Genomic DNA, 72,089 nt, shown 5'->3' on the forward strand with positions numbered 1-72,089 from the left:
CTGCCCATGCATCTTCTGCACGATACCACAGTTCATCAAGAGTAGTGACTGGCGTATTGTGACGAGCCAGTTGCTCGTCCACCATTGACCTGACGTTTTCAATTGTCGAGACATCTGGAGAATTGCTGGCTAGAGCAGCAGTCGAACATTTACTGTATCCAGCTAGGCCCGTAGAGGACCTGCAACATGCGGTCGTGCATTATCCTGCTGAAATGTAGGGTTTCGCAGGGATCGAATGAAGAGTAGAGCGACAGGTCGTAAGACATCTGAAATGTATCGTCCAATGATCAAAGTGCCGTCAATGCGAACAAGAGGTGACCGAGACGTTTAACCAATGGCACTCCATACCATCACGCCGGGTGATACGGCAGTATGGCGATGACGAATACACGCTTCCAATGTGCGGTCACCGCGATATTGCTAAACACGGATGCGGCCATCATGATGCTGTAAACAGAACCTGGATTCATCCGAAAAGATGACGGTTAGCCATTCGTTCACTCAGCTTCGTCGTTGAGTACACCATTGCAGGCGCACCTGTCTCTGATGCAGCGTCAATGGTAACCGCAGCCATGAACTCCGAGCTGATAGTCCATGTTGCTGCAAAACGTAATCGAACTCTTCGTGCAGATGGTTGTTGTCTTGCAAACGTCCCCATCTGTTCACTCAGGGATCTAGACGAGGTTGAACGATCCGTTAAGTCATTCGGATAAGATGACTGTCATCTCGACTGCTAGTGATACGAGGCCGTAGGGATCCAGCACGGCGTTCCGTATTACCCGCCTGAACCCACCGATTCCATATTCTGCTAACAGTCATTGGATCTCGACCAACGTGAGCAGCAATGTCGCAATACGATAAACCGCAATAGCGATAGGCTACAATCCCACCTTTACCAAAGTCGGAAACGTGATGGTACGCATTTCTCCTCCTTACACGAGGCAGCACAACAACGTTTCACCACGCAACGGCGGTCAACTGCTGTTTGTACATGGGAAATCGGTTGGAAACATTTCTCATGTCAGCACGTTGTAGGTGTCACCACCGGCGCCAACCTTGTGTGGATGCCCTGAAAAGCTAATCATTTGCATCTCACAGCATGTTCTTCCTGTCGGTTAAATTTCGCGTCTGTAGCATGTCATCTCAATTTTAGTGGCCAGTAGTGTATTATAAAATATTATTATTGCGCTATGCTACGTAAGAGTTTATGTGCGCAGCTAAGATGAAATGTAGAAAATGTTAAGGACTTTATTTCAAGAAGCAGCCAGCAAGATATAAAATTGAAATATACGGAGCCTATTGTTAGCAATACTGACTAAGGTAATTAAATTGGTTATTGCGCTCTCAAATCCTGGAGAGCCTGTTTATTCCTTAGATCTCCTATTAATAGCAACAGAAATAACGGTGTTTTTATAGTTTTCATACAGATACCAGGAACCTACTGCATGATGGCAAACGTCGTAGTTAAGGTAGAAGGCGCATTGCTTTTTTTTCCTTGTTTGTGATTTAAATCCAACTTCTTTTAATGTGTAGTGTAGCACAGCAAATAAAATTTCCAACTCGGTCTGGTCTCTTAGGTTTCTCTGTTCGTAGTTGCTACGCCCCATATCGGGTCGTGATCGAACATGATCATGACACAAATAAATTAAGTGGCAATGCGAACTCTGTTGTTAATCTTGAGAACGCTACGCCGTCTGCAAACTATTTCAGGTGAAATATCATCTATCACTTACAATACTTAAGTTTTTGAAAAGTCTTTGCTCTTCCCGCCAAGAAGTGGTGCAAAACTCACAACAGATTTCTGAATCTTCACAAGAGAATAATGATTTGATAAAAATATAAATATCTTTTTCAAAAAGGAACACATCACAAATCTGACATTATGAAGGCCATATTTATATTTATGAGTCCACCAACAGTATGGATCAGGCAGCGTGTGAGCAGTCAAAAGGAAGGGGCTTAATGCATAAGACATTAAATAGTTTTATTTACAAATAGTTATGGGTTAATGATTTCTGCAGAAAATATTTACAATGTTTGTTTTTAAGTTTTCCTTGACACATTTACAGCCAAAAACTTATGTGAAATATTCTTCTGGTACACTCATGTTCCTGTAGATGCCAGCAAGGAAGCTCGCTGAAGCCTTGGGTGTTCTTGTCCTTTCAGTATTGTTGAAATCCACGTGGTAGATTCCGAATTTCATTCTGAAAGCAAGAACACAATAATGAATTTCAAATTTCTTCAGAAGCGGCAAATTATTGCAGTGCCAAATTGAAACTGCATTTCAACTATTGAATAAAAGACCTGGGTAATACTCAATACTGCTACATATAGACACATCTGTCATGAATGTGAAAGTAAACCAGCTTCCTTGGCGTGGTTCGGTAGGGCACCCGTGTCTCCACTTCTGTGTGGGACAACTTTTCTGGCCGGTACTACACATCTATGAAATGTAGCGGAAAATCTTTTCAAGCTTAGACCGCTGGTGTCAGCACTCGAAGGAAGTTACAGGTGAACGGGTCACGTCATTATCATTACAACATTCAAGTGAAAAACAAATCATAGAAGAACTTCGTCATACTGGTTGTCTGCTGTCAATAACACAAGCTAATATACACTCCTGGAAATTGAAATAAGAACACCGTGAATTCATTGTACCAGGAAGGGGAAACTTTATTGACACATTCCTGGGGTCAGATACATCACATGATCACACTGACAGAACCACAGGCACATAGACACAGACAACAGAGCATGCACAATGTCGGTACTAGTACAGTGTATATCCACGTTTCGCAGCAATGCAGGCTGCTATTCTCCCATGGAGACGATCGTAGAGATGCTGGATGTAGTCCTGTGGAACGGCTTGCCATGCCATTTCCACCTGGCGCCTCAGTTGAACCAGCGTTCGTGCTGGACGTGCAGACCGCGTGAGACGACGCTTCATCCAGTCCCAAACATGCTCAATGGGGGACAGATCCGGAGATCTTGCTGGCCAGGGTAGTTGACTTACACCTTCTAGAGCACGTTGGGTGGCACGGGATACATGCGGACGTGAATTGTCCTGTTGGAACAAGCAAGTTCCCTTGCCGGTCTAGGAATGGTAGAACGATGGGTTCGATGACGGTTTGGACGTACCGTGCACTATTCAGTGTCCCCTCACGATCACCAGAGGTGTACGGCCAGTGTAGGAGATCGCTCCCCACACCATGATGCCGGGTGTTGGCCCTGTGTGCCTCGGTCGTATGCAGTCCTGATTGTGGCGCTCACCTGCACGGCGCCAAACACGCATACGACCATCATTGGCACCAAGGCAGAAGCGACTCTCTTCGCTGAAGAAGACACGTCTCCATTCGTCCCTCCATTCACGCCTGTCGCGACACCACTGGAGGCCGGCTGCACGATGTTGGGGCGTGAGCGGAAGTCGGCCTAACGGTGTGCGGGACCGTAGCCCAGCTTCATGGAGACGGTTGCGAATGGTCCTCGCCGATACCCCAGGAGCAACAGTGTCCCTAATTTGCTGGGAAGTGGCGGTGCGGTCCCCTATGGCACTGCGTAGGATCCTACGGTCTTGGCGTGCATCCGTGCGTCCCTGCGGTCCGGTCTCAGGTCGACGGGCACGTGCACCTTCCGCCGACCACTGGCGACAACATCGATGTACTGTGGAGACCTCACGCCCCACGTGTTGAGCAATTCGGCGGTACGTCCACCCGGCCTCCCGCACGCCCACTATACGCTCTCGCTCAAAGTCCGTCAACTGCACATACGGTTCACATCCACGCTGTCGCGGCATGCTACCATTGTTAAAGACTGCGATGGAGCTCCGTATGCCACGGCAACTGGCTGATACTGACGGCGGCGGTGCACAAATGCTGCGCAGCTAGCGCCATTCGACGGCCATATACACTCCTGGAAATTGAAATAAGAACACCGTGAATTCATTGTCCCAGGAAGGGGAAACTTTATTGACACATTCCTGGGGTCAGATACATCACATGATCACACTGACAGAACCATAGGCACATAGACACAGGCAACAGAGCATGTACAATGTCGGCACTAGTACAGCGTATATCCACCTTTCGCAGCAATGCAGGCTGCTATTCTCCCATGGAGACGATCGTAGAGATGCTGGATGTAGTCCTGTGGAACGGCTTGCCATGCCATTTCCACCTGGCGCCTCAGTTGGACCAGCGTTCGTGCTGGACGTGCAGACCGCGAGAGACGACGCTTCATCCAGTCCCAAACATGCTCAATGGGGGACAGATCCGGAGATCTTGCTGGACAGGGTAGTTGACTTACACCTTCTAGAGCACGTTGGGTGGCACGGGATACATGCGGACGTGCATTGTCCTGTTGGAACAGCAAGTTCCCTTGCCGGTCTAGGAATGGTAGAACGATGGGTTCGATGACGGTTTGGATGTACCGTGCACTATTCAGTGTTCCCTCGACGATCACCAGAGGTGTCCGGCCAGTGTAGGAGATCGCTCCTCACACCATGATGCCGGGTGTTGGCCCTGTGTGCCTCGGTCGTATGCAGTCCTGATTGTGGCGCTCACCTGCACGGCGCCAAACACGCATACGACCATCATTGGCACCAAGGCAGAAGCGACTCTCATCGCTGAAGACGACACGTCTCCATTCGTCCCTCCATTCACGCCTGTCGCGACACCACTGGAGGCGGGCTGCACGATGTTGGGGCGTGAGCGGAAGACGGCCTAACGGTGTGCGGGACCGTAGCCCAGCTTCATGGAGACGGTTGCGAATGGTCCTCGCCGATACCCCAGGAGCAACAGTGTCCCTAACTTGCCGGGAAGTGGCGGTGCGGCCCCTACGGCACTGCGTAGGAACCTACGGTCTTGGCGTGCATCCGTGCGTCGGTGCGGTCCGGTCCCAGGTCGACGGGCACGTGCACCTTTCGCCGACCACTGGCGACAACATCGATGTACTGTGGAGACCTCACGCCCCACGTGTTGAGCAATTCGGCGGTACGTCCACCCGGCCTCCCGCATGCCCACTATACGCCCTCGCTCAAAGTCCGTCAACTGCACATACGGTTCACGTCCACGCTGTCGCGGCATGCTACCAGTGTTAAAGACTGCGATGGAGCTCCGTATGCCACGGCAAACTGGCTGACACTGGCGGCGGCGGTGCACAAATGCTGCGCAGCTAGCGCCATTCGACGGCCAACACCGCGGTTCCTGGTGTGTCCGCTGTGCCGTGCGTGTGATCATTGCTTGTACAGCCCTCTCGCAGTGTCCGGAGCAAGTATGGTGGGTCTGACACACCGGTGTCAATGTGTTCTTTTTTCCATTTCCAGGAGTATATATATATATATATATATATATATATATATATATATATATATATATTAGCTTGTGTTATTGACAGCAGACAACCAGTATGACGAAGTTCTTCTATATCAATTTTAATCTCACTCCAGAACCTTCTTCTTATTTCCGTCATAGCTTCTTCCACATAAAGACTGAACAGCAGGGGTGATAGATTACATCATTGTCTGACAATCACTTTTAATCCCGGCATTTCTTGGTCTTACATTGTCACTGCACCTTCTTGTTTCTTGTATATATTGTATATTACCCGACTTTCTCTATAGCTCACACGAATTTACCTGTCACCTTGCTCCATTGTACATTGACTGTTCTTTCCGAAATGTGCGAAAGAGCAGACACCACCTATATATAATTTGGGCGAGAGGATTCAATGTTTCTTTCTATGTGGATACACACACACACACACACACACACACACACACACACACACATACACAAACACGCCCGAACTGCTAATGTAATTGGCGACCGCTACGAGTAGTGAGGATAATGGGCAGGTGCACTACGTAAGTAGTATGTGGATAAGTGAGAAACGTAGATCGTTCAGGAACTGTGTGCGGATGGCACAGGCGGTTGAAGAAACGGTTCGCGATAAACGGAGAAACTCGCGTTTGAATCCGCGTCAGGCAGAAGTTTTCAACTTTCCCCAATAATTTACTTCATTTGCCTATAGCAGCTACTGGCATTATTACTTTGATTAACTGAAAAGATATTAATGGCACGTTTCGCTGATGACACCGTTATCCTAAATGAAAGCGTGGTGCAGGACATACTGAATGTAATGAACGCTCAACTGAGCACAGCAGATATACTGAGTGCAAAGCGAAAAGAGACGAAAATAATGAGGAATAGCTCAGATGATGTTAGTGAGAAATTATCAAAATTTGGGGTTAAGAAGTGAAGTAATTGAAGGAATTCTACTTCCTTGGACGCAAAATCACACATGATGGACGAAGCAAGGAGGACATGTAAAGAGCAGTCAACTGAAAACGAAAAAGATGTAGAAAAGTAGATGAACTGTTAATTATCTCAAATGTAATCACCATGAATGTTGTGATTCTTGAGTTTCTCCCGGCGTATTTGATAATCAAAATATCCAAGCCGATGAAGTCAAATATCAGCAGTAAAGAGAGGGCGGCTATTCGTGATCTGAGGGAACGCTCTGAAATTGTTGTCTTACCGGCTGACAAAGGCAATGCTACAGTTGTTGTCTCCCGTAAGGACTACACTGATAAGATGCAGAGCCTGCTAAATGACGATTCCTACCGGAAGATCAGCGTTGACCCTACAAAGAAGGTGGAGAACAAGACGAGGGTTCTTCTCAAGGACGCAGATTTACCGGAGGCTGACGCTAAGAAATTGTTACCCCAAGGTCCGGTACCGCCTAGACTATATGGACTCCCGAAGGTTCACAAAGAGGGGGTACCATTACGCCCCATTGTCAGCAACATCAGGGCACCTACATATTTGTTGGACAAATACCTGACGGGAATATTAAGTCCTTATGTGGGTAAATGCCCTCATCACATCCGTAATTCCGTGGATTTTGTTAAACGCCTTGATAGCTTCAGGTTGGATGAGTCAGATATCATGGTGAGTTTTGACGTCGTTTCCTTGTTTACGAAGGTACCCCTGCGAGAGTCGCTAGAGTTGATTGGTCAGAGGTTTGACGAGAATACCACTGAACTTTTCAGGCACGTCTTGACTTCCACGTATTTTCTTTTTAATGGAGAATACTACGAACAAACGGAGGGAGTCGCCATGGGTAGCCCACTCTCACCGGTGGTGGCGAATTTGTACATGGAGAACTTCGAGGAGGAAGCCCTGTCGTCATCCGAATGGAAACCCACTTGCTTTTTCCGTCACGTGGACGACACGTTAGTCATCTGGCCACATGGTATGGATAAACTCCTTGACTTCCTTACACATCTAAACTCCATACACCCCAACATCAAATTCACTATGGAGACTGAAAAGGAGGGTAAATTACCTTTCCTTAACGTCCTGGTCAGGAGAAGGGCTGACGGCACCCTAGGTCATGGGGTGTATCGAACGACAACACACACTGATCTGTATTTGCACGCAGACAGCTGCCACCACCCTTCACAGAGGAATGGGGGTACTTAAAACTCTAGTACATAGGGCGCGCACTATCTCTGACACAGAGAGTCTACCCCAGGAATTGGAACATCTGAGAACTGTGTTTCGAAAAAATGGGTACTCAGAGTGGCAGATCCAACGTGCTCTCCGCCCAACCACTGCAGCACAACCTGTTGATATGGATGAAGTCACGAGGGAGGAGGTAGGCACTGCATTTATTCCATACACAGGCGCACTCTCGGGGAAAATCGCCCGCATTCTGAAGAAACACCGTGTCAGAACTGTGTTTTGTCCTCCGAATAAAACTCGTGCACTGGTGGGGAGCGCCAAAGATGACCTCGGTTTGAGGAAGGCTGGCGTGTACCAGATTCCGTGTCAATGTGGCAAGTCGTATATTGGTCAGACGATGCGTACTGTCGAGGATCGATGCCGTGAACACCAGAGGCACACTCGACTAATGTATCCGAGCAAGTCGGCGGTCGCTGAACATTGTTTGTCGGAAAATCACGCTATGGAGTATGACCGCACGAGGATTCTGGTACAGACGTCGAGATACAGGGACAGCGTTGTTAGAGAGGCCATCGAAATTCGCACCAATGACGACCTCATAAACCGCGACTGTGGCTATAATCTTAGCAAGGCTTGGGAACCAGCGATTGGGTTAATCAAGAGTAAATCGAGCAAACGCATAGTTGTGACGACCACGGCGGACAGAGCCATCACACCTACGTCATCTCAGACGCCGTCGCAATCTGTTCCACCGCGAGACCGTGGCGCGGAGCGCGGACGGCGGAGGGAGCGCGCCGCGGGCGGAGGGTATTTAAATCGGCCGCCGCCGCGACCGAACCCAGTTCCCCCTGAGCAGCCATAGCGTACGGATCTCCGTGCCGGCACGTTCACAGGAGCTCAGTCCGTCAGTTCACTTGATGATGGCGACATGTTTGATCGCCGAAATATTGTGCCCGTTGGACACTATAGACCGGCAGTACACCCGTGGATATTTTGATTACCATGAATGTTAATTCATTTATCCTACTGGGGCACAGGACTCCAAAAATATGTAAATCGCATGGGATTCAATCAGGATTGTATGGAGGATGTGTAAAGGCTCTCCTGCAAAACTTCTGCCGTGTAGTCGAAATGAGAGCCACACCATCTCCGGGAAAGTTGTGATGACCTTTTTCTTTGACTGCACGGGACCGTTTCTCATTTTATTTCTGGAACACGGCGCCACAGCTATCTCATAGCGATACGTTAACACTTTGCAAAAATTAAAGTGCGCCACCAAGTGCTGCTGTCCATTAGTATCAACGGACGGCGTCAGTCTTTTGCAACATAACGGGCGTCGACAAGCTGTTGAGGTTGTTTTGACTACGTTGCCGACATTTCGGTGGGAGGTCCTTACACATCCTCATTACAGCTCCGATTACTGTCCATGCGATTTCCAAATTTTTTGATCGCTGTAGAAAGGCATTCGTAGCCGTCGATTTGGTTTGGACTGGGTACAGTTACGGTTTCGTAAGTTTTTCCATGAAGACCCTGACCGTCTTGCCTCTCATTGGATTAAATTCCTTTTGAAATAATAACCAGATGCTTATTATTTTTGCAGCTGTGTTTTTTTTTCATTTGACTGCCACTTATAATAAGTTAGTTAGTTACAAGTTCAATAGATCACTTGAACGATTCTTTTATCGAAATTATACGGAACGAGTCAATTTACGGGATGTGTATAAGTGATTAGAGCTAACATTAATGAACACATTACCATTTTACTCCTACTCATGCAAATAAACTTAAATGAAATTTATTTATTTACTATAATTATTTCATAATTTAATTTTTTTCTGGCTACCAGTTTTTACGTAAAATACTTCAGTGGAATAGAAGAAGTTGTCCAGGAGAACAGCTTTTAAATTAGTTTTAACAGTTAGTTCGCTACGTATCAGACGTTTTATTTTGTGGGGCAAATGATCAAAAATTTTTATTACTCCTTACTGAACTTCTCTCTGACACACTGACAGATTTGACCATGGGTAATAATGTTTTTTTTGTTTTTTTTCAACGTTGTAGGTATGTGCATCACTGCTCAACTCGGATTGTGAGGGATTATTTTGATGAATTTCGTTAGCGAAAATATGTACTGTGACGGCACAGTTAAAATACCTATCTCCTTGGAGACGTACCCACATGACACCTGTGGGTAGAATAACATATTATTTCTTACTGCTCGTTTTTCTGAAATCAATACTTTTTTCCTAAATGATGAGTTACCCTAGAAAATTATTCCGTACGACATTACTGAATGGAAATCTATGCGTCAGGAAGCTGATACATTTGTTTCCAAGATCAGCAATTGTACGAAGAGCAAATAATCAAACAGATACCGACAAAGAAGTCGTTCCTGACCAAAGAAGTTCTGTCTCCTGGAGATATACAAATTAATGGTTGTCCGCTTACCAACGTGGGCACATACCAAAAACTACATTCTTGAATACAGAATGACGGCTACATGAATGACATGCGATCTGGATGTGATTCAGAGACGTCACTGCTATTCTTTGTGATAAGAAGATGCCTATCAACCTAATGTGTACAATAGTGGATACAATTGCAGTGAATAGTGGCGAGTGTTGTCCCGCATCTAGACATGTTGAGCAGTCACTGTGTGTCATAGAAATGCTAGTATTGGGTTTTTGCTTGCTCTAACGCATCAACAACACAACCATCAGACAACTAGCTGGGAGGAGAGGGGGGACTTCCCGATTAATGAAAAGATGTAAGAATGAAGACTTCAGTAGCATGGACGCATCATACGGGCATCAACTGCTCCAGTCATCAGCTTGGACTATCATCTCAATGTCGATGGCCAGAGACATTGATTACGACGTACGTACATTACGGTGTCTGGACAATACAACGGCAGATCAAAGATCAAGAAGCCTAAATCTGCAGGAAGCATTACAGCAAACAATGGTGTACATTGACCCTGCTTCTAAGGGAGGCGGCACGAATGAGAATAAGAGGAAGAAAAAAACAGAGAGATTTGCGTTTTCCTCATGTGTAGAGACGTAACTTATGATTTTTATATTATTTTGTAGTTTAATTGACAGTACTGCTATTTTCGTAGTTTTGGAAGAATCATTCTGTCTATCTCAGTTCCTGTTTAATCTAAGACAAGACACATCAGCTGAGATGCAGGTGGTTAATAAATCCTTTGATTTTTTTCTATCTCGGCAATTTGTCGAAGAAGAGTTTTACCTATTGCTGAATGACTATTTGCACACGGCCTATCATCCGAGTTCAAAACAATAAGTGTCTTAGTAATCACTATAGTCATATACGAGAAAAAGTTCTGTGGCCTCAGTCTCTCAAACCGACAACATGGCGTACCTTCAGGCAAATTGTAGACGAAATGGTGGCTGCTGTCGACAGTTCAAGGAGTGATAACGAAATTAAAGGCTAGGAATGGTTGATGAGGGTATAGGAAAGACCACAGAAGATTGATTCAAATGGCTCTGAGCACTTTGGGACTTAGCTTCTGATGAGGTCATCAGCCCCCTAGAACCCAGAACTATTTAAACCTGAGTAACCTAAGGACACCACACACATTCATGCCCGAGGCAGAAGTGGAATCTGCGACCGTAGCGGTCGATCGGTTCCAGACTGTAGTGCCTAGAACCGCTTGGCCACTCCGGCCGGCACTACAGAAGAATGAGCGTTAACGATTCGATAACAAGCAGAACAATGGTGGAACAAAATGTGACCGTTTCACAAGAACAACTCCCTCATCACCTGAAGTTATTTGAGGAAATCGCGATACTTGCAAATAAAAGATTTTCGTCATCGCACGTGCGCAAACTCGTTTATATCGCTGAACAGCTGAGGGCTGTTATTCTCACATCACTTGCGAAATTTCAACACACACGTTAAGTTATAGCTGTTACGTCTCATGTGTACATATACATCTACACCTACATCTGCATCTACATTACTGCTCTCCACAATTAAGTGCCTGGTAGAGGGTTCATCGAACCATCTTCAAGATATTTTACTATGGTTCTGCTATCAAACAGGGCGCGGTAACAGATACATCTCCCCTTGCGAGCTCTGATGTCTCTTATTTTATTATAATGATCATTTCTCCCTACACCGGTGGGCGCTATCAAGGTATTTTCGCTTGCAGACGAGAATGTTGGTGATTGAAATTTCTTGAAAAGATCCCTCTACAGCGAAAAGTGAGACACCAACGCTGGTATCGTATCAGTGACACTCTCTCGTCTATTTATCTATCCGTACAGAACGAGCCGTCCTTCATTTAACTATTTCACGTACTCCGTCAATCATACCTGGTAAGGATCCCTTACCGCAAAAGAGTACACTAGCAGAGGATGGAAAAAAGTGGTGTGCACAGCTTCTTCACTGGAATTGTAGCTCACTGTATGTTAATCAGGGGTAGCCAACATACCGGCTTAGGTGGTACACCCTGGCACATTTAACCTACCGCCACGCCACTGTGGCTTAGTGCTTGTATGGCTGTGTAGTCGCGCAACATACGACTTCATTTGGAATTTCAAATTCTTCAGCCACACAGATAACAAACAAATTTACAGTATTATTTAATTTTTTTTCTTTTGTGCACTGTTGACTTCATATAATTTTTATCTAGTACAAACTGTCGGCGAATGGACATATACGGACAATTTCACAGATTTTCGCATCGAAGATGCCATGTAATCGTAATTTATTTAGTTTCATATTGGAAGAAAGGTCTTCGCTACAAATATTCTTTCGCATCCTCTTTATGGAAATGCTGGAAGTCTGCCTGAGGAAATAAATGTACACGTCCTGGACAGTTTTAGTGTAAAATGATTTATCTTTAAAACATGAATCACCTCGCAGGTCAGTCAGTTACATCTTCCCATGCAGAGGGGCGCTTTCAACTGAAACGACAAACTATCTCAAAAACAGCTCAATAACAAGTGTAAGACTGACAGCGTCCCCAAAACGTTCAGGACACTAGCCTCATAATTCTTTCAACATCACAGGGAATTCCCTAAACATCTCCTTTTCTTTAATGGCAGTGAGCGTAGGGAACTGGACTGTCTTTGTTAGAATGCGTCCCTTTTATAACGCGATTTCCTTTTTATGCACATCCCCATCGAATCAGAAAGAAATTGTTTCTCACCTTACAGCGTCGCACTATGGGCTGTGTACAGTCAATACCACTTTAAATGCGACGTCTGCACTCCATTATGCATGGAGAAGTCTTGAGTTCGAGTCTCAGTCCGGCACACAGTTTTAAACTGCCGGGAAGTTCTAATTTTCGTTTCTGCACTCATTTTTCCTTCATAAATATACAAATATCCGGGTTTATATCGAAAATTTGTCTCGATATACCCCTTGACTTAACCAACGTACTTTCCAGTATTACATAAAGTCTCTATATCCTCCATTCAATTCCATCGAAGACTGTTGCAGCTGACACTGGAATATGCTTGCGAGTTCAGAAATTTTGCTGGTCATACCACTAGTTTTTTTCACGTGTTGCATGCCTAAGAATTTAGCAGAAAATGCTACTTGAGCTAACGAATAATTACTGCCGTCTTTCGATAGTTGTAAATTTTGGCTCTTTCAGTGTCGACTAAATCTTTAAATTCTTCCTGCATAGTTTGTAATATAGTTTCATAGTAAAGAAGCATCAAATGATGCTTATGCTACCATATAACTGATACTGAGAATTTTCATCCCTCTCTTCTGTCGTTCCCGTTCGTTCTTAAAAACTTGTTACAATAAATCGCTAGGCTGCCTCTTTTCGTGCAAACAGCCACTGGACCTGTGAACCTCCTGCGAACAGAGTTACCAGCACTGAACCACGGTTCTGTCGAACTGGAGAGAGTTGAGTTCAGTGAAATATGCCATTCTCTAATACTAACTGAAATGTCACACTTATCAAGTACTTCCAGGGAGGTACGACCACAGACGAAACAAGATTGGTATATTGCTCGCACGCTGGTTGTACTATCGCCCCGAGTGAAGTTTCACACGCCTTGACCGACCATGCTCGGAATGTTCTGCGAATGTAACTCGCCCTTTGGTTAGCTTTTCCCACAGAATTATCATTGTGATTGGTTCAAACTAAGTTTTTCGTAACTGTCATCTCTAAGTCTTTACATGTATTTACATCCCTTAGATTTGTGTGACTTACTGTGTAACCGAAATTCAGCGGGTTCCTTTTAGTGCTCATGTGCATGAGTTCATACTTCTCATTATTTAGAGTCTGCTATCACTTTTTGCATCTTACAGATATCGCGTCCAAATACTTTTGCAATTCGTTTTGATCGTATGGTAACTTTGCTAGACGTTAACGACACCATAATTTGGTAACAGTCAAAGAGGGCTGTTCAGGTTATCTCCTTATCGTTTACGTATCAGGAATATCACAAATCCTATTGAATTCTTTGCGAAACGACAAGTATTTCTGTTTCACTCGATGGTTTTTTATGAGTTACTATGGACTGAGAGATTTCTGACAAGAAACTGCTTGCACAACTGAAACGATACTCCACGGGCAGGCAGTTACAAAGTAGTTCCACTACAGCACTGCGTTAGCATTTCGTTAGCTAACTTCATAAACATAACAGTAGGGATACCAGTAACGTTGCTGGTGGCTAACGCTTTTATAATAGCATAATGTTTTAAAAATATCTGTCAGATTCATAAATCTTGACTACTGTAAATTCCAGCGAAATTGTATTATTTTTTCGAGTCGACTCCAATATACGATATTCCACAGACTGACTTTTTGTTAGCTTTACACAAAGTCCTACGGTTAAGAGCAAACACGAACACGAGATTCCAAGATCTACCAATTAATTTAATGGAAAAAAACGTCGCAAGAAATCGTCAGGACTTTGTTTTATAGATTTTAATATACTGTCAATACACTAGTCTTCGTTGTCTTCAGCATCTTCACAGCACTGCCAGTTGAGGGCATTAAGCACCCATCTTCTAATCCCATATTTAATAACACCACTGATAGACTTCATTGTGACTATTAGCAGCTATTCACTGACAAGCTCAATATTTGCCTCGAGAAAGTAATAAATGGGCAGGATCGAGCAAGGGAATAAATTTAGCGGAAACAAAACGACACGAAAACTCTCCGTCGCTCAAGTTCAGGAATTCGTCGCCTGCATTAACCGTATTCATTATGAAGAGACAACAGAAGCAGAAGTCTGAAGTTAAATCCATTGTTTCCGTTTGTCGCGGCTAGAGAAATGAGAATGTCTTATCGAACTAAGTGTCGCGAAAGGCGCCTTTTCCTTGTTAGTCGCCGGCCGTTGTGGTCGAGCGGTTCTAGGCCCCCCAGTCCGGAACCGCGCTGCTGCAACGGTCACAGGTTCGAATCCTACCTCGGGCATGGATTGTGTGATGTCCTTAGGTTAGTTAGGTTTAAGTAGTTTTATGTTCTAGAGGACTGGTTACCTCAGATGTTAAGTACCATAGTGCTTAGAGGCATTTGAACCATTTTTGAAGCTTCTTAGTCGAGCGGTGCTAGGCGCTTCAGTCCGGAACCGCACTGCTGCTACAGTCGCAGGTTCGAATCCTGCCACGGGCATGGAACTGTGTGATGTTCTTACGCTAGTTAGGTTTATGTAGTTCTAAGTCTAGGCAATTGATGACCTCAGATGCTAAGTCCCATAATGCTTAGAGCCATTTGAACCTTGTTAGTCCTGTGGCATGACATTGACGCTTGATGATGTGACAAGGAACGTACGAAAGTGAGCATTTCCGGCATAATATATCCTTTTTGAAGTTAGAGGGGTGTAAATGGTAGGGAGACGCAGAAAGTTCTAACGTATCCTTCTCCCCAAAGTCTGGAATATCCAGTTTTGTTCCGGAAAGGAGGATCAGGGAGTTCATCACGTTGTTACTTAATACGAAATTTGAAGGAAATACAAATTCAATTGTTTCAAAAATCGAACCATCGATGTAAGAAAGATTGAAGAAGTTTACGGATCTGCTTCTTGTTTACGTGTTATATTCTTTTTTGTCTTTATCGAAACATTCCACTCACGCCGCTGACAAGTGAAAGGACGAAATGAGTCTGTACACAACACCACGCCGTAGCATCCAATGTCTACTTACTTGTAACCAGAGTTCCACTCTAAATTGTCGAGAAGGCTCCACGCCGTATATCCAATTACGTTGGCTCCATCCTCGTTAATAGCTTTCAGCATTTCAGCCATGTATTGCTGAAAAAGATAAAAAAGAAGGTGCTGGTAAGTTCACTTAAAGAGATCAAGCCAAACATGTTTTCCAGTAAAATATTTGCTTCTAGTTAAAGAAATGATCAAAATCTAAGTGTATCCCATGTGTAGTGAGAGAAAATATGGAGCTATAGTAATACATGTCATTCTTGTCTTGTAATGTCTTACTCATATATGACATCTTCGTTGAGTATCTCATGACGTATTCAGTTAGTTAATATAGAACTGTGAAAAAGAAATACCATGAATATCAACCATATAATGTTATGTGCCAGCACACTGCTCCTAAATTATTTACCAGATCTAAACATAATTGTTCTACAAAGCAGTCACTGAAACAGCCTTTGGCAAGGAAAGTATAGAACGTCTAATCATTGAATATGGTAATGTAAGAGGTGCTAAGAGGTGAACAATTTTTGAAAGATATTACCCAAAGAAAGGACAAAAACAAATATTTAAGGAGATAGTGATTACAGCTGGCACCCTATTGACGAGTTATTCCGGTCTGGTCCTGAGACAGTGATGTGATAATAATTAACAAAGGTCGCGTTTGCCGTATACACCCACTGTCAAGTGAAGATTGCTCCAGATTCTCAATCGAAAGTATTCGTGGCAGGCAGATTATTCTTTGTGACGAGTCACCTCTGAGAATGCAAGCGCGTTACGTCTACCACAAAGCCCTGTTATCTGACACATCTGCATGCACCTACATCAATGCTCCGCAAACCACCTGACGGTGTGTGGCGGAGTGTATCTATGGCACCATTAACTGATCCCCCCTTCCCTGTCCCACTAGCTAATGGCGCGTAAGAAGAATGATTCTCGGTAAGGCTCTGTATTATCTCTAATGGCTCGAATCTTCGCAAGAAGTATGTGGAAGGAAGTAATATGTGCCCGACTCTTCCCGGTCTTCTCTCAAAATTTCAATAGCAAACTTCTCCGTGATGCACAACACCTCTCTTGAAACGTCTGCCACTTACAATAAAACTGGTTACGCCAAGAGAAATGTACGAACCGATCTTGGATCATATCAAATGACAGAGCTTTCAGCTCTCAAATCCAGAAATCCATTTCATTACAGCTCTACGAAAAAGTATAAACTTCAACCTGTGTAATACAAAAACTGAATGTAATTACAATATTGATTACGGACTTCTTAAAACGAGAATCGGTAATAAATAATTATTTGTACTTTATTTTTTTAATGTTTGTTTTAAAGGTGGTTTTGCAGGAATAGGTATACGATAGTACTTTCTTTGCTACATGTTGTTAGAGGTAAACCATTGCCTTCGGCGGTTCGAAGTACGAGTTTGAAGTGCGAGGATGAAGTAGAAGTTTCATGTACATTGTGTTAGCATAGTGTTTGATGTTAATATGTATTGTGAAGTGACATGACTGAAAATAAGTCTATTCGACTACAGAAAGTCCACCAGTGTTCACATTAATTAACAAAATGAAGTCGAGCATCTTCTAGAAAGGATGAATAATATTAGCAATGACAGTCATTAAACACGAATTCGAAATAGTGGTGAGTAATACGGATAAGGGAGAATTAAGAACAGGAAAGATTTATTGATGAAGCAGTAGGACAGAAAAATCCTCTAAATTAGTAGGAGATGCTAATAATGACATAAGTACCATGTTGGCATTGTTAATAAAACAAGTAATGAGCAGTTTCCAAAAATTAATAAGCAACTCCGAAATGATAAATAAGAAAGTGAGGACCACTTCACAGATTTGGGTCATTCAATAGGAGCGTTATTTGATTGTATCGGTAAGAATAGAGCTCAACTAAACGACCCCAGATTTACGAGGTATACGCACTAACGCTCTAATGAATCAGCCTATCTATTAGTGAAAACAGTATAAAAATACCTACAGTATTCCAGAGATTATACCGCACATTCAGACAAGAAAACACGGCGGAGAACTCCAATCTGTAATATGGTAGATATTCATGTAGCGTTAACGAGGGTTATCTATTTCATGGAAAGAAGGGAGTGCCAGTGGACGCAATCTATTTCCCACCATTAACTCATCTACTATATGCTGACAAAGGAAACATGTAGAAGAATACGCAGCAAGCAGTGAGATACATTTGAACTTCAACGGCCATTTTTCGTAGTTGAAGGTACACATAAACTCAATATTATCTCTCCCCATCTATCGTACATGTACATGGAACACGAGTATCATCCTCCCCTAACTATACCACTCCCGAATGCTTCTTGCGAAGACCAAATGGGAGCTCATCTTTGAATCATTAATTATAGATTAGAATATTACCAGATGTACGAGGAATGCTGAAATACGGGTGGAGACTAAGTTTTCTATACTAGTTTCTTCTCGGTAAGATCTACACATAATACCAGCCACGAATCACATATGACGTTCGAAAGAAGTATACTATATTCCGCAGCGGCAGCAGTCTGTGCTGATTATCAAACTGCAAATCCTAAGGCACGTACGCAGTAGAGTGCTTTTCATTTATTATTACGTTGGTGTACCAAGAAGAGACGGAAGGCTCAGTTAATATGGCAAAATATGGCACCATAGCACAATTATCCGTATTTTACTGTAGACTACCGAGACAAAAAGCAAAGTCAACTCAACACATCGGGTTCAACAAACAGCGTTTACAACGCAAATGACGTTAGCATATAGTCAGGCGGAACTGATATTCTTAACGAAACGCGTACTCATCGAAAAGTGTTACATTTGACAATCACTCCCAAGCGGCACCCATGTGATTTTCAGTTTTTGATAGTGAAGTACGTCAATGTGTGAGTTCTGTTTCTCATGCTACATTCGTGGAACAAAACAAGGAATAGCTACGATTTATAGTGTGAATTTACATATGACCCAAAATTGCAAACAAAATTTTTGAAACGTGAAGTTAGCTTCTCAGCCTTGATCCTTCCGACAACTGAACAATCCTCCAAATAAAAACAACTACATGTGATGTAGAATACGCTTAATCCTGTAGAACGTACGCGATATAGTGCTTTTCACTTATTATTATGCGACGATAGAATCAGTTTACGTGACAGAAGAGTAGTAATCAATTACTAAGATTTCCATCTTTTATTGTTTCGTTGTACTTACGCCATAATAGCTGATGCGCCCTTGATCGTCCAGTTCTCCCGAATCAATGTAGCCATTCTCCGTGATAAAGATTGGATAGCTCGGGTACCTCGTTGACACCCAGTTTATAACTTTTCGGAAACCCCACGGCACAACCTAGAGGAAGAGACATTCAACGAAAACATATTAAATAAAACAAAATCTGCTATTATTTTAGTCATACTATGGTGTACTGCACAGAAAGCAAAGCAAATCAAAATAAGGTGAAACTTATCGCACCGAAATGAGAATTAGTGGATTACGCGCTTAGTTGTTCTTTTAATATGAATATCGGCATCCTGTTTAAGAAAGAGACAAGAAATATTTGTATGGTTAAGTATTTGGCACAGACAGCAATTAAAGTATTGCTCATCTTAATACATTGCCTTGCCAGAACACGATAGACGAGTTCAGCTGGTTAAAGGCTCATACAGGATGTAACTGGCATAACTGCACACTTTTTATGTGCAGTACCTAAATATGTACGCACATACACTCCTGGAAACGGAAAAAAGAACACATTGACACCGGTGTGTCAGACCCACCATACTTGCTCCGGACACTGCGAGAGGGCTGTACGAGCAATGATCACACGCACGGCACAGCGGACACACCAGGAACCGCGGTGTTGGCCGTCGAATGGCGCTAGCTGCGCAGCATTTGTGCACCGCCGCCGTCAGTGTCAGCCAGTTTGCCGTGGCATACGGAGCTCCATCGCAGTCTTTAACACTGGTAGCATGCCGCGACAGCGTGGACGTACCACCGAATTGCTCAACACGTGGGGCGTGAGGTCTCCACAGTACATCGATGTTGTCGCCAGTGGTCGGCGGAAGGTGCACGTGCCCGTCGACCTGGGACCGGACCGCAGCGACGCACGGATGCACGCCAAGACCGTTGGATCCTACGCAGTGCCGTAGGGGACCGCATCGCCTTTTCCCAGCAAATTAGGGACATTGTTGCTCCTGGGGTATCGGCGAGAACCATTCGCAACCGTCTCCATGAAGCTGGGCTACCGTCCCGCACACCGTTAGGCCGTCTTCCGCTGACGCCCCAACATCGTGCAGCCCGCCTCCAGTGGTGTCGCGACAGGCGTGAATGGAGGGACGAATGGAGACGTGTCGTCTTCAGCGATGAGAGTCGCTTCTGCCTTGGTGCCAATGATGGTCGTATGCGTGTTTGGCGCCGTGCAGGTGAGCGCCACAATCAGGACTGCATATGACCGAGGCACACAGGGCCAACACCCGGCAAAATGGTGTGGGGAGCGATCTCCTACACTGGCCGTACACCTCTGGTGATCGTCGAGGGGACACTGAATAGTGCACGGTACATCCAAACCGTCATCGAACCCATCGTGCTACCATTCCTGCACTGGCAAGGGAACTTGCTGTTCCAACAGGACAATGCACGTCCGCATGTATCCCGTACCACCCAACGTGCTCTAGAAGGTGTAAGTCAACTACTCTGGCCAGCCAGATCTCCGGATCTGTCCCCCATTGAGCATGTTTGGGACTGGATGAAGCGTCGTCTCACGCGGCCTGCACGTCCAGCACGAACGCTGGTCCAACTGAGGCGCCAGGTGGAAATGGCATGGCAAGCCGTTCCACAGGACTACATCCAGCATCTCTACGATCGTCTCCATGGGAGAATAGCAGCCTGCATTGATGCGGAAGGTGGATATACACTGTACTAGTGCCGACATTGTGCACGCTCTGTTGCCTGTGTCTATATGCCTATGGTTCTGTCAGTGTGATCATGTGATGTATCTGACCCCAGGAATGTGTCATAAAGTTTCCCCTTCCTGGGACAATGAATTCACGGTGTTCTTATTTCAATTTCCAGGAGTGTAGATATGTTGGTTGTTGTTTATTTGCGTCGAACAGTCTTCCCACAATCACGTCACGAAATTAATATTCAGATATTTTGCTACATAGTGGTAACTGCACCACTAAGTGGGCTACGCCCTTTTTGCGTCCACATTGCAACACCTGACTGCTGACCAGGAAAAAATAAGCATTACTGGCTCGCTCTTGCCACATGTACTTAGAGGAACTAACCAATCTAAAAACAAACTACTCTTAATTGGTATAATCGTTAGATTGCAAATGAAGCAAATACTGATGTAATGGTGTTCATTGCGTCGTCTTTAGTAACCAAAAGAGACTTATGTATTTATACCCTTACACCCTGTATCGAGTGTAAGCTGAATAAGCCCCTCGACACGTTTGTGAAACGTATCTGCCGGAAAACTGAGTGTTCTCTACGAATGTTGTTGCTGGAGAGGTCCGTAGTCGCACGCGTTTATTCTCTATATGTGTGTGAGGAAATTCTTAAGCATTATTCATTTTACTAAATGTTTTGCTTATTCAAACTAACTGGAAATGTCAGTGATGAATTCCGCTAATGAAACAATAAACATTATTTTATAAAAGACAGAGATTGGTTGTTATGTGTTTTGAAGAAACACAAGAAACTCTGAGAAACATTTGTACATGGAACCCAGGTGCAAAACTTTTTGTCTTTTCTTCGGAAAGTATGATGCGTTAAACATTTAAGATAAGTTAAAAGCAAACGATCAAGCCAGAAGGAGATTCGAAAATAATCTCTGTAATGGATATGCGAGATAAACGGTATAAATATACAAGGGCATCTATTTCGAGGCGGCAATATCCTGAAAGAAAACTGGAATGTCTCAAAAATCACCAGAACCGAAATGCGTTCCACGATGGTTGGAAATATGGGCTACGAGCTGATTCTGTAACTGGACCATCATCTCTCATCGTTCAGAAATAAAGAGCCTTGGCTTAAGATGCATGTTTTCACAGAGTGCCGCCTTGTGGAATTATGTCCTGTGACAGTGAACACGATATGAAAAAGTTGTATATTTTACAAGAACAAGCAGTTTGATGAGCTCAGAGTTATTACACTTGCTTCCAAGTACATTTACTCCTTAATGGTCTTTCTTGCTGATATTAAAATTGTGTTTCAGCTACACTATGATTTTAACAATAGGGTTGCTAGACATAAAAAAAGTCGTTTAGATTTTCTCCTCCTTGGCTATTGTTCTCAGTGGAGTTACATAATCCAGTGCAGTGGTTTTCTACCAGCTCTCTTCAAAAATAAGTTAAGAAACTGGGAGAGCCTACGAATTTAAGACAAATTAGAAACGTACCTGAATAGTAAAAATAAGAATTTTCTGATTACCTAGATTCAAGAACTGAGCATTCCTGTACGATGCATGGCAAGTTGCAGTTTCCATTGTACACTAGCACGACAAGTTGTAATTGATTGTAAGCGTGTCTCTCTTGTTACAAATGTAAGCAGCTGATATCCTTACCAAATACATGTCTTAACTCACAGCGAACTGAAACTAAGGAAGAGTCTTGATGGTAGTTGGTAACATAATCCACCTCTTAGTGTTGTGTTGTGTTCTTCCTTGTACTCCTGGCTGAGTAGACTATATAATGCGCTCTATCTCAATGACAAAAGATACCTGAAGGAATGGTTACAATAATTACTATAAGAACTCCACCTACGTGTTTTAGCGAGTCACGGTCGCTGGTGCTCACCAACAATGCTAGGCGTCCTTTAGTATTTACTGACCCCTTGACACAGAGAGTTGACCGATCTCCCAGGGTCTTCTAACAACGATTGCAGCTTCCTAAATGGTTCAAACGGCTCTGACCACTATGGGACTCAACTTCTGAGGTCATTAGTCCCCTACAACTTATAACTAGTTAAACCTAACTAACCTAAGGACATCACAGACATCCATGCCCGAGGCAGGATTCGAACCTGCGACCGTAGCGGACTCGCCGTTCCAGACTGCACTGCCTCGAAACGCAGCTTCCTACATACGCCAGTAAGTTGATAGCCCAGTTTTCTACAATTAACGCTTTTAGAAGCGAATCAATTTTGGTAGGTCTATCGTGCTGAATGATCGCCTTCCACTTCCCGGGTGAAGAGCCTGCGTTAAATGACGCCTACGATCATTGGGAAGCTTTGCGAAAGTTATGTCTCTAATAACTGTCACTCTCCATCTTGTGATCTGACATTTGCCGCAAGCTCGTGAGAAGTTATATTTTATTTTGCAGTCATAGGTAAGAGCAGAAAGATTATGACGAAGGCGTTGCAGGGATTTTCCGATGAGAAACAATGATTGCACGCATAGCTAATGTGGCAACCACGGAAACACCCGCAGCTCACTCACCCTCAGCCATGTGGCTCCGCTGGCGGGCCACGAGAGGTTGTACCACCTGTAGGTTCCAGTGTCCCGACCCCACGAGGGTGACAGACCAAATTCTGCAGACCTCACAAGCATAGTTGTGTACGAATTGAATCCAAGGAAGTCCGCAGATCCTGTGAAAAATACAGGAGAGGTTAGTACATTTGCCACGAAAGCAGAAACTGCAGGAGACAGAAAGAACTACAATATGTAGAAATGTTGGAGGAAGCACTGGCAAAAGCATACGGTAAATTGGAAGAAGGCTTGGGTATCGAAGTCACGTATGCAGTACGAGAGTCATATACCGAATGCCTCACTGTTGAGTCTTTGCCAACACAGACGAACGCACTGTGAACTGAAGAAAATAATCAAGAAAATGGTTCAAATGGCTCTGAGCACTATGGTACTTAACACCTACGGTCATCAGTCCTCTAGAACTTAGAACTAGAACTACTTAGAACTACTCACATCCATGCCAGAGGCAGGATTCGAACCGAAGACCGTAGCGGTCGCGCGATTCCAGACTGAAGCACCAACAACCGCTCGGCCACAACGGCCGGCAAGTAATCAATGGAAGCATAATAGTACCCATTCAAGCGATGTAATAAAAAGAGGAGTAATAATACTTACTGCAGTCGTCAGCGACATTCTCACCGTTGAAAATATCATGTGTGGTCCATGCAGCCGGCAGCTTTCTTTGTTTTCGGTGTTCAAGACAAATTGGGGTAATGTCTCTGTAAAATATTGGGAGAATTTGCGATAGAATGTATTTCCCTGACAGATGTAAGTTATGGAAATGTAAGTACTGGAATACTAGTATATACAGGGTGAGTCACCTAACATTACCGCTGGATGTATTTCGTAAACCACATCAAATACTGGCGAATCGATTCCACAGACCGAACGTGAGGAGAGGGGCTAGTGTAATGGATAATACAGACCATAAAAAAATGCACGGAAGTATGTTTTTTAACACAAACCTACGTTTTTTTAAAAATGGAACCCCGTTAGTTTTGTTAGCACATCTGAACATATAAACAAATACGTAATCAGTGGCGCTTGTTGCATTATAAAATGTTAATTACATCGGGAGATATTGTAACCTAAAGTTGACGCTTGAGTACCACTCTTCCGCTGTTCGATCGTGTGTATCGGAGAGCACCGAATTACGTAGGGATCCAAAGGGAACGGTGATGGACCTTAGGTACAGAAGAGACTGGAACAGCATATTACGTCCACATGCTAACAACTTTTTATTGGTCTTTTTCACTGACGCACATATACATTACCATGAGGGGTGAGGTACACGTACACACGTGGTTTCCGTTTTCAATTACGGAGTGGAATAGAGTGCGTCCCGACATGTCAGGCCAATAGATGTTCAATGTGGTGGCCATAATTTGCTGCACACAATTGCAATCTCTGGCGTAATGAATGTCGTACACGGCGCAGTACATCTGGTGTAATGTCGCCGCAGGCTGCCACAGTACGTTGTTTCATATCCTGTGGGGTTCTAGGCACATCACGGTACACATTCTCCTTTGACGTACCCCATAGAAAGAAGTCCAGAGGTGTAAGATCAGGAGAACGGGCTGGCCAATTTATGCGTCTTCCACGTTCTATGAAACGCCCGTCGAACATCCTGTCAAGGGTCAGCCTAGTGTTAATAGCGGAATGCGCAGGTGCACCATCATGCTGATACCACATACGTCGACGCGTTTCCAGTGGGACACACTGTATTCCACTTCGTAATTGGAAACGGAAACCACGTGTGTACGTTTACCCCACACCTCATGGTAATGTACATGTGCGTCAGTGAAAAAGACCAATAAAAAGGTTTTAGCATGTGGACGTAATGGGCTGTTCCAGTCTCTTCTGTACCTAAGGTCCATCACCGTTCCCCTTCGAGCCCTACGTAATTCGGTGCTCTCCGATACACACGATCGAACAGCAGAGGAGTGGTACTGAAGCGTCAACTTTAGGTTACAATATCTCCGGATGTAATTAACATTTTACAATGTAACAAACGACACTGAATACATATTTATTTATATGTTCAGATGTGCTAACAAACCTAACGGGATTTCCATTTAAAAAAGCATATGTTTGTGTTAAAAAACATACTTCCGTGCATTTTTTATGGTTTGTATTAACCAATTACACTAGCCCCTCTCCTCACGTTCGGGCTGTGGAATCGATTCATCAGTATTTGATAAGGTTTACGAAATATATCCAGCGATAACGTTAGGTGACTCACCTTGTATAGTCATCTATTTCCCCCGGACGACTTTCTCTCTTTATAGATGACTTTAAGATTTCCATAAACTCTCAGTGTTTTGCCAGGTGACAGATGAATCGTCACATGAAACTAACTTTATAGAGTGGGTGACGAAATCGTAGCCGATACATTTTTTTCGCAAATTTCGATACGATATCCACCTGTCTGTTATGAACCAGGTAAAATAAAATACTTTATCAGGAGCTGTCAAGTTGCCTTTTCCCGAGAGTGCACATGAAGGCCGGCCGGAGTGGCCGAGCCGTTCTAGGCGCTACAGTCTGGAACCGAGCGACCTCTACGGTCGCAGGTTAGAATCCTGCCTCGGGCATGGATGTGTGTTATGTCCTTAGGTTAGTTACGTTTAATTAGTTCTAAGTTTTAGGTGACTGACCTCAGAAGTTAAGTCGCATAGTGCTCAGAGCTATTTGAACCATTTGTACACGAAGGATAAATTATTTCTTCGATTCTTTGTACAGAGACTCTAGACTCTTCACTTTCCAAAGCAGTGGCTTCTAATTTTAGATCTTCACCCAGCAGTAAAGATAATAACGCCCTTTTCAGTGCCCAAATTTTACGTGTGAAGCAAGGTATTCTTCGTTATTGATGTCTTTTGGCGTACATACGAGTCGCGAGATACGACTCGTAAATTTCTACGCTTTTTTGTGACCACCGATGGGTCCATTTTCGTTCGTGACAATGGCATAATACAATTCGCGACAGAGTCTGTAATTGTTACACATGGTCATGATAGACTCTTCACTTTCGGAAGCAGTGGCTTCTAATCCATAGATCCTCACCCAGCAGCAAAGATAATAACACTCTTTTCACTGCTCAATTTTTACGTGTCAAACCAGGTATTCTTCCTTACTGATGTACTTTTATTACATTTTGTGCAATACAGCTCGAAGTAGAACTCGATATCACAGGTTTTCTTGTGACGTTTAACGCTTGTCTGACCGTGACATTGGACACAAGTTTTTTGTTCCACTTTTGGCAAGAAGCTGTGCTCCCAGCAAAACTCTAGGCACTTTTCCACAGTACATATTCAAGGAATTAATTTTCGTCACGAAACTGTACTTTTCCTAGATATCATAACAGGATCACTACTGTTTATAGCGTTGCATAATAGGCCCTTGGAAATGCAGAAAACAATATCTAAATTCGCTCCCTCGATTGTGAAGCATTCGATACACATCGCTTGTGTTCTACACGTGACATGCCCAAGACTTCCAATGTTTCCAGCATTCAACCAAGGCAGAGTGTAGAATTTAAAATAATACACAGTGCCAGGAGGGACTGCAGGAATGAGTAGCAGAGCTGAGAACATGAAATATGACTGGACTTGCTGCCCCTTTAGCAGGTGTACTGACCGTTGATCATCCTCTTCTCCTCCTCTGTGAAGCTGGGCAGCCGAGACCTGGGTCGACCCTCGGCTCTGCTGTTGTTGTCCACACGTTCTCGCACCACAGCCGGGTAGTCGCCGTCCACGAAGATAGGGTTCGTGAACAGACCCAACTGTAAAAGATGCACCGTATGATATTTACTTCACACACAGCTACAGAAACCTGTCAGTGCGTTTAACTTACGTCATCTTTTGTAGCGCATGGTCAATCCCATTAAGGTCACTGTATTCATGATGTTACGAAAATATTTTGTTTGCGAATGTAGACTGGACACTCTTCCACAGTCGTCAGTTGACCTAAGGGAGTTAAATTATGTGCCACAGTTGTTTGCGAAACGCGTATTGTTGTTCTCTGGGTTATGATATCTTAACTGCTTGTGCATCGTATTTTATGAGGCGTAGACTGAGGACTACCCTGCATTTGCCTGAAAGAGCTTGGTGAACCAGATAAGAACCAATGTCAGGTAGGCTGGTACATCAGAACAATGGTAATTAATCTGAATATGCAGTTACTGTCTGGATCTGAAGAACCTCTTTGTCTCGCAATATAGCGAGCTATATAGTAGACTATATAAGCTCGTCTCTACGTCTTAACCAAGAACACAGGGCAAAATCGAGGAACAAGGTATGAATTAATGAGAAACTCTATCTCACATTCATAGCTACATTCTGGAACCGTCGTTTGCTCTAAGCAACAATTTTAGACCTGTCTTCACATTATCCGTCAAGTGATACTGAACTGTTCCTCTAACGGATACTGTGAGAACCCTGGTAGTTTAGCGGAACATCTCTTTTGTTTTGAAAGTTAATAAAAATGCAAAAAAAGTGACTAACGCTTGTTCTATTGAGTGAACGCTTCAATTTCAGATCATACCTAATAGCACGGATAGCATAATAAAATTTAAAACCAATTAGTAACGCGAAAATGCCGAGAAAAAACCATGTTATTAATAGCTACTTCCTACAGGTGACTGGTATTCTGTGGAATACAGTTAGTGAAACCCTAAATTAATGCCAATACTCAAGATGTCCCAGAAATGTTGTGACAGACTTGGAAGGGCTGTAGAGGATGTCTTGAAGAACAAAACGAGGATTGGAACCTATGACAGGCAACGTCATCCAATGGAGGTCCAGAGTATCGAATTTATAGCCGCCAGCCCCTGCCGCTGGGCAACCCCTTTGGCAGAAACCAGACCTTGTACCCTGAGAGACCGTAGGCGGAATGTCTCGTAATGTTGTTTGTTATTCAGTCATCCTTGCCGATTCCCGCAATGCCAAGTGGAGAAGGTAGAGCTAGCTGCTGCGTGGAAAGACCCTGTCTGCTACGAATGGGATGCTCTGTGGCATCTGCCTGTGACGGTTTTGGACATTGCTATCCAGCCGAAGTTTACTTTACTCTCTGAGCCCTCTATCTCCAATGTTTAATGGTGTACAGAAGAAAAATAAAGGGCGTCCTAAAGTGCATCCACCACGGCGAAAGAGCATCGCAGGGATAAGAGACATGGTCCTTCTGCGCTGCACTACCTCCGTCATCTCCAGCGGCGATCGTGGTCATCAGTCAACAACATCGTGACACGTTCCTCCTACTGTCCGTCTGTGATCAAAGTCGCGTTTGCTGTCGAGTGGGTGGCCTAGTAGACAGAAGATGATGGGTACGAAACTCATTGAAACGTTACGACAAGACGACGCCACCACTAGGCTGATAACCCGAGGAGAATTCTTCAGTGGAATACGCAGAGAAAGATTGAAATCGCATATATCAAGTAAATTTTTTTACACTGCCGGAAGAAGTATACCTGGAATGACAATTTGATTTTGGCCCGATGACGACATACGCCTCCTGGGGGATAGCAGATGTACTGCCAGTAGTTTCAATGTCGTCCGCCAACATATACTTACCACAGCGTCGTCTGTTTCTAATCTTTAACAGGTAATGCTCACAGCCAGAAGCCTCAGAGTGGCGTATGAAGCAAGCTGGCCACCATGCCACGGAGATGTGCTTCCTACAGCCAGATGAGCGAATTTGAAACGAGGTCAAATTTTGATCGTCCGAGTGGTGTGGTGGTCCTATCGGAGAATTACCAGACATGTTGGACGTGTTGTGTCAGCCGTGCAACGTTTCTGCTGTCAGTGGTCACCCAACCATTCTCACAACTGTACCCGAGTTTCTAGATGTCCATACCCCACACACACCAGCCAGGATCGTTGTACTGTAGCACAGCAGTGGCCGATGGCACAGATGTGACAACACAGATAAGAGGGCTTGTGAGCCCAGACGTGTCTACACGAATGTAGCGAACCAGTTATAACAGTGGGACTACGAGCGTGTACACCTCCATCCCGTCTTCCACACACGCCACTGCAACGACGAGAACGACTCGACTGGTGAAGTCAGAGGATCGTTTGGAAGATGACTTTACGTAGACTTGGTGTGCGCTGTCTCGTAGACTGCATTCGTCTAAGACGCACTGGCTGCACCGCAGGTCTTGTTGTCTGGGAGGGGGGGGGGGGGGGGGCAATAAGCCACAATTCTCCTTTGGTGTTTCTGTAGGGGACGCTAGCCCGCACTCGGTACATGTAGAATGTTGTTAGACCTTTTAACGTTGTTGCAACAGAAAGGTGATGTGTTGTAGCAATAGGACAGTGTTCGACCACAAACTGCCCGTGACACTCAACGTGCTCTGCAAGACGTATAGCAACTTCCCTGGCCATCTCTGGCTTGTCTCCAATCGAGCACTTGTGGGGACATGATGGGACGAGAAGTGACCCGTGCGACTCACAGCCAACAACTCTTACAAATCTACGTGAACAGTTGACCAGGCGTGACACAATGTTTTCCACGACTGTACGGTCGACTCGATGCCAGAGTCAGCGCCTGCATTGCCGCCCGTGAAGACTACATCGTGTACTCCTATTGGTGTTTCAGCGTGGATCTACACCTGGCACGTCACAAGCGCTTGTGCTACTTATCTGTAAATTTATTCGTTTCATGTACTCCATGTGCACTGTTGTAACAATAAATCTTTAGGGAACTGGAAACCTCTAAAAGCTTGTGCTATTTTTTTTTCCGGCAGTCAGTTTCACTTTTCAGTATTTGTTCTCAAACGTGAAACTGCTTTACCAATCACTAATTTATTATTACCTGTCAATGCGTACTTTAGTTATTAATGGCTGGTAGGCATAATTACAGTCAATCTTCTTTTACTGAATTTTTAACGTCGTGACACAGCTCTCATACATCCTGATAACGAATCGAACAGTAACGTTACACATAATAAAGAAAACACTATGTTTAAGAAACTGTGCTTATAGACGCTTGCTGAGCGGGAAGGCGTGCCGGTCCCCGGCGCGAATCCGCCGGCGCATTCGTGTCGAAGTTTGGTGTGCCGTCCAGCACGTGGGTGGAATTTAAGGCGGTTTTTCCAGCTACCTCGGCGAATGCGGGCTGGTTCCCCGTATTCCGCCTCAGCTACACTACGTCGGCGATTACTGCTCAAACACCATTTCAACGTACGGGTGCACCATGATTACTCTACCACGCAAACATTTGGGGCTATACTCGTCTGTTATGAGACACGTTTCCGGGAGGGGGAGGGGAGGGATCCACTGGAGGGGGGGGGGGGGGGGCGAACCGCTCAATAACATTGGGTTCAGTGAGGGGCGGCGGTGGGATGGGTAGACTGCTGTGGCCTGTTGTGGAGTGGTGAACTACTGAGGGCTCCGGCGGGACGAGGCCTCGCCTTTTTTCTAGGTCTCTAATTTAATGCGACACAATACAATGGTTATGGAGCTAATTAGCTACAGCATGGTTTTTAAATGACTATAGCTGTATCTGTAACGTCCGAACCATTCTAATGGCTGCTACTTACCTGACCACCACCTCTTAGTAAACTAAATTTAACTTCTTAGTGTCAGTCTGAGGTATATAGAGCTGAATAAAAGTCTCCGATTATACTACGAAAGTAAGTTCAGGTAATCTTCCATGAAAATTTTCATGAAACACTAATAAGTGCAATATTGTTTGCTACCTTTATGGCACATCCATGAAACGATGACTGGTTTAGATTGCACGAGCAATCATTTTGAAATAATTAAAATATATCTACTGCGAATAACTCGTCACATGCAGTAGAAACATGTAGCGGACGAGTTTTAATAACACAGTATATGTTGGTATTACATGTGACAACTTGCTCATTAAAACGATATCTTTATCTGTTGCTAATGATTCCTAGAGCAGTCGAAACGAGTGATCGTTTTATAAATGTGCAACCAACTCAAATAAATTTTACATTGAACTTTAAAATCGGTCAAACGTGACAGTGTCAACTCTTATAATAGTAAGAAGTGCCTTTTTAAGTGTGTCCCCAAGCTGGTATTTTTCATTGATTCTACTACATGCTGTAGTTAATGAAGCAATACTATTATCATGCCTGTTGCTCATCTTTCGAAATGGTCAGCGTCAGATAGAGGCCCAGATCCCTGTACTCCACAAAAGACAGTGTCTCTTTATCCTGGCAAAAACACAAACCCTACCTAGCACCTTTATTTTCAATTAAACATTTGTCATCTTTAAATATCAAGTCCCTGCTGACTACTGCTCCTAATAAGGCTAGCCTCATTCCTGTTGTCTCCTTAAAGTTATACGTATCATGGTATCATTTGCGATGTTCAGTAAATAAATAATATATTCTACATTTATTCCATTTGAAAACCCCGACTCTAAAGTGATCTTTCAGTAACCTTGTAAGTACGCTGTTTAGGTTTTTATGTTTGTAGCGTGACGTAGCGCTCTGTTTGTAAATCGCTGACTGCGTTGTGTGCAGTGTGTGGCTGCTTGAACTCATTGTTCAAATATTCGCTAGTGTAGCGTTGGGCAGTTGGATGTCAACAGCGCGTAACGTTGGGCAGTTGGAAGTTGGCCGCAAGCAGTGGTGGATGTGGGGAGAGAGATGCCAGACTTTTGAGAGGTTGCTATAAGCGGACGATCTGGACGTGTCCGCTAAAAGAAGGAAATTTGAAAGGTGATGACTCTTAAACATTATTAAGGTAAACACATCGTTTGTTCCCTATCAACATCTTTCGTTTGCTAACTATGCCTATCAGTAGTTAGTGCCTTCAGTAGTTAGAATCTTATGTTTAGCTGGCAGTATTGGAGCTCGTTGTATTGAAGTAGTTCGAGTAACGAAGATTTTTCTGAGTTTAGTGACACGTGAAAGGTATAGGTTACTGTTAGTCAGGGTCATTCTTTTGTAGGGATTATTGAAAGCCAGACTGCATTGCACTAAAATATTGCGTGTCAGTTTAGTGATGATCAGAATAAGTAAAGATAAAACTGTCTGTGTACTTTCAGTTTTACTCAGCTGTCTCTGTATTAAATAACGTAAGAATTTTTCCAGCACTGTCATTCTTAAATTTTCAAAGGGGACGTTCCAACCTGCCAGGACGATGATATAGGTGTAGCAGTAATTAATCGGTACGTTTTTGATCGCTATGGGACCTCCTTCAAGGATTATTAAAGGAATAAGAAGACTGGGAACCTCCAGTCAATGTGTTTCTTCCAGAGGTATACATAATCTTAGATTTATGGTGACTATTGACACATGTTTCATTCGGAAACACGTGTAAGGACACACTTAGAACTAGCCACTTATTCTGTTACACGTGTTTGAATATTAAAATGGACTTTTTTTTGTACAAATGCAACATCGATTAAAGACTAGTTAAACTCCAGTCGAGGACAAGCAGAGCACGACAGGAAGGCGAAGTTCTCCTACCTCAAACTGCATGATACGCTCCTGGGCAGCCAAGTTTTCCTCGTCGTCATTGTAAGGTTCGTACCAGTTGACGCCGAGAGTGATGCCGATTCTACCTGCAAAAGGTATGGTACAAAAAGCACAGCGATTAAGTCGCGAACAAATGATGTAGTAGCAGAGGCCATCCTACCATTTTACTGATGTAAAAGTGACACCTTCAGAATGGATGGTTTCTGCCACCATATACCTAAGTATTTTCATCCACTCATCCTTCTTGTCAGGAACTAGCTGAATGCAGTTACACCATTTTTGAAGTACGACAAATTAGATTAGTTGAAGGGTCCTTTTGCGAGCCTCCTTTTGTATGTATCAGGTCCCAACCGTCTTCTTACCATTTTCAAAATCCATAAGAAAACCGTTAGTAAGTACAAAATAATCTTTATTGTGCCATGTCTAACGACACGGCTGTTTTCCTCGGCGCCAAAGGTTCAAATGGCTTTGAGCGCTATGGGACTTAACTTCTAAGGTAATCAGTCCCCTAGAACTTAGAAATACTTAAACGTAACTAACCTAAAGACATCGCACACATCCATGCCCGAGGCAGGATTCGAGCCTGCGACCGTAGCGATCACGCGGTTCCAGACTGTAGCGCCTAGAACAGCTAGGCCACCCCGGCCGGCGCTACCTTAGTGACGCATATCACATTTGCTGACTTAGTAAAAACTTTTAGGTGGATAGATAAGGAGGTGGGTACACAGTGAATCCACGATAATTTGCTCGTTATAAAAGGAGCCTGTGTAGAAATGTAAAGGTGCAAGTAAAATTCTATTCTTACTTATTACAATGACTAGAAAGATCGAACGTCTCAATCAGGATTGTAGCCTTCCTCCAACACTAACTTTTTAAGCAATTAATCTGTAAGCTAAGTTTGGCGCCGAAGACCTAGGCTATTAGTGTGTTGGGCACTGGCGCCGCTAGATGGCGACTACGGATGACACGTGAATCTCTGTTTCTGCGGATGTATTTTGTTAATTTTACTTGTCTATTCACTTACACTGATCAGCCAAAACATTATGAACACATGCCTAATAACCAGTATGTTCGCCTTTGGTATGGATCACAACGGCGACGCGTCGTGTCGTGGAAGCAGTTGAAAGCAATGAGGCCTTAATACACTCCTGGAAATTGAAATAAGAACACAGTGAATTCATTGTCCCAGGAAGGGGAAACTTTATTTACACATTCCTGGGGTCAGATACATCACATGATCACACTGACAGAACCACAGGCACATAGACACAGGCAACAGAGCATGCACAATGTCGGCACTAGTACAGTGTATATCCACCTTTCGCAGCAATGCAGGCTGCTATTCTCCCATGGAGACGATCGTAGAGATGCTGGATGTAGTCCTGTGGAACGGCTTGCCATGCCATTTCCACCTGGCGCCTCAGTTGGACCAGCGTTCGTGCTGGACGTGCAGACCGCGTGAGACGACGCTTCATCCAGTCCCAAACATGCTCAATGGGGGACAGATCCGGAGATCTTGCTGGCCAGGGTAGTTGACTTACACCTTCTAGAGCACGTTGGGTGGCACGGGATACATGCGGACATGCATTGTCCCCTACAGCACTGCGTAGGATCCTACGGTCTTGGCGTGCATCCGTGCGTTGCTGCGGTCCGGTCCCAGGTCGACGGGCACGTGCACCTTCCGCCGACCACTGGCGACAACATCGATGTACTGTGGAGACCTCACGCCCCACGTGTTGAGCAATTCGGCGGTACGTCCACCCGGCCTCCCGCATGCCCACTATACGCCCTCGCTCAAAGTCCGTCAACGGCAGATACGGTTCACATCCACGCTGTCGCGGCATGCTACCAGTGTTAAAGACTGCGATGGAGCTCCGTATGCCACGGCAAACTGGCTGACACTGACGGCGGCGGTGCACAAATTCTGCGCAGCTAGCGCCATTCGACGGGCAACGCTGCGGTTCCTGGTGTGTCCGCTGTGCCGTGCGTGTGGTCATTGCTTGTACAGCCCTCTCGCAGTGTCCGGAGCAAGTATGGTGGGTCTGACACACCGGTGTCAATGTGTTCTTTTTTTTCCATTTCCAGGAGTGTAGGTCGCTGCAAGGAGTTGGCATAACTGCAGCACATTCAAGTCACTTAATTCCGGAAAGCTGACCGATCACCTCTGACGTCACGCTCAATCACATCCCAGGTGTGTTTGATCTGGTTCAGATCTGGCGAGCTGAGGGACCAGCACATCACTTGGCACTCGACACTGTGTCCCTTGAACCACTCTATCACACTCCTGGCCTTGTGGCAAGCAGCATTATCTTTTTCAAAAATTCCACTTCCATCGGGATACGTGAGCGTCAAGAAGGGGTGTACGTGTTCTGCAAACAGTATACGATACTCCTTGCCGTCAGGGTGCCTTGCATGAGGTCCACTGGACCAATGGCTGGCCACGTGAGTGTTCCCTAGAACATAACGGAGCCGCCACCAACTTCTCTTTGTGCCACAATAGGTGTCAAGGGGCTGCTCCCCTGGAAGGCGACTGTGCCCTCCGATCGTCATGAGGAAGAAGGTATCGAATTCATCAGACGATACAACGCTCTGCCACTGCTCCAACGTTCAGTGCCGAGGGCCACGTGACCATTTCAGACGTAGGTTGCCGACGTTGTGGTATCAATATTGCACATGAGTGGGTCATCGTTTGTGAAGGCACGTCGTTAGCAGTGTTCGGTGCACTGTGTGTTGATACACATTTATACTCTAACTAGCACTGAAGTTTAATGGTAGTTCGCCGCCTGTCCAGTTTTACCAACCTACGACGACCGACATCTGCAATGAGGGGTGGTCGCTCAATCCCGCAACTTCTGGACGTGGTTTCACTATGATTTTTCCACGTGTCGAAAAAGCTCACCACACCACTCCTCGAACACCCGACAAGTTGTGCAGTTTCCGGAATCCTCGTGTCGAACCACTGGGCCACTACAATCTGCCCTCGGTCAAAGACAGATTGCGAGCCTTCCCCATTCAGCTCACTAACAGCACGCTCACTGACACAACATGCATCTAGCGCGTGTTTGACATGCAGTCATTCATCGCTACGAGACGCAGCTGTCGCCTGGACGGGTTTATATCGATAGCAGGTCGATGGTGACAAATTTCTGGCTGATAAGTGTATTTCTTACTTGGTTTCCTTGATAAATGAAACAGCCTTTTTAAAGGAAAATGTTAAGTGCCACCCAAATAATCATACATCATCTTTCTTCAAAAATGGTGTAACTGCATTCAGCTAATTCCTGACAAGAAGGATGAATGGATAAAAATACTTAGGTATATACTGGCAGAAAATGGTTTTGACGCAGGTTTAATAGGATAGATGCAGCGGTAGAGCACAAAAACCCTCAGAAATATTCTGGAATTATGCCATATAATTGGTGACGTTATTTAACAACAAAGAAGTGAAAATTAAATTCAGGACGGAGAACACACAGGAATAGAGACTGCAGCATATGATTGGCATATTGAAGCACTGAATGGAAGACGCGGGACTTGACGATAAAAGTGTCAGGATAAAATTTCTTCCACTATTCTATGCATGTTTCAGACTAGCACAAGGCTTTATTCTCGTATTTAATTTGTTGTTAAAGAAAAGTTTCAAGATAATCTGAAGGTGCCTCAAAAAGTCGAAACGCGTTGTTAATAAAAGTGCAAGCTGTAGCCAAGGTTAATTCAAATGAAGAGTCAGGATTGTGAAATCAACTACGTGGGGCAAACGGGAAGTAAGTTTAAGATTACATGTAAAGAGCACACGGAAATTTAACTGCATTGTGACACTGGAATGCGATAGTAGGAAAAAGAGAAGATGGGAAAATACTAGGAGAATATGAAGTGGGATAAAGAATGAAAGGGGAAGGCCCTCTTGGAGACGCTAGTACAAAGTGTAACTTTGATTTAAGAATCAACAAAAATTGTATACGTGGAAGAGGTCTAAAGACAACAAAAGGCTCCAAATACACTCCTGGAAATGGAAAAAAGAACACATTGACACCAGTGTGTCAGACCCACCATACTTGCTCCGGACACTGCGAGAGGGCTGTACAAGCAATCATCACACGCACGGCACTGCGGACACACCAGGAACCGCGGCGTTGGCCGTCGAATGGCGGTAGCTGCGCAGCATTTGTGCACCGCCGCCGTCAGTGTCAGCCAGTTTGCCATGGCATACGGAGCTCCATCGCAGTCTTTAACACTGGTAGCACGCCGCGACAGCGTGGACGTGAACCGTATGTGCAGTTGACGGACTTTGAGCGAGGGCGTATAGTGGGCATGCAGGAGGCCGGGTGGACATACCGCCGAATTGCTCAACACGTGGGGCGTGAGGTCTCCACAGTACATCGATGTTGTCGCCAGTGGTCGGCGGAAGGTGCACGTGCCCGTCGACCTGGGACCGGACCGCAGCGACGCACGGATTCACGAAAAGACCGTAGGATCCTACGCAGTGCCGTAGGGGACCGCACTGCCACTTCCCAGCAAATTAAGGACACACGTGTCGTCTTCAGCGATGAGAGTCGCTTCTGCCTTGGTGCCAATGATGGTCGTATGCGTGTTTGGCGCCGTGCAGGTGAGCGCCACAATCAGAACTGCATACGACCGAGGCACACAGGGCCAACACCCGGCATCATGGTGAGGGGAGCGATCTCCTACACTGGCCGTACACCTCTGGTGATCGTCGAGGGGACACTGAATAGTGCACGGTACATCCAAACCGTCATCGAACCCATCGTTCTACCATTCCTAGACCGGCAAGGGAACTTGCTGTTCCAACACGACAATGCACGTCCGCATGTATCCCGTGCCACCCAGCGTGCTCTAGAAGGTGTAAGTCAACTACCCTGGCCAGCAAGATCTCCGGATCTGTCCCCCATTGAGCATGTTTGGGACTGGATGAAGCGTCGTCTCACGCGGTGTGCACGTCCAGCACGAACGCTGGTCCAACTGAGGCGCCAGGTGGAAATGGCATGGCAAGCCGTTCCACAGGACTACATCCAGCATCTCTACGAACGTCTCCATGGGAGAATAGCAGCCTGCATTACTGCGAAAGGTGGATATACGCTGTACTAGTGCCGACATTATGCATGCTCTCTTGCCTGTGTCTACGTGCCTGTGGTTCTGTCAGTGTGATCATGTGATGTATCTGACCCCAGGAATGTGTCAATAAAGTTTCCCCTTCCTGGGACAATGAATTCATGGTGTTCTTATTTCAATTTCCAGGAGTGTAGATTACATAAGGGGGAGATAGGTATTCGGAAACCAGATTTTAAACTGCAAAGAATTCCCAGGGGCATATGTGGAATCTGATCATATTTAATTGCTCATGAAATGTAATTTTAAACTTAAGGGCAGACAAACATGTAGGTAGAGCAACCACAGCTATGAGAAGTCATCTTGTATACTAATAAACAGCTTCAACTCTATTTCGTCTTTTATTATTCGATCATTACCGGTTTCCTGACACTAAAAGTCACATATTCATATATCCAGAAGGAGTGAAACCCTGATATATACACTGGTATGGTAGATTACATTAAGATTTAAAAATAAATTCATAATATTACAGACTTTTAAATGAGAGTATCAAAATGGTATAAGAGTACTAAAAGTTAAATGGACAGGAAGTCCACAATGTCTAAATAAGTATGAATCGAGGACAAATCTAAGGCTGTAGAAGCATTCACGACTAGGGGAAAGATTGATATCACCTATAGGAACTCCTAAAGATAGCTTTGTAGAAATGATAAGCATTTATATGAGAAATATATATATTTCATTCTTCACTCCAAAGAGTGGAATGGGCTGCTCCAAATCTCGACCATTAAAGAGATACGGTTCTATTCAGCCAATTATCAGACAATCTGATAGTGGGGCAGTTGGGAGATATCAACAGTGAATAAATGGGGGGGGGGGGGGGATTACCAGTTCCGGCATTCGCTTTACAATCAAGGGAAGCCTTCGAAAACCTTGGACGTTACTGCGATACTGGCGACACATTAATTTATCCCAGTGTCATCGTCCGTTGCTGAGGACTTTGACCCAACCGAAAACAAAATTTTATGTATGTGTGAAGTGTACATACGTTCTTCAACGTAACGGAAATGCAGCCGGGTGATGTCGTAAACCGCCGACATTTTAGCAGATGAACACCCTCCATTTTCTGAGCAAAAATGCAGCAAGTATGCACTGCGTAAGTGCAGTTCAAGTGCGTGAATGTGTTACTGACCTGTGTAAATGTTGTTCGTTGACAAGATGAGGCAAATTGAGAAGGAAAACAGATACGTTAGTGCGAGAAGAATTTGACAGAGGACAGAGAGGCCCAAGTTGATGCGATAGCCCCGGGACTAGACGAAACGCCTTACTGAGATCCTTGGGGTGGCCAGTCACGCCAAAACTATTTTCCTGGCGTGGAGCATGTACATGGTATACAAGGTAAACAAGACAAAAGAAATACTCATAGGAGAATATAATAACTCCAATTTAAAATTTGCTAGGCGATGACAGGATAAATACTTCGGAATCATCCGTTTAATCGGCCATGGTTTGGAAATAGTGACGTGAATTATTTAGAGAAGAACTCGGAGAAGTGCAAGAACACGTGAGGCAATATGTATCTTACGAATTACTTTAAAATATAGGTTAAATAAAGGTAAAACCCACGTTTATTTTCCTTTGTGGGTGTACGGAATGCTTTTCTAATACTGAATAGACTAAGATCTTTTAAACTGTGAAGGGAGCTTGGATAAAGTGCAAGGAGCGAAAGATTATCTACAGCTGACATAGGAACCAGGCTGAAATCATAAGAGTCGAAGGAGATGATTGCTAATAAGTAGTTGAGAAAAGGACAGTTGTATAGGCTATTGAATCTGTATACTGAGCGAGCTGAGGAACCGAGGAAGAAGGTGGAGAGGGAATTACAATTCAGGGATAAGAAATAAAATGTGTGTGATTTTGTCAAAGACAGAAAAGAACATGAGAGTTGACGCAATGAATAAGAATAGGTAAGAGGTATAAGATGAATATCTACAAAAGTAAGACAAGGGTAATGGTAAGGAAATGTAGTCGAAGTACATCAATAGTGCAGACGGAATGAAATTTGGAAATTAAATACTAAAAGTAGTAAAAGTGTTTTCACGTTTGGGCAGAAAACTAAGTTATGGTATCTAAAGTAGAGAGGATAAAAATGGTTACTGTCGACTGCAGGAAAAGCAATTCTGAAAACTAGATATTTGTTAACACTGAATGTTAGGGAGTATTTTCTGAACATATTCGTTTGGAGTGTAGCGTTGTGTTGAATCGAAACGTAAATGATAACAATCTCTTCCAGAAAGAGAATACAATCTTTTGGAGTAGGTACAATTGGTGGCTTCAGCTGAGTAATTACTATTAGTTACTGAAGCAAATATAGCAACATAAAATATAAGACCGAGATTTCTAGGGAATTTTGTGAGACATAAGACTAAGAGCCATCTTCACGGAAACCACCATCTTCACCTTCTTCAGGGACGCAACAGCTACAAACCCGAGTCAAAATGGTCATAAATGAAATTATGTATAGTGTCTCCACGATAAGCTAAAGCTCCTTCTGGTCGTCCTGTCGAACCATTCAGCCTCCCTTGCCGCCATAGAAAAATAAACTCTGCCGGTAGCACAAGAAATTGATGTTCATTTTAAACAGATTGCTGATCTGACAAGAATTTGTTGATTTTGGAGTGTGTGGGCGGGGGGGGGGGGGGGGGGGGGGGGGAGGAAGAGACTAAACAGCGAGGTAATCGGTCTCATCAGATTAGGGAAGGATGGGGAATGAAGTCGGCCGTGCCCTGTCATCTCGGTTGTTGCCTGTAGAGATTTAAGGAAATCACGGAAAACCTAAATCCAGATGGTAAGACGCGGGATTGAATCGTCGTCCTCCCGAATGCGAGTCCAGTGTGCTAACCACTGCGCCACCTCGCTCGGTACCTCAGGGCCTGAAACGCTAGCTGTCACGCATCATTATTCGACTGATTTCAAAATTAATCCTGTCTTGCAGTTTACAATACTTTGCGAAAAGTGTTGTGTGCCTTACGATGGTTACTTTGAACACCAATAATCATGTACTCTGTCAATGTCTTGTGTTCTCTGTCAGTTATTTAGACGGTTAATTTTCAAAACTTCTCATGAAGGAGGTCAACTCACCGTTCTGCGTGGAGCGGTACTGCTCGTCGTAGAGGCGGTAGACTTTTGCGTGGGCTCTGATGACAGTGTGCGTAGCCAAATAGTTGCCGATGCCTCGAGCTTTCTGCGACGGAGCCTGGCCTCCGCTTGATGCGTAGCCCCGTACGAACGTGATTGGCTCGTTGAATGTTGTCCACCATTTTACCTGCAACAGAAACGTGATCCAGTTATACTGTTAGCCGCCATCGATTTTACATGGTTATCTGGCAAAATGTGGGTGAGTACCGAATTGTAGCGCCTTAGAATGACTTTTTTGACTCTATTCTACCTTTCTAGAACATGATTAGTCCAACTAATGTTGCTACCGATCAGACAAATGAAACCTCAAATCCACGGTGAGAATTATTGAACTACTAGTGGCTCTACCATGTACAAAAAAGCACAAATTGCGCACGCAATGCACTCCAAATGAGTGAGATCACATTAAGTTCGGTTACCAGCCTACCATATCGTTGGAGATGGGTTGAAGCGTCTGGGAGATGTCAGCAGTATCAAAGATGATCAACAACGTCTTTCTGTTGCTCATCCATAGCACAGCAAACAGTCGTTTTCGACCGCGAGATGTGTAGGAATCAATGTCCGAAGGAAAGGTGTGATTTTATCAACGCTCTTTATATGCCAGCCACTGAGACGTTTCCTTGCCGATTGTGATTGACAGTTTGCCTAAAATGTTTTCCTTGGCTTTGATAAGAAGGCCGAGTGATTCAGCGCCGGGCATTGCGTTCCATCACAGAGGCGTCATAAGAGGAGATGAACCGTGGGTAACAGAGGGTGTGGTGGCCTTCCCATGGGGTTACGCGGACGCAGTGGCGTTGAGCAGAATTCAGGTGAAATTTGGTGCTAATGTGAGATCACTAACCTAATTTACACGTCCGAGTAAACTTCCGAGGTTTGGTGTCTTTTCACTTGCGTCGACATCTGGCAATTTGAAGCGTCTTCGAACCTGAGAGTGACGCTCCAGATCGCCACGCTTTTGCTCTGCTACAAAGGAAGGTTGTAGAAAGCTTTGAGGAAAATTTCAAACATGTGTCGTGATGGGAGACAGATATGTGGCTTCAAAAAGGTGATCCTTTGCGCAGTGTAATATGCTGCGGACGCTGTTCGTACCTTCAGTACCGTTATTTGTAAAATCCGATCCTGCAAAAGTGGAATTCCATTACTAGATAACATTAATAAACTTTGCCCTTACCTGAGCCTCCATGGTACTGCCAATGCATATTCCCAACCACTGATGTTCACAAGTTATTCGTACGGTATGAATTATACGAGTCGACGTTTTTTACGAGCTAAGTTATAGGTGACTGACTGCATGTTTACATTACGTGAAGCACACGTTTCATTTTTTTAGACTAATATCCGGTTTCCTGTCTTTACACGGAGGTGGAGCTTTGTGTCTCTACGACGCTAAGTTTATAACAACTTGAATATTGCCTTGGTCACTAAAAGAAGTCATGGTGCTGGAAAATGAAATTGCAAGTTGTGCTCTTATTTGTTTATGAGCAATCACTGAAGTTGCGGACCTATCGTACTAAACATGCTGCACATAGAAATGGAGTTTTTCTACATCTACATCTACATCCATACTCCGCAAGCTACCTGACGGTGTGTGGCGGAGGGTACCTTGAGTACTTCTATCGGTTTTCCTTTGTATTTTAGTATCGTATTGTTCGTGGGAAGAAGGATTGTCGGTATGCCTCTATGTGGGCTCTAATCCCTCTGATTTTATCCTCTTGGTCTATTCGCGAGATATACGCAGGAGGGAGCTATATACTGCTTGACTCCTCGGTGAAGGTGTGTTCTCGAAACTTCAACAAAAGCCCGTACCGAGCTACTGAGCGTCTCTCCTGCAGAGTCTTCCACTGGAGTTTATCTATCATCTCCGTAGCGCTTTCGCGATTACTAAATGATCCTGTAACGAAGCGCGCTGCTCCCGTTGGATCGTCTCTATCTCCTCTATCAACCCTATCTGGTACGGATCCCACACTACTGAGCAGTATTCAAGCAGTGGGCGAACAAGTGTACTGTAGCCTACTTCCTTTGTTTTCGGATTGCATTTCCTTAGGATTCTTCCAATGAATCAAGTTTCTGAAGACCTCGCTGTTCGTTACCACAATTATAATAACATAGGAGAGAACGAGTCATATTTAAAGGCCGGAAATCGCAACTATTATTTACCTCGCTTTCAATTTTTCATCTGCCTGAAGCATTGTTAACTGCGAATGTACATCATTAACGTTAGTCTCAACTGTTCCAAAACATGAAGATATCAATCAGTTCAGCTCGTACAGTCTACATCTACATCCATATCTACATACAGACACCGCAAGTCATTTCGCGGAGTAGGGTAGCATGTACTGCTACTAGTCATTTCGTTTCCTGCTCCACTCGCAAACAGAGGGAGGGTAAAAGGACTTTCTATATGTATAATTTCTCTAACCATATCTTCATGTTCCTTACGCGAAATGTACGTTCGCGGCAGTAGAATCGTTCTGCAGTCAGCCTCAAATGTCAGTTCTCTAAATTTCGTCAATAGAGTTCCTCGAAAAGAACTTCAACTACTCTCCAGTGATTCTTATTTGAGTTCCGGAAGCGTCTTCGTAATATTCGCGTGTTGTTCCAACATACAAGTAACAAATCCTGCAACCCACCTCTGAATAGCTTTGATGTCTCCTCCACTCCGACCTAGTGCGGATGCCAAACACTCCACCCCTACTCAACAACGGGTCGTGCCAGTATCTTAAATGTGGTCTCCATTAAAGATGAAACACACTTTCCTGAAATCTCTTTCTTTAAGTTAATCTTTTTAGAGATGGTTGCGGGACTCGGCTGTTCGATACAAACATACTTCAGCCGTCTAGTTTCCAACCTTATTTTATTTGACAACTAGTTTCAGCGTTTCACTACGCCATCTTTCCTAAAATTTTCCCAAGAAGACGAAGTCGATCATTCTTCTCTCCTACTACAGTCCTTATATTTTCATTCCATTTTAAACTTCTTCGCGCCGTTACGCCTGGACATTTAATCAACGTGGCTATGTCAAGCAGCACACTCCTAATTCTGTACTCGAACATTATTGCTTTGTTTTTCATACTGATATGATTTAACTCACATTTTTCTACGCGTAGAGCTAGCAGTCATCCATCACACCAACTGTAAGTTTTGTGTAAGTTATCTTGCACCTCCTACAGTCATCAAATCACGACACCTTCCCGTGCATCTCAATATCATCATCAAACAGTAACTGTTGCCCTGTCTGAAAGGTCGTTTATGTATAAAGAACATAACAACGGTCCTGTCACTCTTCCGTATAGCACGCCTGACGACGCCCTTGTTTCTGATGACGCTTACGGTCGAGGGTAACACACACTTTACTTGCTTGCTCACCACCGAGATTGTCGCCCCAAGCAAGGACAAAAAAATGTCAATGCAAATAACATAACGTACAGATTGAGTTGACAACTGCCTTCGAGCCGTTGTAAAACGTCGTGAAATTGGTGCTCACTGAACATCATTTGTGTCAGGCTTGTTTTACATAATTCATCTTGCATTGTGAAAGGCTATATGTGCTACCTCCTCCGTTTGAAATCGTCACCCACTGTGCAAAGTTATACCTGATACCCTCTCCGTTTGAAAGCTGATCATCTCCAACACTTTTGAGGCTGAAACTGCCCTTCAGGTCTCCCAGCCGTTGATGTCATACGACTATAGTTTTACCTCTTAGCTGATTACAGCTGATAGCATTGGAAGTAGCAGAATGAGCGGACCATTTAAGGTTGCGAAGCTGGTGGCGGCGTACAGAAGAAACTATTATGGTCAGTGATACCCTTTTCTTCATGAAAGGTGTCTTAGATGATCTATGTTACAAGTAAACCTGAAGCGAACATTCCATTTTGACATGACTTGTGTGTGTTGCTCAACAACACATCATCTTCGTTATCGTCAATCCATCCACTGCTAGATAACCCGCTTCCGCGCATTGGACTTCAGCATTCGTATTGCTTCTGCACTTACCTTACAGATCATCGTCTTATTAATTCAAGTACGAATATTTCTTGGTCTTTCTAACACCCACTTGCTTTTCCACAAGTTCCACCAATCTCCCTACCATTACGACCTTAATTATGGCTCCATTCTGGCCTGTTTCCTGTTCCATTTTTTTTTCTTTCTGTTTGTCCTAGTCATTACCAAAATGCATTTTTCCGTTAGTTTGGTGAACGAAACTTAGTCAATGGTCTTCGAAAGAATGGTAGTATCCACCTATAACAAACTTTCTTTCCCGTTACTTGAGAAGCAATTCATTTTACCACTAGGATCCAAAGCTCTATCTAATCTTTGAAGTGTACATTTTGAAATGTACCTTTTGGACCAGGTACAATTGGTAGCTTCAGCTGAGTGAGTACTAATACACGTGATCTGCTTGTTAATTTGTAATTTTGTCGATATATCACTAATACTCAATTTTAGTTTTACTTCTATCGATTTTCAAGCTTACTTTCAAATTTGCCAATTAAGTTTTTCCTCATTAGTACGTCTGTCAGCAAAACAGACTAATAAATCCATACCACCGCTGTTAATATTATGGAAATATGCGATCTCAAAGTAAAGGCGACTGCAGAATGAGATTTTCACTCTGCAGCGGAGTGTGCGCTGATATGAAACTTCCTGGCAGATTAAAACCGTGTGCCCGACCGAGACTCGAACTCGGGACCTATGCCTTCCGCGGGAAAGTGCTCTACCATCTGAGCTACCGAAGCACGACTCACGCCCGCTACTCACAGCCTTACTTCTGCCAGTATCTCGTCTCCTACCTTCCAAATTTTACAGAAGCTCTCCTGCGAAACTTGCAGAACTAGCACTCCTGAAAGAAAGGATACTGCGGAGACTGGCTTAGCCACAGCCTGGAAGATGTTTCCAGCATGAGATTTTCACTCTGCAGCGGAGTGTGCGCTGATGTGAAACTTCCTGCTAGTTGCATTGTTTCAGGGGTTGCTCTGTTGTTCCTTATGTCACCGGTTCACATTGTCTGTAACAAGTCTCTTACACCTAAAACTGCTTTGTGAACACCAGCTCACTTCGCCACTGCAGCATACGACACAGCTGCTCTCAGTCTTACGGGCATGTCGTGAACCCAAAGTTGTTTTTACAAACGATTCGTCTTGAAATTACAAGAGGTATTAGGTTTTATCAACATTGCAGATGACTACGAAACATCATAATATACCGACTTAACTCCAATTCTTTACTTATTACTTTCCCATAAACAACAGATTTTCATCTGGCATGCAATATGGCGTTAGCTTCCTTCACTGCCCACATAATATCTCTGTTCTCTTCGTCAGCTGTCAAAAACATGTTTGGGGAATGGAGTTCAAATCTCAGTCCCGCCTTTCTGAGTTAAGTTTTCCATGATTCACTACACTGATTCACGGTGAAGACGAGATAGTTACACTGAAAGGGCCGATTTTTTTCCCGTAGTTGGAGTCCGCGCTTGCAGCATGTCTGGGAAAACTTGGAATCGAGAGTGCGTTAAATTCTAATCTTGGATCAATTATGAAGGGTTAACATTTCAACAGAAAATTCATCCATTGTCCAAGCAACTGTCGCCTTCTGGGAATTATTCATTGCTTTCTAGCATAAAACTCGGTGTTGGAGCCTACCTCGGGAGTCACACTGAAGAAAGGAAACCTTGTGATAGTGGCAAGACTGTTTAATTTAATGTACATCTTTAATACTGCCTGAGGTAATTCTGAGACTATTTGCTTTGTATAAATCGTTGGTGCTCAGTATCAAGAAGACCTGTGAAACAAATCTGAATACACAGTAACTCACCCTGTCACCGAAGTTGTCAAAGAGCACCCTGGCGTACTCGAGGAAGTAGTCAGCTAGGATGGGGTTGGGCCAACCCCCTATGTACTGCAAGGCTTGCGGCAGGTCCCAATGGTACATCGTAACCTGTAAGCAGAGATACTGGCTATGAACAAAACGACTGATACATTTCCATGGTGACAATCTCCGCACCAAGTAATCTACTAAACATAGTAGGAACTGTAAAACGACTTTCCATTGTTCCGATTCTTTCTTAACAACAACACCTTCAAAAAAATGTAGTTGGTACTGAGGCATGCAGATAATGCAGACAACATAGAGAGTAAAGTACCAATAAGGAGAAAACGATTGAAAGTAGCACAGTTTGTCTTGGAAACTAATAAGATAGGATACTAGATTTTAAATGTGTTTTAAGGACTTTCTTTACTTTTCCAAGCGGTCGAACACCAACAAAAGCGGGGATGGGAAATAACTTCGGAATCATAAAAATTATGCAAGTGGATTCTGAACAGACCATTTCAAGTAATAAACATGTGATTTATATATTATCACATAATATACTGTATTACTCTAAGCCGGCCGCGGTGGTCTCGCGGTTCTAGGCGCGCAGTCCGGAACCGTGCGACTGCTACGGTCGCAGGTTCGAATCCTGCCTCGGGCATGGATGTGTGATGTCCTTAGGTTAGTTACGTTTAAGTAGTTCTAAGTTCTAGGGGACTAATGACACAGCAGTTGAGTCCCATAGTGCTCAGAGCCATTTTCGTATTGCTCTAAATTATCAGTAAAGCATCTATTGTTAGTTATTAATATAGTGGCCCTGAGGGTATATTTCGTCTGTTCTTTGCCTTTAAACAGTTACAAACAATGTAAGATCGTGGTATCACGAGAAGACCGAGGAGCCGCTAGCTCCAGCCATAAGGGGCACAAAAATGATGGAGTTGGTTTTAACATATGCCGAAACCAGTAAATAAACAAATATTATGGCAATCTCGACTGTTGACTTTAAAATAAATATGGCATCAGATCGCCGCACTCCATAGACAATGTTGTCTAAATTTATGAATATGCAAGATATTCTGCCACTCACTTAAGTGGGCTTTGTATAGTATCCATTCATATATAAAAACGTTTTAGTTCACTCAACTGCAGGGAAAAAACCTTGCTTTTTCCCTTTCTCGGTATTATCAGCCTTGTGAATTACGATATTTTAAATGGTGCTTAGTTAGGAGGGATTTTTCGTCTAGCCTAGTGATAATTAATTTTATGGCTTTGGTTTGGCGCAAAAGAAATAAGGAGTCTAACAGTCAGAGAAATGGTACTCGTATAGCTTAAAATTGTTATTGTTAAGCAAGGTGCAATGAAAATCTAATAGTAACATTTCGCTAGGAAGAAAGTAGAAGAGGAATTAACACTTATTCACCAGACAAATTCCTTAAAAATTGAAACCAGTCATGTCTATGATAAAAAACGAGGAAAGAATTTACAGCTAAAATAACTAGTTAGTTGTGTACCAGTAGTTAGCTTTATTTCATCTATAGGATAAGGGAAAGACTTTGCTGTCATCACTTCCTTTGTGTTTGGGACATTACACCTATGGTTTCCTTCAGCTCAGGATTTTGTTGATGTTATAAAGCTAGAGTCCACTATGTGTGTGAGTAGAGAATAGGGGAACCGGCCGAGGGCCCAATACTTTACCTCACTAGCATTTTGAATTTTTTGACTGAACACTTTTTCCCGTTCAGCATATGTGAGGTTTGTTGTATAACTGTACTACCATCTGCCAGTGTTAGTAGCCGAGAAGGAGTGTTGTGGTTAATGCACACTCTACTCCACCCGTAGTCAGAGATTGAAGAAATCTTAACAGTGAATAAATTCTTACCACTGGCTGGATGTCGTTCTCCAGCAACAGGTTAATGAGGTTGTTGTAGTAATCGATTCCAGCCTGGTTGATCACGTCCAGGTCACCGTTGGGCAGTATACGGGGCCAAGAGATGGAGAAGCGGTATACTTTGGCCTGAAACAACCAATCGAATGTCACCAAAGCTTCTCTGTAAGACGTGAAGTCAGAAACTAATGTGCACAGATACTAACATGTACAGAAAAGGGCTGTATCTTTAGACAGTGATGATGAACTAAGAGGTAAATACTTATCAATAATTAAACCTTGTAGATCCCAGCTAAATCCTTAATATCTGACGTCTACGACAGTGACGGCTGCTGAGACTTCTAACATTTATCCGACTTTTCGTGGCCTAAAAAGAGAAAGAATTTTACTCAGGTGTCCCACTAAAATACAGTGGGGACCTGTTACTTCCTTAGGTTATGTATGGAGGGTAATCTGACTCGTAATATGGTTCTTTCTGCTTGGCTGGTATCAGGGAGGACTGTGGCGCACTGTAAAGGAAGTGCCGACACTGTGTGAAAGCAACACAAAGGAAATTCAAGTACAGGAATCTTTCGCTCTGCCAAAGGAAGAAGTCCCATTAGTTTTACCGAGCGAGGTGGCGCAGTGGTTATCACACTGGACTCGCATTCGGGAAGACGACGGTTCAATCCCGTCTCCAGCCATCCTGATTTAGGTTTTCCGTGGTTTCCCTAAATCGTTTCAGGCATATGCCGGGATGGTTCCTTTGAAAGGGCACGGCCGATTTCCGTCTCAATCCTTCCCTAACCCGAGCTTGCGCTCCGTCTCTGATGACCTCGTTGTCGACGGGACGTTAAACACTAACCACCACCACCACCACCATTAGTTTGATTACAATGTCAAGAAATAATGAGGAAAATTTTTGAAATTGGTCAGATAATTGTGTGTTGACGTCTGGTCAACGGCTGTGGAGGTAGAAGGGACAGGAGCGGTCTGTAAGACAAGTGACTATCGGTTTGGTATCATGGACTATGACTGAAGTAACTGAAAATTTCAAGAGCAGTCAGTAACACTCGTGACGTGTTTCACTGTTACCAACAGCAAAGATCTGCGTAAGTTCTCGCCGTCTGATGCTGTCAAATATACGAGTACATATAAAAAATTTGCAAAAGTCACTATAGACCACTGTGAAATTTATATGTCACATCTAAATGTATAATGTACCTCATCGGTTGCAATATTTTTATGTATTAATGTGCCTGGAGATGGTATCTGGGAAGCATTCACACCATCATTGGTAATTTGATAGCCAGTGTTGAACAACCACCTGCCTTAGGTTTATCCGCACTTTCCATGATGAATTCTGGTAACGGTCCCCTAGGCTCAAAGTATCACTTTTTCCGGGAGTACTAATCCCGCAAGGTATGCTGAACAACTTCTGCGACGTTTGGAGAGTAGGGGACGTGGTACTGGTGGAGGTAAAGCTCTGAAGGGGGGGAGGGAGGGTAGGAAGGTGCAGAATAGCGGCAGACGTGTTTGGTTAGCTCAGTCGGTAGATAATTTGGACACGACAGGTAAATATACCAGGTTCGAGAAGTTTCTAGACACGTTTCTTAATTCGGCAGTTAGGTTTCATATTGGCCTTTCATAATCTCTTGAAACCCGTGGTGGTGTCTCCTCTGTCTATCATTATCTGTTCAACAGGATACACAATCTGTTGATGACTATTTCAATCTCATGACGGTCACAATTACGACCTCCACATCGATTTGCTCTGTGTTTCAATTGTAGCTTTCGTTTGTCACCTAGCAGTGTTATCATGCGTCTCCTCACTGATCTGTGGATTTAAGAAGCTTAATTTTCAAATTCAGATGAAATGATCAAAAACATTTCTGAGTCTTTATGTTCACGTCGTTTATTGTTCTATCTACACGACTCTCCTTAAAACAAATTCTCATCAACTGGTCTATAATTTTATATTATATATAATTTTATATTGTGTTACATCTAATTATATTGTTTTTTCCTCTATATTGCAGAACTGTTTGACAACTCTGACATTTCTTGAATATATTTGCACACTTCTGTTGTATTACTTTGTATTTCTTAGTGTTCAATGAGATCGATTTAGAGCCGATCGTCCCTCTGAGTGAATGCATATATTTCATTCCCATTGCTATTCTTTCTTGATGTTCATTTTTGTGTTGTTGTCCGTAGTAAACCAAGATCCCAAGTATTTGAACTGGTGTACTCTCTTGAACCTCTTGCCACCTATCTCAAGAGATTCTTCCTGCTCTTGGCTTCTTCGTAATAGAATGAACTCTGTTTTGTCTTGATTCACTTTGAGCCCTACCGTCTGTGCATAATTGTCGATTTTCTTGTACATTCCTTTTAACTCATGTTTTTATTCACTTAAAAGTACTTCGTCATCTGCATATGCGATAGAACTGAAGTTACCGACGATCTGTACTCCAGCCCACTCCTGTTGTCAACACTCTTTTATAACTTTCTCTGAGATGAAATTCAACAGAACACATAGAATAGCAACTCCTTCTCTCAGGCCTGTCTCAATCTCAAATGTTTCTGATGTGGCTCCTCGGAAACGTACAGCTGCCTTTGACCCTTCCATACAAGCTTGCACCATTCTCACTAGCTTCTCACGTGTTCTGAAGTCACGCATTGCATTGTATAGGCTATTCCTGTGGAGCCTGTCATACGCACGTGGAAAATCGACGAACAGGCTGTAGATATCTTTATCATATTCCCAGTGTTTTCAAACAATTGTCTTATGAAAATGTAATTTATTGTCTATTGGTTTGGTCGAAGGCCAGATTGGTACTCCCGTATGTTGTTGCCTATGAATGGTTGCAATTTTCTGAGGATAATAATGGACAGTACGTTATACGTTACATTCAACAAGCTGATTCCTCTGTAGTTACCACATTCCATTTTGCTTCTCTTCTTGTATATTGGGCATATTATAGCCAACATTCATTCTTCTGGCAGTGTCTCCTTCTCCCATATCAACCGGATAACTTTATGTATCTCTAAGTGTAAGTTCTCACCTCGTTCCTTGATTAATTCTGAAGTTATTCTGTCCTCCCCTGAGGCTTTTTTTGTTTCTGAGTCCTTTGATTGCGATCTTCATGTCTTCTTCACGAATTTACCACACTCCTTCATCTTCCCTTTCCTCCGTAGTGTCTGCAGGTAACATCTCATCTGGGTCTGGGCGATTCAACAGTTCTGAGAAACATATTTTCCATCTATCTACGATTCCTTCCTTGTCATTTATCAAGTTGCCGTTCTTATCTCTAATAAGAAATTGGGCTATTTTTGCCTTGAATTCATTCTTGTTTTGGCTCTCTGCCTCAACTTGTGTTAGCAGACTGGTTAGATATATTGTCGTCTCTGCTGTTAGGATTCGCTTTGTCTCCCTTCTGACGTGGATAAAATGTTCCGTTTTCTGCTCATTCTCCCTGTCAGCTTGCCACTTTTCCCTCACCTTCTTCCTCTTTTCTGTAGCTTTCTGACATGTCTCGTTGAACCATTTCGTCTTCTTCATTACCTTATTTCTTGCCAGTATATCCTCCGCTACACTAAGCTCAGTGGGATTTATTTCTTTCCACTTTTCCTCCAAGTTCTCTCTTGCTTCCTGGGTCTCTAGGACCTCAAAACGGTTTTTAATTTCTATAGCATATTGTTCTTTAAGGACACTTTCCTATAGTTCCTGAACATTCAAAGATGGTTGTAGTGTCACCTTCTTCTTATGCATATAGGTGAACATGAATTTAAGGATGCATACAACGAGGAAGTGGTCTGAAGCATAGTCGTGTCCCCTGTACGACCTGACGTCCACGACTATGATTAAAGCGCTGGTCCAGCAAGATGTGATCTGTCTGGTTGGTGGTTCTTCCATGCGGTGAGCACCATATTCCCTATAGGTATTAAAGTAACCCGTGTACGAAACTCCTTGGCCATCATTGTGCCTTGTACGAGCTCCACTGGACCTATGGGTGCCCACGTGAATGTTCCTCAGAGTATAATGGAGTCGCCGCCAGCTTGTCTCCGTTCTGAAGTACAAGGAACTTTTTCCCTGGGAGATGAAGGATTCGCGTTCTCCCACGCGCATGATGAAGAAGGCATCGGGATTCGATTCACCAGACCATGCAACGCTCTGCCACTGCGCCAGCGTCCAGTGCCTAGGGTCACAAGCCCACTTCAGTCGTAGTTGCCAATGTCGTGGTATTAACAATAGCATATGCATGCGTCGTCGGCTGCGGTTACCCATCGTTAGAAGGACTCGGTGCACTGTTTGCTCAGACACGCTTGTACTCTGCCCAGCATTAATGTCTTTGTTAAGTTCACCACAATTCGCCTTCTGTTCTGTTTTAGCACTCTGCCGCGCCCATGAAGTCCGACATCTGTAACGAGGGTGGCTGCCCAACCGCAGGACGTGTGGACGTGGTTCACCTAGGTTCCGCCACGTGTTGAAGGCACTCACCACAACCGACAAGTCATGCAGTTTCCGAAATGCTCGTGCCGAGTCTCCGGGCCATCTCAGACCACCGTCGGTCAAACTCAGACAGCTCTCGTGCCTCCTCCAAATTACGCACGGACGGCACGCTCATTGATGCTACACACACCTTGCGTGTGTCTGACTGGCAGTCATTCCTCGCCAGGTGGCGCTGCTATCACCTTGACGGGTTTATATCGATAGTAGGTCGGTCGTCACAATGTTGTGGCTTATCAGCGTATATTATTTATGAAGAATCATCTTAACAAGATCGCTAGCAATTCTTTAGATTATAATAGCCTACTTCGGCAGATATACGCTGTCATCGTCGGCTGTCGTAAGATTATTAGTTGTACACGCTTCTTACAGTACTGCAAGTCACATAGTGACATTGCGTCAAATAAAATGGGGCAGGAAACATCAGAAAGTCACAAAATAACATACAATTAACACATATATCATGTTGTGCTCACGTCCCATCGTACACTAATCGCTTGACTCCACAATGGCGACAGAGCTGGTGTAATACTAGCTAGGTCGCCTGTGTGGTGTAGCCGGCCGGAGAGGGCGTCCGGTTCTAGGCGCTACATTCTGGAACCGAGCGACCGCTACGGTCGCAGGTGCGAATCCTCCCTCGGGCATGCTTGTGTGTGATGTACTTAGGTTAGTTAGGTTTAATTAGTTGTAAGCTCTAGGCGACTGATGACCTCAGAAGTTATGTCGCATAGTGCTCTGAGCCATTTGAATCATCTGAGCCTTTGTTGTGTCAAGCTATTAGTATACGCTGGGACATCATCACAATGGTGCCGTAGCTAGTATAATACCGGCTAAGTCGCTTTTGTAGTGTCAAGAGACCAGTGTACACTGGGACACGGGCACAAGAAGTTGTAATTTTTAATTGTGTGTTATTTTATTTGTGACATGGTGATGTTACTTTTCGCGTTTTAATTGATGCATATACTATGTGACTTTCTCTATTACAACAACCATGTGACACTAATAACGTCACAAGGTCCGAGGATGACAGCGTGCATCTGCCGAAACAAGTCACTGTAATAAAAAAAATTGCTAGCGATCTTGGCTTACCTGATTATTCAAGTGTAATATCCGAAACTGAGTCAGACACATATTTGTTTAACTTTCTGGCAACAGCTAGGTGACGACAGAGAGTCATTGTATTTGGAATGTGGAAAGAAGAAACTCTATCAGAAAGCACAAGGATAACGGGTTTCTTCAGCATTCTCATAATGTCGTCTATTTTGAACTACACAATAACAGAGCACTGTGCGCCGGTTTCCTCCCGCATTACACTCACCCCCAGGTCCTTGAGCGCCTGCACGTCCTCGGCATACTTGTGGTACGAGTCACAGGCCACGTCCCCATTCTCGCCGTTGTTGCCGTACTCTGGATGCTCGTGCAGCATGTGGTCCCAGATGCTCTCTCCTTTGCCTGTAAGGTAAAAGGGTAGTAGGGTGTCATGTTAACTTAGATAAACTACTGAATTAAAAAATAACTTCCAGTTTCGACCACAAAGATCATGTTCAGTTCCCAAAAGGGCAAGATCGACATAGCACATATAGTAATACTGTTAGCAATAATAATACTAAAGTATATATAATATCTGTGATACCTCAGCTATTAATAACAGAACTCCACAACCGTATAAACATGGAGAACAGTTATTGTTAATTTGATAGATTTATATTGAAGTGAATAGTTGTCAGCATACTAAAATATATACAATTAGGGCGGCAGTAAATGCTACACCAAAATGGTGTACACGTTTGATAAGACTGCAGAATCAAACTAAAAAAAAATAGAGTACCAATTTGAAGCTGTAATAAGAAATTCTGCACGGCAAACAATTTTTTAACGGTCACATGAGAAGAAAATCTGGTTAAATTTGCGAGTCTGAGTTTTATTATTAAAATCATGATGCATCAACAAATATAAAGGACATGCATCAGGTGTCAACGGTCACTCACTCCTAAATGGAGGTGCTTCAAACTATCGAGCTACTTCCTTGCCTTACGTCCAAGGTGGCATTCTGTTCGTACAGTATGGAAATAGTTCTTGTCAGTTCCGATGCTGTAAGCTCTTTTTAAACCAAAATGATAATCAATACAGCGCAAAAACAGATAATGTTGTAAATTTCATTTTTGTTTACTTGATAACTATTTTCGGGTCGGGACAGATTTTCAGATCATCCAGATAGTCAAAATAGTTTTTCGGAGTACATAATAACCATGTTCTGATAACAAACACATGTGTTTGAGAAAGTGCAAATGAACAGTTACAGAGAAAACAAATATGTGTGTCGTTTTGACATGATTGTTGTACTTTAGGAAATACTATCTTGAGTATCTGAATGATTTGAAAATGGGTACCAAAAATCTAGTCTTCAACAAAATAAAGGGATGTTATAAATTGTGGTTGGTTTTCTGTTGTACTGATTAACAAAATGTCCTGTCCTGAAATTACTCCAGCATAATGGCAGTTCGTCACATGGTAATGATGCTGAAGAGATTATGTTTTTGCACTGTGTAGTACACTTTCAAGAGCTTGCAATATAATTATTTAGAAATAATTTACTACGAAATATTAACAATGTAACCGCAAGTGATATCGCACAGATAATGTCTGTAACGCATAATCAAAATGCTACTGGAGAAAATAGAATTAGTTGCAGTGATATACTCATGATACATTTATTATTTCATAATACAATTTTTCCTAATGTCTCTTAAGGTCTTCGGCAGGACCCACATACAGTAGCTAACATTAGAGAATGAAGTGCGTACAGATGATGTATTTACCGGATAAAATTGACTAACAACGGGCCGTAACAAATTGTCAGATTTGTTGTAATGAGAAGAAAATTGATCGCTGAGTAAAGAAAAGTCCTCTGGCATGACTGACTGGGTGATCCCGAAAGGCAGGTATATCCGCCTAATGGGAAAGGTTTTCCCTATCTACCAATCCCACAGGCTCCTTTCCGTCACGAAAATGACCCTGGCGCGGCGACTACTAGCTAAGAACTTCATGCCACGACGTCTCCTTCCATTGCCGACGAAATAGTGGCAGCGAAAATTTAATTCAGCACCAAGATTCGAACCGACTTACTCCCACGTGAGCAGCACGAAAAACGCGTGCGTTACCTTCCTCGGCCACAAAGACGGGTAAACGACAATTAAACTGGATGGAGTGAAATGGGTGGTACATGGAGCAACGAATTGCTTTGCAGGATTTCTGAAGATGAGTTTGGGTCTACGACTTAATGGAAAACGGGTAGATGACTTCGGAAAAGTGATAGGTGCTACATCAATCCCTCTCATTGAAAACTTCTTTTAGCAGAATTATCTATAGGAGTTCGATGCCCAGACGAGACTTTCAGTTGACATAAGTTGCGACATAAAGTCGCGTAAGAGGCCTGCGACGTATAACGTAAATTGTGAACACATCTTATACACTGTTGTAATAGTTCGCTTAGAAACAGCAGATCTCTCGTTGTTAAGAACTATATTTGACGCGTTACGGGCTTAGCCTCTCTTCAGAAAATCAAATGAAATGCCTTCATGTCAAGAGTCACATGAGTGCAATCTCAGTCTTGTAGAATCTGAGTATAGCACAGTATAAGAAGTGTTCAGAATGTCACTTGGCCAACGTTGAGGCGGCAATTAAGAAAGCAAACAAGAAGTAATAATATTACTGGAGCTCTGTATTAGCTTGTTCCTCAGATTCTAACTCTCCTAGAAACATCTGGAAATTGCTGAGTATCGTAGATGAGTGTGTCGCTCACCATCCTCGTTCCAGGCGCCCTCGATCTGGTAGGAGGATGTGGCAGCACCCAGCAGAAAGCCCTCTGGGAACTGGTTGACCTCTCTGGCGCGAGCGGTCGCCAGCAGACAGGCGACTCCCAGTATCTCCAGGTATAATGTCACACGTGCCGCCATGCTCAAAGCTGCAGCTGTAACGGCGCTCGTTGTCACTTATAAACAGTCAAAGGTATCTGATAACAATAAATTGTCAGTTATTAAACGTTTGTAATAGCGTGTGATAGTTTTTTGTCGCGTATTTTGACCTCCAAGTAACACTTCTGTAATCAGATGATGAAGCTCGTCACTTCCTTTACAGACACTGCAGAAAACAGTCTCACGCTCTGCGATATTTTTTATACTAACAACTTCCTCTGTCAATACAGGAGATTAACAGCAGTTAACATAAAGGCCATTCCAATAGCTACTCTAGACCCAAAAGACTCATCAGAACGCTTACTGATAGATTTTTTATCTGGTACTTTCGCGTCATAATAACAGATATGTAGTCGATAGCATGAGTCATTTCTTACGAAGGGACTGCAGATTTAGGTATTCTCACAACTGTCTCTCTCGGTGATAAAAACTACTCAAACAGCCACTCCAGAATACAGTGTTCGTCAGAGTTACTTGTCCTCATTTTAAATTTATGTCGCCGTTCGTCATTGCTGTTTAAAAAGGGGACTTGCGTTGTTGCCTATGAACCACGCAGCAGTGTACAGTTATGTGACAACTTTGACATCATGCTGCCATGCAGATGCAGTTAATCCAGATTTGTCAGCAGAATCTGAACATATATAAATGTATTTGACTTGGCTTAGCAGTATCCATTAATATTTTTGAACGGAAAAATCCGCCATTGTCTATGTACATTTACTGGAAACGAAACAATTGCAATAGTGAATACCCTTGCTACGTTGAATACATCGGATCTCGACAGCTCAGTTTAGCATCGTCACTGCCATTGGACAGGTAACTGCTTGCGTAAGCCATGTGCTGTCTGCTGCTTTTCGTTTGGATTACGGAAAAAGGGTTGAGAGGTGGTCACATGAAGTCCCGAATCACCAGTCTTTGCACCAACGTTGTTCATTAAATTCCAGTGTACGTAGTGTATGATGAGGTGATGGCAAGTGACGCTGTTCACGGTAGACCGTGCGTGAGAGTGTGATGTTAAGCTTGGTGGCCCCATTCGTGTTATTTTAGAAGAGTTGCCTATATCCCAGTATCAAGTTTCACCCTTTATCTGCCGTCACCATCAACAACATGCCATCATCATTGTCATCATCATCCAACACAAGTATGACACCACACTGCACATACAGCCATTACAGTCGCCTTCACTTTCCAGATACACATAAAGACGCGAAATTGCCAATTCGTGAAGGAAACGTGCCGTGCTGTGCAAAAGATAAGAAAAACCATTTCATCCTTTTAGCTCAGCCTGCCCTCAGGAGTCTACTAGCGAACAATGACATTCGACTTTACTTTTTTAAATGACTGATGTGTTTTTCTACCTGAAGCACTTCTTAATGGCATCAGTTCGAAATCGAAAGAGATTAACGATAAATACAGCCAGTCAATAGTGAAAATCTTGTCTTTCAGTAAATTAGTGTGCTGCAATTCTTGTAAAACGACAAAAGTAAGGAAATGTCTTTTGGGAAAAGAAATACCACCGTCTTGCCCAAAAAGACAGGTAAAGGCTAAATCGGATTCTGTGGGTGGCCAACTGGAAGACAGCAATGATGAGAGTGTTTGCAATCACCAAAAAGCTCACTGACTCACAAAAAGAAGGTTCAACATAATAAAATAAATTATATAGCGGCGCACAACATAAACTCACTACTTACGACCAGAAAACTCAAGACTTTCAGAGATGAATTAAGTTAACAAAACATTTCAATAATGCACCAAGAAATAAGAAACACGATAGAAGACCCGTCTAATCACAAGAATATACATTTTATAGTAGGAAACTAAGGTGGAGGGATATGAAGCAAAGTCCCCATTTTGGAGCAGGATTTAGAGTGAATATAAAAATAATGGATTCAACAAATTTGTAAGCAATATCTCCAGGAATTGCAGCTCTGACGTCTGAAACAATGAATAAAACCTACACAATTATAAATGCTCATGCTCCTACAAACGAAAACGATTTTATAACAGAAACGAATGAAGAGAGATATAAATTTTTGGACCTTCTCGAACTAACTGTAAGCAGAATAAATGACGGGAATGTAAAAATCTTATGGCAGAATTATACGCCCAGCTGGGAAAAGAAAGAAAATGGAAAGTTATAACCGAAATTTGAAGCCCACATAAGTTTACAAACAAGAATGGTTCAAGACTTTTAGGTCTCTACAGAGAACACAACCTTATATCTAAATCAACATACCTCAAGAGGAAACCATATAAACTTGACACATGGAAACACCCAGACTGGTGGAACGGAGTGACAGCTACGCCATGTGTGCATAGGCAAATATTTTCATAAGGAAATCTACAATATTAAAGTAATCAGAGAAGTAGACGCAGGCTCACTCCAGTACTTGGTTAAAATTATAATCAGGTTCACCCCATTAATGAAATAGAATGAATAAGTAATAAAACAAGGAGATGTGACCAACATCAGCTAACTACAAATGACAAATACCAACAAAAACCACAAATCATTAAAGGAACAGATTATCCAAAGGAATCGGTACCAACTCAAAAACCAATCCAAAAATATAGTTCCCTGGAGTTCACGAAGAAAACGTGCATGGTGGACTATAGAATGCGACAAAACATGGTTAAAGTTTCAAACATCTACATAGATAATCAGCAAATCACATTTAAGTGCCTGGCAGAGAGTTCATTGTACCACCTTCACAATTCTCTATTATTCCAATTTCGTATAGAGCGTGGATGAATGAACCCCTATATCTTTCTGTGCAAGCTCTGACTTCCCTTATTTTGTCTTGGTGATAACTCCTCTCTATGTAAGTCGGTGTCAACAAAATATTTTGCATTCGGAGGAGAAAGTTGGTGATTGAAATTTCGTGAGAAGATTCCGTCGCAACGAAAAACGCCTTTTTTTTAATTATGTCCATCCCAAAATCCTGTATCATTTCCATGACTCTCTCTCCCACATTTCGCGATAATAGAAAACGAGCTGCCTTTCTTTGAACTTTTTCGTTGTACTACGTCAGTCCTATCTGATAAGGATCCCACACAGCGCAGCAGTATTCTAAAAAAAGGACGGGAGAGCGTTGTGCAGGCAGTCTCCTTAGTAGGACTGTTACATTTTCCATGTGTCCAAGTGTCCTGCCAATAAAACGCATTCCTTAGTTAGCCTTCCGCACCACATTTTCTATGTGTTCCTTCCAATTTAATTTGTTCGTAATTTTAATACCTAGGTATTTAGTTGAATTTACGGCTTTTAGATTAGACTGATTTATCGTGTAACGGAAGTTCAACGAGTCCCTTTTAGCACTCATGTGGATGCCCTCACACTTTTCGTTATTTAAGGTCAAATGCAACTTTTCGCACCATTCCGATATTTCTTCTAAATCGTTTTGCAATTTGTTTTGATCTTCTGATGACTTTATTAGTCGATAAACGACAGTGTAATCTGCAAACAACCGAAGACGGCTGCTCAGATTGTCTCCCAACTCGTTTATATAGCTAACGAACAGCAAAGTGCCTGTAACACTACCTTGGGGAACACCGGAAGTCACTTCTGTTTTACTCGATGACTTTCAATCAATTACTACGCACTGTGACCTCTCTCACAGGAAATCACAGATCCAGTCACATAAATGAGACGATACTCCATAAGCACGCAATTTCACTACGAGCCACTTGTGTGGTACAGTGTCAAAAGCCTTCCGGAAATCCAAAAATACGGAATCGATCTGAAATCCCTTGTTAATAGCACTCAACACTTCATGTGAATATGTGAATAAAGAGCAAGTTATCTTTCACAGGTGACTGTGCGTCAGTAAACTGTTTACTTCGAGGTAATTCATAATGTTCGAACACAATACATGTTCTAAAATCCTGCTGCATATCGAAGTTAACGACATGGGCCTGTACTTTAGTGGATTACTACTACTACCTTTCTTGATTATTGGTGTGACCTGTTCAACTTTCCAGTGTTTGCGTACGGATCTTTCGTCGAGCGAACGGTTGTATATGATTGTTAAGTATGGAGCTAATGCATCAGCATATTCCGAAACGAACCTAATTGGTATACAGTCTGGACCAGAAGACTTGCTTTTATTAAGTGATTTGAGTTGCTTCACTACTCCGATGGTATTTACTTCTACGTTACTCACGCTGGCAACTGTTCTCGGTTTGAATTCTGGAATATTTACTACGTCTTATTTTGTGAAGGCATTTCGGAAGGCTGTGCTTAGTAACAACAAAGCAGCAGAAAATATATCAATCTCAGAATTGAAAGGAAAAAAAATTACACAAAACATAAGAGGATTTAGAAGTTCCCATAGCGACTTAGTAAACTCTACAGAAGATAATAACGACAAAACTAATTGTAAGAACTATTACAAAATCTTGGGGAAAGAGGAGGAAGGGCGCGTGGTAAGAAATAAAGTCTTGGCAAAAGCGTTTAATAACTTTTGAATTGTGAAGATCCCAAAGAACTCTTACAAATCGGCGTAAATACTCCAATTAATACCAAACCATGCAAATTAGACCATCAATCTTTCCAAGCAGTATAAAGAGTCCTCAAAGGACAAGAAAATTATAAGGCGTTTAGAAAAGATCAGGTTTTTGAAAAATGTGGAAATATTAATGTGATTCTGTGAAGATCTCCCTAAAAAAGGCTCTAACAAAAATTTAGGTAACAAAACAATTCCCTAAACATTTGACCACGGCTATCATCCACCGACTACACGGGAAGGATGTTGAGAGGAATCCAGAAAACCACTCAGGAATCTCTCTCCTAAGCTGCACATTCAAGACTTTGTACATGATCCTTTGTGGAAGAATTAAGGAACAACTGGAACAAGAGTTCAGGCTTGACCAGGGAGGTTTCAGACCGTGGAAAAGCTACGCAGAGCAGAGCATTAGTTGAACACTGGTTACGGAATACTACAGCAAACAGAACAAACGTCTGACTATAACGTTTGTAGCCTGGGACTCCATCCAAAAATAATTAAATTAATAGGTTTCGCTCCGTCGAATTCTACTTTGAGAGTGATGTTTAGAGTGGGAATTCCTCAATCATTCCTTATAAACACAGGCTTAGGACAAGGTGACTGTCTTTCACCATTACTGTTCAACTGTGCCCTGGAGTGCACAATCAAAGAATGGTGAAAGGGGCAAAATATGAATTGGGAGTACTATAAATGATATAAACCTGAGTTGCTTGGAAGTTGCTGATGTTCTTGCTCTACTGACCAAAAGTATTGAAGAATTAAGGCAATACGTTACACCAGTACAAGCAACAGCAAAGAAATTAGTCTTCAGAATATCATTTTAAAAACAGAGATTATGTTAACTCACCACTATCTTGCAAAGCAAATTATAATAGGAGTACAAAAAATTAAAATCATTGATAAATTTAAATATTTAGGTGAAATCGTAACTTATAAACTTAATGAGAACCCATAATGTCAAAAAAGCAAAATACATTACCAAAATAACATACAACAAATAAAACTTATCTACAGATACAAAATGAGAGAGGATGAGATTAATGTTTCACGTCCCGTCTTTAACGAAGTCATTAGAGACGGGGCACGAGCTCGGATTAGGGAGAAATGGGGAAGGAAACCGGCGGTTCCCTTTCAGAAGGACCATTCCGGCATTTGCTTGAAACGATTTAGGAAAATCACGGAAAACCTATATCAGGATGGCCAGAGATGGGTTTGAATGATCGTCCTCTTGAATGCTAGTCCAGTGTGCTAACCACTGCACACCTCACTCGGCCACAAATTAGAATTTTATAAAACAGTTAAACCATATTTTAAACCACTCATGCAGCAGACATTGACAAAATGCTGAAGATAGAAAGAAAAATAATTAGGACGTGCAAAAGTAAACAGTATCAAGTAAATGTGCATTGGATAACACTTCAAAGGAAATAGTATACAAGAAAATAAAACCAGTAATTGGCACGATCCAGAAGTAACGTATCTCATTCTTTGGGCACCTGAGCAGAAGACTAATAAACAGAATTAGTAAGAGAATAATACATAATTGTGCTGTATTAACAGCAACATTAAATGTATCACAGATTAAGGAGGATATAGGAGAACTCCAAATTACAGTAGATGACTTAAAAAATGAAACAAAGAAAACGATAATACTTCCAGATACACGAACCAGTCTACAAACGAAGGTGAACAAAAGGGCTACAGGATGGGTGATTTCAGATGAAGAAAGAAGAAAGAACTGAAAGACCGAAGAAGTATTAGGCAGACAGAAGAGCAATAACAATAAATTATGATAAATCTTGTATAGCCACTGCACTCTTGAACTGTCCCATTCAATTATTATTCAGGTGTACTATTTTACTGAACAACAACTACCTGTATAAACCTTTTAATTGCTGATCACAGTCGTCCAATGAATGTCATAAAATAAAAATAAAATAAAAAGACGAATAGGTGGCTTACCGTTTGTTTTCTTGATAGGCCTTCAGCTACTGTGATCAGTGATGTAATGGTATATATTAGGACTGATTTAAGTTGGGACATCCATACAATTTTTTGTCTGAGGGAGACAAATGATTTATAGGAAGAATTCTCAGGGAGTTTAATTCACATAACAAAGTGATCACTTGAAAAACACTCATTCAAAACACGATACTGCTATGCGTGTGTTGTTCATGAGTATGATGGAATATTCCTTGGGACATGCAAATACATCCGAAGTAACAGGTCCTGCGGCGAGTACAGCTATTATGAAATACACGTATTCGCAGTTGCTAGTGTGGCCACCCATCAACTGTCATGAAGAAAATGAAAATTTGTGGACGACCAGAAACCGAACATAGATACCCCGCTCATCGGGAACGGCCACCTTACCATTAGGCTATCTCAGCACGCTTTATGGCCAGGCCCGAACTTCCATGTATGTCAACCATGTGTCTACAACCTGCACTCGTGCATTCATTATGTACAAGTATATCCCCCAACTGGGCAGACATTTTAATTCAAGGTCACTTGTCCGATGTCGGTTAATAAATACGCCTTTTTTCCGGCAGTTCCTCTAACACGAAACGATACCAACACACACAGGAAAGTTATTGACCGGCTCAGATGATATACACTGACGGGAGAAATGTCGAAAAAATAATTAATGTACAATAATGAAAGTTCAGGAATACTTTAGTCTAGATAACATAATACTGATTAAAATTGTAAGATCAGCGAGATAAACCATTACAAAGTGGATACATTATTAACAGGTGCAACAGCCAGAAGCTGAATGTATATACATTGTGTTGTGCAGGTATCGGATGTCATTTTGTAGGATGGAGATCCATGTCAGGTGCTCTTTGTCAGTCCATACAGAGAAGGTTAATGCTGTTTGTGGATGGCGCTGGAAAAGCCCGATGATGTCCCATGTGTTAGGTGCTCTTGGTCGTTCCATATGCGCTCAATTGGAGACAGATATACTGATCGAGACCAAGGCATTACGTGAACATGCTCTAGAGTATTTTGGGTTACAACAACGGTATACGAGCTAGAGTTGCCCTCTTGGAAATCTTCCCCTGCAATGCTGTTTATGAATGGCACCAAACCAGTAGAATCACCAGACGTACGTGCAAATTTGTAGTCAAGGCTCGGGGATAACCACGAGAGTGCTCCTGCTGTCATACGATATCGAATCCGAGACCATAGCTTCTGATGTAGGTCCAGTGTGTCTCGCTCACAAACAGTTTGGTTGCATGCCGTCAACTGACCTTTTCCTAACCACGACATGGGCACCCCTCGAACCGAGACAGAAACAGCTTTCATCTGAAAATACAACTGACCTCCACTCTGTCCTACAATGAGCTCTCGTTTGACACACTTTGAAGTAGAAAATCACAGTGGTTTGGTTTCAGGTGAATGCACGCTACCAGGGAGTCTGGCTCGGAGCTGTCTTTGAAGAAACCGATTTGTTACAGTTTGTTGTGTCGCTATGGTGCCAACTGTTACTCAAATAGCTTCTGCAGATACAGTATCATGCCCCAGAGCTCCACTCAGAACAGGATGGTCGTCCCTCCACATAGTGCCACATGGCCATCTGGATCCCTGGCTTTTTGTGACCAGGGCTGCCAGCAGTCTTGTACAGTGGCCAATTGCTTTCCACATCTTTCTGCAATGTTCCACAAGGAACATCTGACTTCATTTAGCCCTATTACACGACCTCGTTCGAACTCAGTGAGGTATTGATAATAGGGTCTTTATTTTATTCATTGTGGTTGAAGTACAGCACAGCTAATTTCATAAATTGTAGTACAGGAGAGACTGCAACCATCCACAAGTTTTCTTCAAGTGATGTTGTCATACCATTAAAAGTTTTGGCCCTGAGCCCATCGTCACAAGGTATCGTTGCCTTCCTGTGTCCTAAATATAACAAACTTTTTCTTATGCATTGGTTACAAAAGATTGTTTCATTTTACATTTGATTCGTAAATTTAATAAAGCTCTTCTGAATACATAGTTTTACACGTATGTATACCCCATATATTGTACTTCATTCCTGAAAAGCCCTCCTTCATGTATTGCAGTGCAGAGGCTTGACTGTAGTTTACAATCCATACTGATCAATGAACGGAACTAAAACCAGGATGACAGAAACATTTCATCCACGGAATATACTCCAAACCTACCGCTGTTAAATCCAGCTTCAAACACCACCCCAGACGTATAGCGAGTGGGTTCACCTTCCCACACTTTCCCGGCCGTAACTCGTCGTAGATCATCCCCTGATCACTGTCCAAGCCGTAACACATGATGGATACACTTCCGAATCGTATCCTAGCCATAAAATATGGAGGATCCACCTTCGATCACTGTCCCGAACATAATGCGTTGTGTATCCAACCTCGAATCCTATACCTGATATAACATAGGGTGGATACAACTATGATCTCTATCTTGATCTTATCTCGAAACTACCCTGTGCTACGGGGGCCGCCACATGAAAACAGGTGCGGGAAAATTAATGTATACGGGAACGAGTGTGTGACAGAAAGAGGAATAGGAAAAAAGGTTGAAGCGGAAGCACCAGGAAAACAGTCAGTTTTCGTGGACAGCGATAAGACGACTGGAACTGACTGTTTACCTAGTATGACCGTCACATGTAGAGTAATTAATCCATATATGTCACATCACAAGCCGAGTTGTGATCCAACGTTGTGAGCAACAGCCTTATAGGTTCTTGTGAAGTGTTGTTAGCTAAAGAGCATTGTATTACAAACTTGGGAACTGCAGTATACAACTACAGAATGGGTTGATTGCTTGACCCTGTTTTGCACAGTAGTTGTATACATACTCCTTATGGGTTTTAAACTATAAGAAATAGTATTTACGGCATGTCTCTTTGTGCTCTGTACCAATCACATCCATGGGATGTCAGCTAACAAATTCCTTACAGAACAGTTACTGCATGGTATTTAACAACATTCTGGTGGTTGTCTATTGAGGTAATGGGGATATATAAGAGATGACTGCTGTCTTTGATTCTTTCCTTATATTGAAGTCGATTTAATGATGGTAATTCTTGTGGGAGCGGAAGAAAGCGATCTACTTTCTCATTTGATCACTCCTTCCCGATGTATTTTAGAACACCTGTATCTTCCAAAGTTAGATAAACAGATAGTAAAGAGATCGAACCTCTGTGAATTGATTTCTAGAAATAATCAGTGTATCCTTTGCTATGTAATTGACGTTGATTTCAATCTTACACTGCGAGATCCATCCTCTCTAGCACAGACTGCTTTTTTTCCCACCAATATCCAAAGGGGTTAGGGAGAGGGGAGGGAGAGAGGGGAGGGGTGGGGTGGAGATTCCTCTGAGGCGGAGGGGGTTGTTATTTGATCGATTTGAGTAAGTAGTCAATTAATTTGCTATCAAAAGTGTGCTTCAACCGGTGATGGGACTTCCCAGAAGTGTGGATGTGGTAGAGGGGGACAGGAATGTTTCAGGGGTTTCTCATAAGGACTGGTTTTCCCCAGGGCATCATAAATCAATTAACATAACAGTAGTTTAAAGAGAGAGGGAGGATTTAAATGAAAAATCACTTAGCAGAACAATCCTTTAAAGTCATAATTCAATCTGCTGTCGCAAATTAATTTTCATGTAAATTTTATATCAAAATTGCACCAGAGCATGCTTTACCCTACTACAGAACTAAAATTACATATTACTACAAGAAGAAGGTCTCAGAGGACCATGGAAATAATGGGACTGAGATCAGCGATGGGCTTATTCCTTGAAGTGGAGACGAAGAAGAGGAAGGCTGTCAGAAGACGACAAGGCATAATGCATGTGCTATATCAGGCTCTACATCTTGCAACGCCACATATTGAATGAATGTGGCATATTTCTGTAAAAAATAAAGTTGTGCTTTCAGAAGCGATGCAAGAACAATTGAACAGAGGTGAACTATCCATCACTTGCTGTTCAAGTAGACTGTAAAATTTTCTTCAACGTAGTGCTACCAGACTTTGATGAATCACACAAATATCTCCTGACACAAGACAACTGCTGTCTCACACAAGAGGTTGGCCCACGTGTAGTACTCAGGTGGCCACACAGAGACGCCGGTTATCTGTTTATTTAATCTTCAGGGACGGCCAGTGAATGGTACTCATATGTGAAAAACTTTCTCATGGCAAGTAACTGAAAATAGGAAGCACTGTAATGTGAAGCGTTCATCATTGTACATCAAATGAATCACATACACAAATATTTAACATATCTCTTTAATGGTGTGTAGTATGGGTGTGTCTACAGCCACTGTGAATTTCTAGAGGGTAATTTTCATGCACAGCATATTTTAATCTGAAACAACCACTGTATTTCATTGTTTATGGGTTAGCTAATTTCGCTCCCTTTATGAAGCTACATCACAATAAAAAAGAAGTATAGCATTAATTTTCCACTCTTTTGTGGGGAGGAAGCGACACATGATGTGTCCCTGACAATGATTTCACCAGAAGGTAGTAGTATGGGCGTAGCTATGTCTGATGTGATAAGTGTTCTCCTTATTGGTCAGCTGCAACTATATAAGTCTATTCCGTAAAATGAGGAAACCCACAACAACTGCTTAGTCCGGGATCTTCTGTTGTGTTCAAGACTAGCTTTGGAACACGTAAAGCTCCATAATCTGGCGTAAGAAGTAAAACCACATAACCATCCGATGCTATCCTCAACCCAACTACATTGAGGTGGTTAAGTCATTTTATTTTTCACACCAAATGGTGTAGTCTAGGTGTTCTGAAACCAGTTACGCACAAAATAAAACACTGTAAATTTAGCAATTGTTGTGTGACTTCTTCATTGCACAAAATATCTCCAACTAGAAACCGGTATGTGAAAAGGAACATATGTGACCCTTCTGTGGGTTCTGTCAACATGTCATTTGCATTGCAATGTATTATATGGCTCAGTGATAAAAAGTCACAAAAGGATCATAATTATACGTTTTAAATACGGATATCATGTCTGAAATAATGAAAGATAAGGTGTTACGTTACTTTCATAAAAACATATGTCAAATGCAAGCGGAATATGGGCGTATATGTGCATGTATGTGGTGGTTCAAAATCCCAGTCAGGTAATTGAAAATTACTCAGCTTAGTCAATATGTAAAGACAATGCATCCTGCAGAACTTTGTTGTAATGACTGCAGAAATTATAGCCTTGTATATCAATAAACACCATTTACCTCAAAACATTGGCTTCATTTTTATAATTAAAATTGCTGTATTATAACTTTCTTCTTCAATGTAAACAGAGATATTTTAAGTACAAGCTAGAACAAACTAATGTGTCTCAATAGATTTTGTTATCCAAATAACATACTCAACTAGCCATATCATTCCTTCAGTTAAAAAAATTAGTCATGTGTGAAATTACTTTGAATCATGATTCGATGTGAAGCTGTACCCAATCCAAAGCAATTCACATCCAATGTTACACAACAATATGTACTTTACTACATGTAATTAATATAAAAAATTTCTCCTAAACAAAACTTCTACATCTACCATCTGTACAAAACATAAATCTCAACTATCTTTCAACAATCATTACTCATAATTAAACATTTACTCACTATCAAATACTTCTTATAATATTACCAAACTTCACATATAATTCTCACAAGATCCTACTAATATTATAATTAATATCAATGTCATAATTGTATTTCCAAGTAATAACTGTATCCAAAGTATGAACATGTCAAACTGTGTCATTCGAACATTCATTGTTGTATGTTTTAGCATGGGATTCAGGTGTAGTCGGTCGTGTTCAAACTGAAGAGTGTGGAGATGTGGGGATCAATATTTATATCAACAGTTTATTTAACATGCAACTGCAAATTTAACAAAACAGCAAGCACTGTTGAATAACAAACTTTCTAGGACATTTAAATAAATCACAACAGAGCTTATTTAACACAAAATAAGTTTTTCAAATAATAACAACAATTTATACAAAACAATTGAAACTGGACCATAAGGGCAACCCAAATAATTAGATAACACTTTTCAGTAGGTGGATTTGACCTTCAATATTTATACCAGTATCAACTTTATTATATCACAAAATATTCACTTATCTACGAGGTGGTCAATTGATCGTGACTTGGCCAAATATCCCACGAAATAAGCGTCAAACGAAAAAACTACCAAGAACGAAACTTGTCTAGCTTGAAGAGGGAATCCACATGGCGGTATGGTTGGCCCATTAGATGGCGCTGCCATAGGTCAAACGATTATCAACTTCATTTTTATTACTTACTCGTGTAGTACGTAAAGAAATTTTAATGTTTCAGTTAGACCACTTTTTCCGCTTTGTGATAGATGCCGATGTAATAGTCACAAACATATGGCTCACAATTTTAGACAAACAGTTGGTAACAGGTAGGTTTCTTTAAATTAAAGTACAGAACGTAGGTAAGTTTGAACGTTTTATTTCGGTTGTTTCAATGTGATACCTGTACCTTTGTGAACTGATCATTTCCGAGAACGCATGCTGTTATAGCGTGATTACCTGTAAATACCACATTAATGCTCTAAATGTTCAAAATGATGTCCGTCAACCTCAATGCATTTGGCAATACGTGTAACGACATTCCTCTCAACAGCGAGTAGTTCTCCTTCCGTAATGTTCGCGCATGCCCTGACAATGCGCTGACACATGTTGTCAGGCGTTTTAGGTGGAACACGATAGCAAATATCCTTCAACTTTTATCGCAGAAAGAAATCCGGGACGTCAGATCCGGTGAACGTGTGGGCCATGGTATTGTGCTTCGAAGACCAATCCACCTGTCATGAAATATGCTATTCAATACCGCTTCAACCGCACGCGAGCTATGTGCCGGAAATTCATCATGTTGGAAGTACATCGCCATTCTGTCATGCAGTGAAACATCTTGTAGTAACATCGGTAGAACATTACGTAGGAAATCTGCATACATTGCGCCATTTAGATTGCCGCCGATAAAATGGGGGCCATTTATCGTTCCTCCCATAATGCCGCACCATACATTAACCCGCCAAAGTCGCTGATGTTACACTTGTCGCAGCCATCGTGGATTTTCCGTTACCCAATAGTTCATATTAAGCCGGTTTACGTTGTCACTGTTGGTGAATGACGCTTCGTCGCTAAACAGAACGCATGCAATAAATCTGTCATCGTCCCGTAATTTCTCTTGTGCCCAGTGACCGAACAATACACGACGTTCAAAGTCGTCGCCAAGCAATTCCTGGTGCATAGAAATATGGTACAGGTGCAATCGATGTTGATGTAGCATTCTCAACACCGACGTTTTTGATATTCCCGATTCTCCTACTGATTTGCGGATTAGCCGCGACTGCAGCTAAAACACCTACTTTGCATCATCATTTCTTGCAGGTCGCGGTTGACGTTTCACATGTGGCTGAACACTTCCTGGTTCCTTAAATAACGTAACTATCCGGCGACCGGTCCAGACTTGGATAATGTCGTCCAGGATACCGAGCAGCATACATAGCACACACCCGTTGGGCATTTTGATCACAGTAGCCACACATCAACACGATATCGACCTTTTCCGCAATTGGTAAACGGTCCATTTTAACACGGGTAATGTATCACGAAGCAAATACCATCCACACTGGCGGAATGTTACGTGATACCACGTACTTATACGTTTGTGACTATTACAGCGCTATCTATAGCAAAGGGAAAAAAGTCGTCCAAATAAAACATTCGTATTTCTTTACGTACTAACCGAATATGTAATAAAAATGGGGGTTCCTGTTTAAAAAAAAATGCTGTCGATATCCGTTTGACCTACGGCAGCGCTATCTAGCGGGCCAATCATCTGTTTCCCCCTTCAAGCTAGAAGAGTTTCGTTCTTTGTAGTTATATTTCGTGAGATATTGGGCCCGATCACTATCATCGGAACGCCCTGTATAATAGAAAACTGAATAAAATCGCTACTAGCTATTACTTACCTGGCCATAGCAGCTACCTCCAGTCAACAACACAATAGTTACAAATATACCACACAGCCATCCATGTTTCCTTAGAACAGCAGTTACATATGCAAATAATACATTCTCATAATAGAATATAGCAATACACAATACACATCATTAAACCACAGGTTCAATAAAAAGTCTGGAACTGAGTAAATATGAAAACCACACAGTACAGAACAGATCCACAGTTATAACAACATTTTATATTGTATGTCGCTTTTGCACAACCCTTGCACAGTGTGTACTAATAAGAACCAACTTGATTAATAACATAATATCCAATTAGCATAATCCCATATACAATGATCACAACAATCTGCAGCTGTATTCTGACAACTCCTGTGGAAAGTGAGCTACTACTGTCTTCACACTGTATTTTTGTGTGAACAGTTTGTCTCATCTTGAAGAAAAAGCTACTAGGCTACATAAAATATTAATACATATAATATTAACTCAAGATCACTGTGACTATGTTCCTTGGAATCTTCTGGAGCCGTTCTTCAGTCCCCTGAAATAGTTCTGTATGACTGGAAGAAACAGGATATAGTAACACCCATGCTGAACCTTTCTGTTTGATGGTGCTTGCACTCC

At 42.8% G+C, this 72,089-nt stretch overlaps 1 protein-coding gene across 1 annotated transcript; it reads right to left on the minus strand.

Annotated features, from left to right (window-relative positions):
* Window positions 1-1,967: 1,967 nt before the first annotated feature.
* Window positions 1,968-56,947, minus strand: LOC126281476 (myrosinase 1-like). The gene is made up of 11 exons (XM_049980472.1): window positions 56,788-56,947; window positions 54,304-54,437; window positions 48,491-48,625; window positions 46,615-46,737; window positions 40,747-40,930; window positions 32,527-32,621; window positions 26,718-26,862; window positions 23,055-23,203; window positions 18,830-18,964; window positions 15,603-15,709; window positions 1,968-2,204 (listed from the first exon to the last, which is right to left on the minus strand). Exons 1-11 carry the CDS (start codon window positions 56,939-56,941, stop codon window positions 2,078-2,080), a joined length of 1,488 nt encoding a protein of 495 aa, XP_049836429.1. The 5' UTR covers window positions 56,942-56,947; the 3' UTR covers window positions 1,968-2,077.
* Window positions 56,948-72,089: the final 15,142 nt, after the last annotated feature.

Source organism: Schistocerca gregaria, chromosome 7 (genome assembly GCF_023897955.1).
Source record: "Schistocerca gregaria isolate iqSchGreg1 chromosome 7, iqSchGreg1.2, whole genome shotgun sequence".
Taxonomy (NCBI): Eukaryota; Metazoa; Arthropoda; class Insecta; order Orthoptera; family Acrididae; genus Schistocerca; species Schistocerca gregaria.

Bases quoted from the DNA above. Each gene is read 5' to 3' on its own strand.
- LOC126281476 (XM_049980472.1), bottom strand. From the start codon at position 56,941: ATGGCGGCACGTGTGACATTATACCTGGAGATACTGGGAGTCGCCTGT. The intron at 46,738-48,490 runs GTAAGAATTTAT...CTCTGCTTACAG, and splicing joins AGAACGACATCCAGCCAGTG to GTTACGATGTACCATTGGGA. The intron at 15,710-18,829 runs GTAAGTACAACG...TATCTTTTTCAG, and splicing joins GGCGCATCAGCTATTATGGC to CAATACATGGCTGAAATGCT.